Raw genomic sequence first — 53,634 nt, 5'->3', positions numbered from 1 at the left:
CACATTTAGTTTTTATATCGTATGTAAACTGAAAGTGATTTCACAAGAGAAATCAAATGATTGAAATGGTAAGAAGATGGGCGTTCCCCTTTGAAATGAAAAATCACCAACAGAAGTTCATGAATTGATATTCCCTTGCAAAACTAAGACCTTGTCCCCCTTTTTCTTTGGTAGGCCAGGCCCCTCCCCTTGCCACATCCATATTTTAACCTTGGTCACACGTTCAATTTAAATTGAGTGCAGTAATTACAATGCACTAATCGTTTCCTTGTGGTTATTGTCATTTAAAAAACAAAACGCCTTGATTATAGTATTGTAAATTTAACTGTATATGAAATATGTCTTATTGCAGATTGTGTCCTGTCAAATTAAGGCCAAGCAAAAAAAAAACCCAGTTTCTCGTCTAGGCTTTTTTTTTTAATGAAGGTGGAGGCAGGCATTTTTTTCCTCAAAATGGAGCATGGGTTCTTCCATTTTATCAAGTCTTTTGCCGATACAAAATTTTGTCCAAAGGAGCCGTAACCCTTTCTAAATTCTACTTAGCTACACTTTTATTGGAAACAAGTGAAAAGACTATAATTGTGATGCAATCAAGCTAAAATGAGTCGTTTGTTGACCCTGGTCAAGTTTTTTTTTTACAGATTTGAAAAGAGCACAGTCTCAGCATTACTGCTGTGAAAGCCGCATACTGATACCATCTTTAGTTAAAAAATTATGGAAGTCGGAACACCAAGGGATTTGATAAAATGATGTGATGAAGTGGCCCTATTTTGGCCTGTATCTCCAAATGAAAGTTCCCGACAAACGACTCATTTAGCTTGATCGCATTTCCTATATTGATAATAAATTTGACAACATATTTGCAAACTATGTTACAAATGTATGAAAAGAAAAAAAAATCGAGGCCAACAGGAAAAAGGAAGCGGGTTGAGACGAGAAACTGGTTATTTGTTTTACTTGGCCAAGTGTACTTAAGGGGCCGCATTCGTTAACCACTCATGAACAAAACGTCCTGTTTTAAAGAAAATGCCTGTCCAGATTGTGATTGTGATTTGTATGTGTATGTATATTGTAACCCGCAAGGGGCGTGCAAGGTTGTCAGTTTTTATATATTATGATGTGCTTGTATATAATGTGGTTTTAAATGTGGCAAAGTTTTAATAAAATATACGAAACAGCAACTATTTTAAAAACTCAACAACAACAAAATGCCTTGTGTTACAACGCCGTTTAGAATTTATTGGGAAATTTTCGGGAATTCCGTGAATTTAGCGACGTCTGTAATTAATTCGGGGATCAGGCATCTTTCCTGAAAGTTTCAAGCAATTTTTTTGGCAAAATTTGAAAAAAATTGCAAGGGGTTAGCCTTACATTTGAATCAAATTTGGCCAAAAATTAACTTTTCTCCAAACAATGCAGGAATTCCTTTGAAAAGCCCATCTGTCCACAAATCGCATTGGAATGTGTTCTAGGGTTCATTAGGCATCTTTCCTGCAAGTTTGAAGCAATTTTTTTTTTTGGTCAAAAAAAGGGGTTAGCCTTACATTTTGAATCAAATTTGATCAAAAATTGATTTTATCCTAAAAATACAGCAATTCCTTTGAAATGTCCATCCGTCCAGAAATCGAATTGGAATGTGTTCTATGCTCTATTCGGCATCTTTCCTGCAAGTTTGAAGCAAATTTTTTTTTTGACCAGAATTCATAAAAAATGCAAGGGGTTAGCCTTATCTTTTTAATGAAATTTGGCCAAAAATGTACTTTTCTCCAAACAATACAGAAATTCCTTTGAAATGTCCATCCGTCAAAAAATCGAATTGAAATGTGTTTGATTGTCCATTAGGCATCTTTCCTGCAAGTTTGAAGCAATTTAAATTTTTGGCCAAATTTCAAAAAAATGCAAGGGGTTAGCCTTACATTTTCAATCAAATTTTTGAGCAAAAATTGATTTTTCTCCAAAAAATGCAGGAATTCCTTTGGAAAGTCCATCTGTCCACAATCACATTGGAACGTATTCCAGGGTTCTTAGGCATCTTTCCTGCAAGTTTGAAGCAATTTTTTTTTTGGCCAAAATTTAAAAAATACAAGGGGTTAGCCTTACATTTTTAATCAAATTTGGCCAAAAATTAACTTTTCTCCAAACAATGCAGGAATTCCTTTGAAAAGTCTATCTGTCCACAAATCGCATTGGAATGTGTTCCAGGGTCCCTTAGGCATCTTTCCTGAAAGTTTCAAGCAATTTCATGTTTTGGCCAAATTTGAAAAAATTGCAAGGGGTTAGCCTTACATTTTGAATCAAATTTGGTCAAAAATTGATTTTATTCTAAAAATACAGGAATACCTTTGAAATGTCCATCTGGCCACAAATGGCATTAAAATGTGTTCCAGGGTTCATTAGGCATCTTTCCTGCAAGTTTGAAGCAATTTCATTTTTTGGCCAAATTTGAAAAAAATTGCAAGGGGTTAGCCTTACATTTTCAATCAAATTTGGTCAAAAAATGATTTTATCCTAAAAATACAGAAATTCCTTTGAAATGTCCATCCGTCCAAAAATCGAATTGGAATGTGTTTTAGTGTCCCTTAGGCATCTTTCCTGAAAGTTTGCAGCAATTTCATTTTTGGCCAAAATTTAAAAAAAATACAAGGGGTTAACCTTACATTTTGAATCAAATTTGATCAAAAAATGATTTTATCCTAAAAATAAAGAAACTCCTTTGAAATGTCCATCCGTCCAAAAATCGAATTGGAATGTGTTTTAGTGTTCCTTAGGCATCTTGCCTGTAAGTTTGAAGAAATTTCATTTTTTGCCAAATTTCAAAAAAATACAAGGGGTTAGCCTCACATTTTGAATCAAATTTGGCCAAAAATTAATGTTTCTCCAAACAATGCAGGAATTCCTTTGAAAAGTCCATCTGTCTACGCATTGGAATGTGTTCCAGGGTTCATTAGGCATCTTTCCTGCAAGTTTGAAGCAATTTTATTTTTTGGCCAAAATTCAAAAAAATGCAAGGGGTTGGCCTTACATTTTCAATCAAATTAGATCAAAAATTGACTTTATCCTAAAAATACAGAAATTCCTTTGAAATGTCCATCCGTCCAGAAATCGAATTGGAGTGTGTTCTAGGGTCCATTCGGCATCTTTCCTGCAAGTTTGAAGCAATTTTATTTTTTTGCCAAATTTCAAAAAAATGCAAGGGGTAAGCCTTACATTTTCAATCAAATTTGGTCAAAAAATGATTTTATCCTAAAAATACAGAAATTCCTTTGAAATGTCCTTCCGTCCAGAAATCGAATTGGAATGTGTCTAAGTGTCCCTTAGGCATCTTTCCTGCAAGTTTGAAGCAATTTAATTTTTTGGCCAAAATTAAAAAAAAATACAAGGGGTTAGCCCTACATTTTCAATCAAATTTGATCAAAAATTGATTTTATCCTAAAAATACAGAAATTCCTTTGAAATGTCCATCCGTCCAGAAATCGAATTGGAATGTGTTCTAGGGTCCATTAGGCATCTTTCCTGCAAGTTTGAAGCAATTTAATTTTTTTGGCCAAAATTCAAAAAAATACAAGGGGTTAGCCTTACATTTTGAATCAAATTTGGCCAAAAATGAATGTTTCTCCAAACAATGCAGGAATTCCTTTGAAAAGTCCATCTGTCCACGCATTGGAATGTGTTCCAGGGTTCATTAGGCATCTTTCCTGCAAGTTTGAAGCAATTTTATTTTTTGGCCAAAATTCAAAAAAAATACAAGGGGTTAGCCTTACATTTTCAATCAAATTTGGTCAAAAAATGATTTTATCCTAAAAATACAGAAATTCCTTTGAAATGTCCATCCGTCCAAAAGTCGAATTGGAATGTGTCTTAATGTCCATTAGGCATCTTTCCTGCAAGCTTGAAGCAATTTTATTTTTTGGCCAAAATTCAAAAAAAATACAAGGGGTTAGCCTTACATTTTCAATCAAATTTGATCAAAAATTGATTTTATCCTAAAAATACAGAAATTCCTTTGAAATGTCCATCCGTCCAGAAATCGAATTCGAATGTGTTCTAGGGTCCATTAGGCATCTTTCCTGCAAGTTTGAAGCAATTTTATTTTTTGGCCAAAATTCAAAAAAATACAAGGGGTTAGCCTTACATTTTCAATCAAATTAGATCAAAAATTGATTTTATCCTAAAAATGCAGAAATTCCTTTGAAATGTCCATCCGTCCAGAAATCGAATTGGAATGTGTTCCAGGGTCCATTCGGCATCTTTCCTGCAAGTTTGAAGCAATTTCATTTTTTGGCCAAAATTTAAAAAAAATGCAAGGGGTAAGCCTTACTTTTTCAATCAAATTTGGTCAAAAAATGATTTTATCCTAAAAATACAGAAATTCCTTTGAAATGTCCATCCGTCCAAAAATCGAATTAGAATGTGTCTTAGTGTCCATAAGGCATCTTTCCTGCAAGTTTGAAGCAATTTTATTTTTTTGGCCAATATTCAAAAAAATATACAAGGGGTTAGCCTTACGTTTTCAATCAAATTTGATCAAAAATTGATTTTATCCTAAAAATACAGAAATTCCTTTGAAATGTCCATCCGTCCAGAAATCAAATTGGAATGTGTTCTATGGTTTATTCGGCATCTTTCCTGCAAGTTTGAAACAATTTTATTTTTTGGCCAAAATTCAAAAAAATGCAAGGGGTTAGCCTTACATTTTCAATCAAATTAGATCAAAAATTGATTTTATCCTAAAAATGCAGAAATTCCTTTGAAATGTCCATCCGTCCAGAAATCGAATTGGTATGTGTTCTAGGGTCCATTAGGCATCTTTCCTGCAAGTTTGAAGCAATTTTATTTTTTTGGCCAAAATTCAAAAAAATACAAGGGGTTAGCCTTACATTTTGAATCAAATTTGGCCAAAAATTAATGTTTCTCCAAACAATGCAGGAATTCCTTTGAAAAGTCCATCTGTCCACGCATTGGAATGTGTTCCAGGGTTCAGTAGGCATCTTTCCTGCAAGTTTGAAGCAATTTTATTTTTTGGCCAAAATTCAAAAAAAATACAAGGGGTTAGCCTTACATTTTCAATCAAATTTGGTCAAAAAATGATTTTATCCTAAAAATACAGAAATTCCTTTGAAATGTCCATCCGTCCAAAAGTCGAATTGGAATGTGTCTTAATGTCCATTAGGCATCTTTCCTGCAAGCTTGAAGCAATTTTATTTTTTGGCCAAAATTCAAAAAAAATACAAGGGGTTAGCCTTACATTTTCAATCAAATTTGATCAAAAATTGATTTTATCCTAAAAATACAGAAATTCCTTTGAAATGTCCATCCGTCCAGAAATCGAATTCGAATGTGTTCTAGGGTCCATTAGGCATCTTTCCTGCAAGTTTGAAGCAATTTCATTTTTTGGCCAAAATTCAAAAAAATGCAAGGGGTAAGCCTTACTTTTTCAATCAAATTTGGTCAAAAAATGATTTTATCCTAAAAATACAGAAATTCCTTTGAAATGTCCATCCGTCCAAAAATCGAATTGGAATGTGTCTTAGTGTCCATAAGGCATCTTTCCTGCAAGTTTGAAGCAATTTTATTTTTTTGGCCAATATTCAAAAAAATATACAAGGGGTTAGCCTTACGTTTTCAATCAAATTTGATCAAAAATTGATTTTATCCTAAAAATACAGAAATTCCTTTGAAATGTCCATCCGTCCAGAAATCAAATTGGAATGTGTTCTATGGTTTATTCGGCATCTTTCCTGCAAGTTTGAAACAATTTTATTTTTTGGCCAAAATTCAAAAAAATGCAAGGGGTTAGCCTTACATTTTCAATCAAATTAGATCAAAAATTGATTTTATCCTAAAAATGCAGAAATTCCTTTGAAATGTCCATCCGTCCAGAAATCGAATTGGTATGTGTTCTAGGGTCCATTAGGCATCTTTCCTGCAAGTTTGAAGCAATTTTATTTTTTTGGCCAAAATTCAAAAAAATACAAGGGGTTAGCCTTACATTTTGAATCAAATTTGGCCAAAAATGAATGTTTCTCCAAACAATGCAGGAATTCCTTTGAAAAGTCCATCTGTCCACGCATTGGAATGTGTTCCAGGGTTCATTAGGCATCTTTCCTGCAAGTTTGAAGCAATTTTATTTTTTGGCCAAAATTCAAAAAAAATACAAGGGGTTAGCCTTACATTTTCAATCAAATTTGGTCAAAAAATGATTTTATCCTAAAAATACAGAAATTCCTTTGAAATGTCCATCCGTCCAAAAGTCGAATTGGAATGTGTCTTAATGTCCATTAGGCATCTTTCCTGCAAGCTAGAAGCAATTTTATTTTTTGGCCAAAATTCAAAAAAAATACAAGGGGTTAGCCTTACATTTTCAATCAAATTTGATCAAAAATTGATTTTATCCTAAAAATACAGAAATTCCTTTGAAATGTCCATCCGTCCAGAAATCGAATTCGAATGTGTTCTAGGGTCCATTAGGCATCTTTCCTGCAAGTTTGAAGCAATTTTATTTTTTGGCCAAAATTCAAAAAAATGCAAGGGGTTAGCCTTACATTTTCAATCAAATTAGATCAAAAATTGATTTTATCCTAAAAATGCAGAAATTCCTTTGAAATGTCCATCCGTCCAGAAATCGAATTGGAATGTGTTCCAGGGTCCATTCGGCATCTTTCCTGCAAGTTTGAAGCAATTTCATTTTTTGGCCAAAATTTAAAAAAAATTCAAAGGGGTAAGCCTTACTTTTTCAATCAAATTTGGTCAAAAAATCATTTTATCCTAAAAATACAGAAATTCCTTTGAAATGTCCATCCGTCCAAAAATCGAATTGGAATGTGTCTTAGTGTCCATAAGGCATCTTTCCTGCAAGTTTGAAGCAATTTTATTTTTTTGGCCAATATTCAAAAAAATATACAAGGGGTAAGCCTTACGTTTTCAATCAAATTTGATCAAAAAATCATTTTATCCTAAAAATACAGAAATTCCTTTGAAATGTCCATCCGTCCAGAAATCAAATTGGAATGTGTTCTATGGTTTATTCGGCATCTTTCCTGCAAGTTTGAAACAATTTTATTTTTTGGCCAAAATTCAAAAAAATGCAAGGGGTTAGCCTTACCTTTTTAATGAAATTTGGCAAAAAATGTACTATTCTCCAAACAATACAGAAATTCCTTTGAAATGTGCATCCGTCCAGAAATCGGATTGGAATGTGTTCTAGAGTCCATTAGGCATCTTTCCTGCAAGTTTGAAGCAATTTTATTTGTTTGCCAAATTTCAAAGAAAAATGCAAGGGGTTAGCCTTACATTTTGAATAAAATTTGGTCAAAAATTGATTTTAACCTAAAAATACAGGAATTCCTTTGAAATGTCCATCTGTCCACAAATCGCATTGGAATGTGTTCCAGGGTTCATTAGGCATCTTTCCTGCAAGTTTAAAGCAATTTCATTTTTTGGCCAAAATTCAAAAAAATGCAAGGGGTTAGCCTTACATTTTGAATCAAATTTGATCAAAAATTGATTTTATCCTAAAAACCGAGAAATTCCTTTGAAATGTGCATCCGTCCAGAAATCGAATTGGAATGTGTTCTAGGGTCCCTTAGGCAACTTGTCTGCAAGTTTGAAGCAATTTTATTTTTTGGCCAAAATTCAAACAAAATACAAGGGGTTAGCCTTACATTTTCAATCAAATTTGATCAAAAATTGATTTTATCCTAAAAACCGAGAAATTCCTTTGAAATGTGCATCCGTCCAGAAATCGAATTGGAATGTGTTCTAGGGTCCCTTAGGCAACTTGTCTGCAAGTTTGAAGCAACTTAATTTTTTGGCCAAATTTCAAAAAAATACAAGGGGTTAGCCTTACATTTTCAATCAAATTTGATCAAAAATTGATATTATCCTAAAAATACAGAAATTCCTTTGAAATGTCCATCCGTCCAGAAATCGAATTGGAATGTGTTCCAGGGTCCATTCGGCATCTTTCCTGCAAGTTTGAAGCAATTTCATTTTTTGGCCAAAATTTAAAAAAAATTCAAAGGGGTAAGCCTTACTTTTTCAATCAAATTTGGTCAAAAAATCATTTTATCCTAAAAATACAGAAATTCCTTTGAAATGTCCATCCGTCCAAAAATCGAATTGGAATGTGTCTTAGTGTCCATAAGGCATCTTTCCTGCAAGTTTGAAGCAATTTTATTTTTTTGGCCAATATTCAAAAAAATATACAAGGGGTAAGCCTTACGTTTTCAATCAAATTTGATCAAAAAATCATTTTATCCTAAAAATACAGAAATTCCTTTGAAATGTCCATCCGTCCAGAAATCAAATTGGAATGTGTTCTATGGTTTATTCGGCATCTTTCCTGCAAGTTTGAAACAATTTTATTTTTTGGCCAAAATTCAAAAAAATGCAAGGGGTTAGCCTTACCTTTTTAATGAAATTTGGCAAAAAATGTACTATTCTCCAAACAATACAGAAATTCCTTTGAAATGTGCATCCGTCCAGAAATCGGATTGGAATGTGTTCTAGAGTCCATTAGGCATCTTTCCTGCAAGTTTGAAGCAATTTTATTTGTTTGCCAAATTTCAAAGAAAAATGCAAGGGGTTAGCCTTACATTTTGAATAAAATTTGGTCAAAAATTGATTTTAACCTAAAAATACAGGAATTCCTTTGAAATGTCCATCTGTCCACAAATCGCATTGGAATGTGTTCCAGGGTTCATTAGGCATCTTTCCTGCAAGTTTAAAGCAATTTCATTTTTTGGCCAAAATTCAAAAAAATGCAAGGGGTTAGCCTTACATTTTGAATCAAATTTGATCAAAAATTGATTTTATCCTAAAAACCGAGAAATTCCTTTGAAATGTGCATCCGTCCAGAAATCGAATTGGAATGTGTTCTAGGGTCCCTTAGGCAACTTGTCTGCAAGTTTGAAGCAATTTTATTTTTTGGCCAAAATTCAAACAAAATACAAGGGGTTAGCCTTACATTTTCAATCAAATTTGATCAAAAATTGATTTTATCCTAAAAACCGAGAAATTCCTTTGAAATGTGCATCCGTCCAGAAATCGAATTGGAATGTGTTCTAGGGTCCCTTAGGCAACTTGTCTGCAAGTTTGAAGCAACTTAATTTTTTGGCCAAATTTCAAAAAAATACAAGGGGTTAGCCTTACATTTTCAATCAAATTTGATCAAAAATTGATATTATCCTAAAAATACAGAAATTCCTTTGAAATGTCCATCCGTCCAGAAATTGAATTGGAATGTGTTCTAGGGTCCATTCGGCATCTTTCCTGCAAGAACTTTTGAAGCAATTTTATTTTTTGGCCAAAATTCAAAAAAAAGCAAGGGGTTAGCCTTACCTTTTTAATAAAATTTGGCTGCTTAAACTGCTAAAATTTCCAATACTAGGGCAAAATTTCATCTGTTTATTGAAAAGAAACCAACATTTTTGACTGATTTTCCCCCAAATTTTCGAAGCAATCATTTTTTGAATGCCGTATCTAATCAAAAATAGAGTTAGAATGTGTTCTGGAGTCCTGTATGCATCTTTCCTGCAAGGGGTATAGGCCTTAAAATTTCTGCTGAAATTTCGAAGATTAGGGCAAAATTTCATCTGTTTATTGAAAAGCAACAAATTTTTTGAGTCGACTACTGCATTTGCTGGTTTGCGCAAGAGTCTGGTCCGCACCCCTATTATAGCGCCCTCTCCCGACAATACTCAATGTTTGTCCAACCAAATCATAACTTTGGACTTTGATCGCTTTACAACGAAACAGCAAAGGCGTCCACCGTCCATTTTGTTTGGAGTTTATGACATGAAAATCGTCTGTTTCATGTGAGATTTTGAAGGATGTAAAGCTGAAATTGCTGGTTATTTCTGTTCTATTCAGGTAAGTCGGATTAACTTTTAATTTCTTGTGGTAGTGTTGGTTTCCGATTTTAAAACTAATGGTTTGGGGGGTCTTGATTCTCATGGGGGCCGCAACATTAAAATTGTACGCAAACATCGATTGGCAAAGACCTTTTTCAGAAATTCTAACATCTGCACCTTTTTCTTGCCAATTTAAGATTTATACATTTTCTTTTGGTTTGCTTTTTGCTTTTTATAGAGTTAAACAGACCTATACGTTCCTCGAAGATAAAGGGGCATTCGATGTTTGTTTTCAAAACTCAGCTGGTTTTTATACAGTCATTCTCATTTCAAAGGATGCATGTGATTTTGATGTCGTGGAGGTAGGCATATATACGCCGTTGTGCAGACATTTTGGAAATTTTCCTGATTTTTCAAAGCTTGAAAAAGAAAATCAGGATTGTTTTAACCTTGATGTTAAGTCAAAGGTCATGTTGGGTCAAATGGCTGTTTATCAAAATCGACAATGTCACTCCTCTCAATTAGAAAAACAAAAATGTGATGTATTTTTTAATACTTAGGCTTTGGCTTCACATTTTGCTTCGGAATAATTTTGAAGCCTTCAAATTATGTCTGAACTAAACTTGATTATTGGTCTTGACGTCCATAAACTTAGAACCGCAACATTCATTGACTGGATCTTGAGACGATGTCAAAGGTTTGATCAAGAACATAGGCAGTCATGTAAAAAAAAACCATGGAAACTTTGGATAAATGTCCAAGAACAAAGTAATTAAAAAAAAAATGGAAGAGAAAAGGGGAAGATGATAAAGATACTTTTGAAAACTTGGGTGATTTTTTTTTGTATAAATTGATTTCAAAATTCTTTCAATAGTCTTATTTCTTTAATTAAGTTTAAAACAAATATTTAAATTGTCTGAATTCCTTGAAAGTGAAGAACAAAAACCATAAATCGGTTTCCCATGATATGGGTAAATCTGAATATGATATAGGAATCATCACAAAATTAAGTTCAGAATAACATGAAACAGAATTATTGTTTATAAAACAACCTATCATCCGTTATGGACACGTTCTTGCTAAACAAACTGCTTAATAAAATCAGCTAGGGCCAAATACACTCAACTCGCATTCTTTACTAGGCTAGTTAATAATTAACTAGATTACTAGTCACACCGTGTAATATTATATACCAGTCATAGCTCAACTACGCGCCAAGCAGTGGTGCGGGTTTGTACCTTGCGCGACCTAAGTCAACAATGGCAGTCATGCAGGGACCGTCTTCAAATCTCCACTGGGCAAAGTTTGGCCTTCAAACTTGACTATATGTTTTCTGTTTATTCTTGATAATATACATTACTTCATGACATGTCGTACAATTACCATATTTTGTATATGTATATTGTCATACGCATGTTTATTCTGGTATACAAAGGCTAATGTACAATTATTTGACTTTCAAAATGCAAGGCAACTAAGAAATTTGATAATAACAATTTTAAAAAAGCTGACGAAGATGGGGGTTGAATATTCATATTTTGATTGCTGCCACATATAGTTTCAAAAGAAATGTGTTTTACATTTGTTTCGTTTTGACGCGATTCTCTAATTAAGCGTGATAGATGGTACAAGTTATTTTAAGCACATTTATAAACTTAATTTGATGGCTTTTCAGAAATTTGTTTCAATCATCATTGAATAAAAACTCAGTTTGTGGGGGCGAATTTGAAATATATATAGGTCCTTCACTGTTTTTTCCCCAATGTCAAAAAGGAACAAATTTATGGCGCCGCGCTCTAGCGCCGTGCTGGTAAATTTTGGCGGAGCCATTGAAATAAAAAACTGGACTGTCTTTCGACTTGAAATCCAGTAAACATATTAACTTAAACTACGTCTGTTTCATTCAATTCCCTCTTTGCAGGACTTTCCTTTTACCACATATCAAGGGGACAAAATACACAAGATGCCGCGGTCTGTTGTTCTCCTGGCACTGGTGTGCTCATTGATCGGTAAGTGAGCCTCATAAAGCCTTAAAAAACTCAGTTACTTCTTCTTGATTGTTTTCTGGTTTTATTATTTTTGGCTGGGCACTTTGTTTCTCTTAACACTTTAACAGCGTCCTGGTTTGTCACTGTACATCATTGGTGTTCTAATATTAATTGATCGAGCAAAGGTAAATATGAGTGCTTAAGGCGCATGCGCACTGCCGCACTCATCCGAGCTCTGCTCGCAAACTTTATTTGCCCATCTTTTTACGACACTACTGTTTCAAGATCACACCAAGACTGTCAGGAATCGTGTGTGGGAATCAGATACTTTTGGGACCCCTCTGTGTTTTGATCTTTAACAATGTCGAAGGCACGCTTTTTCCCCTTTTTGATTTATATCTGAAGGGTTTTATTTTGAAAGGAATTCAAGTTCGCGAGAAGCATTCGGTTGACAACTGACGCAAAATCGCAGCGGCGAAAAAATAGAGGGGTCCTAAAAGTAATAACTGCCACTGAGTGTTCATCATCGAGATACCGCTGAATACTATGCAGGGTGGTGCAAGAACAAAGAAACCCACTTTTGACAGCAATTTTCACCTACTTGTTTATGGACATATTTCAAAATTCAATGTAATGGTATTAAATTTTTGATCTTTAAACCCAAATGACGACAAAAAATGATTGCAAATGCATTATCTCTGAGATATGGTAGTTTCAAAATTCCATGTGCCACGTTTGTCGACGGACGGCTTATTCCATCCGCTTGACTGAGCTCCGGAGCTTGATTTGATGACAAAAAAAAACACTTCACTAGACTTACACGTGGACAGCACTGATTTTGGTGACTTGTATTCAAATTAGCATGATAACACTATTCTTGCGAATTTTTAAAAGATTTTTTGTTTTCACCATGTATGGTTGAAGAGCTATACTTCATTAATTAAAAAATACAGTTCAAGTAAGGAGGTTAAAATTGCTGCCCAATTTGGGTTTCCTTCTTTTAGCACCACCCTGTATAAAGGATTTCTAACCTCTGACCTCTAACCTCTAGGTGTCAGCAGCGCCGCCATGTACTGCTTCAAGTGCACGGCCAATCCGTACTGTGAGCCCCGAGACCCAGATGACCCGGCCAACCCCATCGACGTCAGCTCGGACAACCCTGGGGTGTATGTCGGCAAATGTAGCGGCGTCTGCTATGTGAGTTGTGACAAAGGATGTCCTCGTCATCGGTGGCCATTGACGCCATTGGTGTCGTCGTCATTATGTGCGACACCATCATCATACCATTATAAAACATTGAATCACAATAAAAGGTTTTAATGTTGCGAGCGGGACACTTGTACTTTCGAGGGGCAGTTTTCCATCTCGAGAAGTTATCGGATTGTTTTTGAAGGCTAATTTTCCATCTCGAGAGGGGCACAATTTTATTATTGCGAGAGTGGTATTTGTGCTTTCGAGGGATAGTTTTCCATCTCCAAAAGGTGAACAATCTTGTTAATGCGAGAGGGGTACTTGTGTTTTTGAGGGGCAGTTTTGCATTACAAGACAGGAGACATTTTTATTTGTAGCGCGATCCACATTATGCTTTCATACGTATGCGTTTGAGGGGCAGTTTTGTTTTCATCTCGAAGGGGCACATTTAAAACCGCAAGAGGGGCACCTTTGTTAGCCTGGGAAAATCTGGGGTTGGGTGGGGTACAGTGCCCCCCGCCCCCCCCCCCCGGTTCCGCCGCCCCAGGTGCAGTAAAAAACCCGAAACCCACATGTCGGGACCCAATTCATATATTGGCTTTCTTTCAGTACAATAATCATTCAAATCACTCATGTAATTTTCAAGTTACGGAATTGTTAACACAACAACCGTTTTAAAGTTCTGTCCACGGATCACAAGAAGTTAAGTGTTCTTTCAGCAAAACGAAAACAAATCACATTGGGTTTTGCTAAAAGAACGCACACCTTTTTGTGATCCTTGGACAGAGCTTTAAAACGGTGGTTATGTTTAAAATTCCGTAACTTGAAAAGTACATAAGTGATATGAATGATTCTTGTACTAAAAGAAAGCTTAGGATTTCGGCTTTCATATCCTAGATTTTTAAAGCGCTGCTTGCAGAATTTCACCTAAACAATAGTCCCGACATTTGTCTTTCGGTTTTTATGACTCACCCTGTATATTTTGTTTCTTTTGACCGTGCAGGATCGTCGGATTACCCACACTGCCTACAAAGAAACTCTGATCTTCCGCGGATGCTACGAGAGGGAAACGGACTGCGTACCCGGTTGCTTTGGGAACGAAGAACACCAGGACTGCGTCCGCTGCTGTAACAGGAACATGTGCAACAGCGCACGCGCGGTGACCTTTAGTCTTCCCGTCGTCCTCCTGGCTTGGATTGCGGCCAGAATAGTGTCGCACTAGTGTTCTTTATTTCTTTTTAGAAACTTTTTTTATAACATGCTTGTTTGTTTTTAAGGGGGTCAACTTAAGGGACGTAGAATGTGCCTTAATCAAATAACATAAAGAAGAAAAATACGCATAAAAATAGGTCTCTTTTTGTATCTTCTTAAGTTCTCGTTTCGTATTCTCGTTTGGATGCGATAAAACTGAAAGGTCAACTTTTGTAGATATCCAGTGGACTACGCTTGTGGACAGCAGCTATAGAAGCATTATGAAAAAGTAGTTTCTTCGGGTTTCATAAATCGTACCATAGAAAGATTTTTTTTCTTCAATTAATGTAAAGTTAATCACAAATACCGACATTTCATAAAAGTTATTTGAAAAAATGTATTTCTAAAACGCGGCATATCAATTTGAAACAGGTGACAATTTGCAAGGTTATAAAACTTTAAAGAATAAAAACAGTATAACAGCTATTTTTAGACTTCATTTTTTGCCTTATTGTATTCTTAAGTTGCAGTATAAAACAGCCACGACATTGCTTTTGGGCAGCCAGCAGAGAGCAAGATTCTAAAAGGGAACAAAATGACGTATATCGCGTTTTTGAAATAAAACTCTTCGTTTGTCGAAATTACAAAAAAGCTAAACATGCACATTCGAGTGCTTCATCCATTCATTAATTGTCCACTAGACATATTTACATAAGAAGCCTAAACTTTTGCTCTTAAGTTTGTTTCTTTGTGTTTTAGAAAAGTTATGCAACTTTCTTATAGTCTGCTTGTAAATAAATAATTTACCTTTTTTTTTAGCGCTTTCAGTCACATACATCAGATGATTTTAAGGGAAGTTTCCAAAATCTGAAATTTAACTAATATCCCAAATCTCTTTAAAAAAAATGCAGGTTTACTTTTGCCAAACTAATTTGCAAGCTTCTGTTTTGTCATCCTTCGAAATTAAGAAGAAGAAAAATTTGAAAAGAAATTAATTAGAATGCCTTTTATGTTTGTACATTGAAAAATTGAAAAGTACAATAGACTTTAGTTAGGGCATGTTGTTGTCACCAATGTATATGTTTTTCTATTTTTTTTTTCCAATTCAGACTAACTTTGATCCTATCGAAGCCTTTTTTTCTCTCGGAGTGTCATTTTCTGCATGTATATATTTGTGATAATAAAAACTTCCATTTGAAGTTGGTAGTTTGGAGTAGCGTCGATTGAGGAGAATTATTGTGGTGAAATGCACATCCGATTAATAAAAAATTGATACAAATGATCGAAAATGTGAATTAAAACGTTTGAATGTGTCAATTGTTATTATTGTTTTCCCATTACCACTTTATGCACAATAAATCTGATGTAGAAAAAGTGAGGGTATATGACTAAGTAGGATAGACATGCCATGCAGTCATTTGACGTAATTAATGACGGTAGCCCACGAAACAGAATTCAAAATTTTGCTCATTTTTGTTTCACCACTTTTACCAGAAGTTAAGTGGTATTAAAATATCGAAACAAAGATTTGCGATGAGGCAAACAGAATGACAAACAAGATGGACGTAACTGAGTTAACCTGCCTTTATAGCTAACAAACACGTATATTCGTCATTGTGCAGTATTTTGTGAAGATACTTCTAAAAGTTTTTGAATAATTCTTTATAGCATTTAACAATCGGTCCATAATACCGCATCGATGTGAATAAAAGGTGATCCCTTACAATGCTGATTTACGATTGTCGACTTAGTCAATGAAAAACGGTTAGGCATTCACGCCAAAGCACTCTGGACATATTTGATGATTTTATTTAAAAAAAATAACAGATACAAAAGTTTGCATCAAAATGGTTTTTCATCATTAAATAAAATATTTACAGCACATTTCAACATCAACCCGGGTTTGTTTTTAATCTTTAACGGCCAATGAATTGAACATCCCCGTTTATTTGCTTTCGCATTCCTTTCCACAGACGACATAAAAATGGCGGGGCGGCAAAATACGTCTATCTCCTTTTTTTTATCTGGTTAATAATTAACAGAGCTCCGAGATGGTTGCTGTTACAGCGTTCTACGGGTTCAAAGGTCGTTATTTTATAGGCAGAAGCGTTGCTCGTTCGGCCATCTTTGTTTGGCTTAATTTTCATGTGTGTGGGATTTGAAGAGATCTCTTTTCCAAAGTAATTTAGACTCCGAAAGCAACTGAAAGCGTCGTTACATTGGGTGAGTGGTTTGTTTTTATGGCATGATAGTTTTCAGATAAGTTATATTGGCCATGAAGTTCCAATAAGATAGGCATATAATGTTGTGCTGCATATGGGAAATTTTGCCCAAACAAAAAGTTCTCGTTTTGATAGGGGAAACTGTCACACCATACAATGCAACGTATACGCCCGTAGCACATTACCGATTCATACGTAAACGGGTCTATGGGAGCTTGAAATTAGGAATAATTTCACAAAATAACTGACCGAAGATTTTTTCTCTTGGGCACACTTGCAGAATAACCCGCCACTCATCTTACTCTGATTCTTGATTTCACAGAAACAACGACCTGACACACTGCCACCATGACGCGGACGCTTTGCATCCTCGTGTTGTTGTTGGTCTGCATCGGTAAGAAAGAACACAATTTAAAACCAAACTTAAAAGTTCCAGGACACCAGTTACATTATGATATCACTGTTGTTACAATATTGATTACTATATAACCGCCAACACGCGTCGTCATTACGACCATTACACCATGTTGTCATCATTCTTGTACAACCAAGTACAAAAATTCCCATACACACTAATGTTCAATCTCCACACTTCAAAATTCTTTTAAAAATACTCAGAACTCTCACAGGTGTTCAGGCTACAAAAAAAAAATGATGATCAACATGTCATCTATCACTTTCTTTTCAATTTTTTTTGTGGTTTGCCCTATGATTTTTTGACAAATTCTCACCAAAAAAAAAGACCACCCCTATAAAACGGATAATATTTTTCAAATTGAAAAAATAGCCATTTTGAAAAAGAATCCCTCCACAACATGGCTAGGCCTAAATAGCGCCACTTTCGAGCCCAATTGAATAAAAAATACTCAGAGTTTGAAGCCTCAAGTCCAGGCCAGAAGTGCAGTGCCCTATATCTTCAACCCCTAATTCCATGGCTCTCAGAACTCTCTAATATAGAATACTTTTAATGTGTAACTTTTATTCATGTGCTCGGTGCGGCGGACGGAGTTTTGACATATTTACTGGGGTGCACTCTTAATACATCCTTCGTGATATTATGGGTCAATTTTTGTCGCTCACTCCCAACCACCTTCAGCGGCATTAATATCCAATTCTTCATGATTCTCTTCGCCATATCGTTGATAATTTCGTCACTGTTGTCCTCGTCATCTTCACTGTTATCAATATTAGCAGCTTTACACAATCGTCACAATCGTCGTCTTATTTGTCATCTAAAGCGGTCATTCAACCCAAGCTTTTGAACACCACCTAAATAGGCCCTCTACATCCTTATACTTTGAGACTCGGTATATATCTACTTGCCTCTACTGTCACTCATTTAAAGAGGTCACGACAAGAATTTTTCTAAGGAACATATTTTGTGCGACTTTCTACTCCTCTTAAATGTATGTAAAAAAAAAATTACATCCCCTTTTGGTTAATTCTATTAAAGAATACACTTCTTGAAACATTTCAAAATTCCATGCTTTTCCGGACGAAAGAGGGCGCTGTTGATATGATGTAATTTAAGGAAGACCCTGTTCAGTTTAGGGGTTTCTGTTCAAATTGTGAACCCCAAAATGTGCTCAATGAAAACATTTGTTTGAAAAGTTTGCTCATTGGGTTACTGCCATGTAGGCTACTGACACAACAACGAATCACCAAAGACAAGAACATTTAGGACAGCAACATATCCAAACTTCTGGCAACCTTTGGTGCTGAAACAGCTGTAACGTTGAGGGTTTCTGCCTGAAATGACGTCACACTTTTGCTCATGAAAATGTAAATTTGCAGTAGCAACAAAAGCAAAAAGGGACCAAAAATACCCTTGAAAATGGCCAAACGAAAATTGAAAATAAGGTTAAAATAATAGGACACAAAGGTGTATTTTCAGTTATCGTTTATACAAAAGTTACATTGCAAAACAACACAATAGGACACAAAGGTGTATTTTCAATGATCGTTTATACAAAAATTACATTGCATGAGCCCTTTAATGTACTTTTATACATGTTCCCCATCTTCTGTTATTAGGTTACAGCCAGGCCAAGTTTTGCTACAGTTGCGAGGGTTACGCGGGCAGCTCATGCGACCGTGAGAGCTTCTTCCGGGAAGACCCGAGGATCGGGAAGATCGAATGCCCACGGTTCTGTATGGTTAGTATGAGGGAATGGGATCACTGATCTCCATGTAAACAAATTCTGGATAGCTCATTGGCTCTTAGTAGTGAAGTAACTGCGCAATAGTCGTAGCCTTGTTGCCATTTTGTGATTGGTCAATTAACGACGTTGAAGTACATGTACGCAAGTACGTACGGTACTATGTACATGTACACGTACGGGCGCCGCATGTACATGTACATGTTCATCGTACAAGACCAGATTCTGCAGGTTTTTTGTCGGACACATTTCGTTCACATAATGATACAGAAAGGGGGAAAAGTAAAATCATTTCACAAAACCCTACTGTGTATATATCTCGATATTTAAATGAACATTGCAAGCTATCTGCAATGATTCGTTGGACATTAATTTTGTGCATAAACTTTGGGAATGGAAGAATTACTTCTCTCTTTAAAAAGAAACTTATATTATTCATCTATATTCATGCTTTCTTTAAAAAAATATTTTATGAATGTAAATTTATTAATTTATGATCCCTGCTTTTCTCTTCAATCATTGTTTTAATTTAAAAAAAAATACCTCCCTAATATCTAAAAAGGATTGATAATGCGACCGGAAGAATTACTTAACACTCCAATTCCGTATTCACTTTCATGCATTTATGGGGATGTGTCTAAACGATCTCACGATGTAATCATAGATTATTTGGAAAATTGGAAATTTATTTTCTTTACATGATGTTCATTTATGAAAACAGACCGTCACTAAAATGATTCTGAACGTATTGTAAACTGAGTGCGGACGGATCCCAGGTGCGTAAGCAGTACTACTTGCGACCGCGCTTGCAGCTACTTGCACTGGAGATACGAAGACACCATCAAATGAACGTCGTTCATTGTCCAATCACAAAATGGCAACAAGGCTACGACTATTGCGCAGTGTGAAGTAACCGTCCGCCATATTGCTACTCCAAGAACAATAGATTTGTAAAAAAAAAATGATATCGTATATAGTTGAAATACACCTTTTTACTCGACAGAATTTTTTTGTATTTCTAAAAATAAAAATGGTAGCAAAATATTTATTTATATAAATTTTGCTCTTTAGAACAAAAACTTTTCGTATACTTTAAGATGGTTCTATATTAGGTTTTTTTTCTGAACGATGGGAGTGTTTGAGACTGGTTCCCTCCCTACATTCGAATACGGGATCGGGAACCAGCGCGTAGCTTCACTTGTTTGTGCAGCTTGGAATTATGTCTATGAGAAGAGTTAAGACGAGACAAGACGAGAAGGGGCGAGACTTGACATAAGATGACGTACATATCACTAGAAGAGACGAAACGAGATTAGACAAAGTGGGATGACACGATGTGAGGCTAAACGAGAAATGACGAGACAAGGCGTGAAGGACGAGTTGGTACGAGACTTGAATCAGAACGAGATGACACGAGAAAGAGCGAAACTGGACGAGACACAACGAGACAATACAGGGCATGACAAAGACGTAACTGGACGAACAATTCAAATAGGGCCGATGTGCCTTCATAAGTAAGGCATTATCAGAATTGGAGCTAGAACTAATTGAAATTAAATCTTAAGTGACGATTTCATCATATTTAAAAGCTACTTATCTAATTTACATTTTAGCTAGCAAAGCCTACCTCTTTAATTAAAACCTGGCGAAAAATATAATTAGTACTTCCTCTTCACTTGAAGTCAAGTCTTAATTTTGTTGTTGTACCTAATCACCCAATAATCTCCACGTTAATCCTTGCAACGCTTAGCATGCATACCGTCATCTATCGTCATGTTAAGGGGCAACTGACATAACGCAAGAGGGCAGTATACTGCACACCGTGCTAGTATGTTGGCCTTGTTCTCTTGTCTAATTTCCCACTGATTTTTACAGTTACAGTTTCTTCTGTGGTCTTATTTTGTTCGCAGAAACAATTCACCAGGGAAGAGGAAACTAATCGAAAAATCACAATACGTGGTTGTGGTGGGGACAACTGCGAGGACAAATGCGACAACGCGGACGCGTGCGTCTACTGCTGTCAGATGCATGACCTGTGCAACGGCGCAGGCGCAGTGACCTTCAGCCTCACGCTGGTTGCCGGGGCGGCCATATTGGCACGATTGATTTAATTTCGTAGATTTGTTTTTCGTGTAGCTTCATGGCGCAATCATAAGTTTCAGTTTTACTTTCCAGGACGATTTTGCCATAGTTTATCATTTCTGTACAAACAAGCTTTAAAACTGAATTCATAGTCAGTAGAAAATAAGTACCAAAACCTCATTACTTGTCTTCCGTATCAATTATTATATTTAATAAAAACAAATCTCTTTGCCCTAATTTCATTTTATGTACCAATTTAGAGCGCCTGTTTTTGCTCTGATAAAATTCTTTACGATGACTTTCAAGTAATTATACACAAAATGTATATTACTGCCGAAAAATATAGCTTGTAATATTTCGATTTTTTTTTCTCAACCAGTAAATAGCAAAGTATCTGTAACGTATTTAATGACGTTTTCAATGTTATAACACACCGAATGTGCGCAGTTTTGATGGCGATGTGTGCCTCTTTTGTTTCAGAAATTTACTTCTAAAATTCTAATGGTGATTTATTTTAGGAATGCGAAATATGTTCAGTCCAGCAAAGCGATTATGGAGTAAAAAAACAGGTAAATTTTGCCTTTAGGCTTTAGACTTTTTATTGTTCAATATTTTTTTTCTAATTAAAAGTATTCATGGCTCATTAGCCTAGTACAGTAACACATTATATATCTACTGCAGTACAAAATTGCACTTTGTTCAATCGTGTGTTTACAGAAAATGCTTTTATATCTATGAAATACATGCAAAAACGTTTGATATTAATAGTGTTTCCTAAATAGGATGTATATATTTCTAATTATGTACATATTAATAATTGTTTTCCAACTTTAGAACGAACACAAATTAATTTTTTTTTAATAAAGAATGGTGATCAATCCATGAAAACTTGTAATATTTGTTTAAGCCTTATTCATTGTTTCAGATGTTTCTTGAAAATCAATGTTACATTTCGTGCAACAAAATAACAAGCACAAGATTATATAGAGAGCAGAATTTTTTTTAGGCTGAATGAAATATTTCTCCTCAATTTTTTGTTGCCAAATATATCTTAAATAAACTTCTAGAGTCATTCTTTTAGCAAAGAAGTCTTGCAAATATCAACGTGACTTTTGGAAAAGCGTGTAGGTAAACAAGCTTGTAGAAAAGGGCGGTGGATTCAGTGACAGCTAGTGGTTTGGAAGAATTTCTCTTTTTTACATCCAAAATTCGTCCATATTGACTTCCACTGAAGCCGGGTCTTCTGTCTCGTTGTTGTTTGTCGCCCCCTTCTGGTCGGGAATTTCGTGGCCCTTTTTGGTCTTCCGGCGAAGTTTTCTGCGAAAGTTAAAACAAACAACAAAACCTAAAAATGTGTGTAAACGAACACCAAAATAAAATCGCTGACGGCCTTTCTAGTCTGTCCGGATTCTGGGAAAGCCAATACGTTGACATTTTGAATATTTGATGACGTTCACGTTTGAATATTTAAGTACAGTGCAGGCCAGAAATAAACTCAACCAACAAAGAAAGTCCCCCTTAATACTTTATTGTCTAACTCAAATACTACTGGGCACATCTTGCTCAAATGACGACTGATCAGTACAGAAAATCTTTGGCTATCCAGCCATACTCCTTGTTTTGCCCAAGACAGTAATAATGTGTACAAAAATTATGCAATTTATGACAAATTGTACCGAAAAAAGTTGCACTTTTGTATACGTGCAAGGTGAGTGTGAACCACAACTTGCACGTATACAAAACTGTTTTCGGTATCATTTGTCATAAATTGCATAAATTCGTACACTTATCACTGTTGAGTATGGCTGGATTGCTAAGGAATTTCTGTACTGATCAGTCGTAATTTGAGCGAGATGTGCTCAGTAGTTTTTGAGTTAGACAAAAACAGTATTGGAAGGGGACTTTCTTTTTTGGTTGAGTGTACTTCACGAAGCCCGAGCAGCCGCTTGTTAACCATCTTGGAAATCGTATCGAACTTGCTCATTGCTCGTACAATAAAACGCAAAAACATGGTAGCCTGGCAGGCAAACGATCTTCACTTACTTGGGACAGCAGCCACAGAAGCACAGGGCATCCATGGTGAAGTCGAACCATTTCTTGCACTCCCTCTTGATGGGTTTCAGGCACCGCCACGTGTCATCCTTGCAGTAGGTCTTGACGTAGACGAGCAACATGAGACCGCCGGTCACGCCGCCTAGGATGCCCAGCATACCGTAGAACTTGGCCATGCTGCCCGGTGACGAGAAAACGAACAATATGGTGATTGCAACGGGTTTTGGGGATGGTTGTGGGTTGTTGGTTTTTGTGTTCTGCATGTTAATTATGATCATTGACCATGTTGTTGGTTGTTTTGAAGTCTAATTGCAAAGTCGTGTTTGCAAACGATGCAGCAAACTGCTGCTGGTGCCGCTGTTCGGGGGCGTAAATCCCGGGGTGGGGAGATAGGGTATATACCCCCCCCCCCCCCCCACACACACACACGCTTTTTAACCAGGGAAGGATGGGCTATTGAATAATTCCCCCCCCCCCACTTTTTCGTGGTGAGAAACAAAAAATGCTGATTTCGAGGTATTTTTCGAACCGTCCCAACAACCAAAATGACAATAGCACTGAAAAATGGAGAAAAAAGTACAAAAGCTTACAACGCGCCGTTTTGATGTAAGCATTTGCATACATTGTATCATGAACAGCGCCCCCTAGTACTTTACCTGCCAGCTCTTGCCACCTCAGGGTCCTCACAGCAGCTGTGATAGTCCCCGTTGTCGTCCGGTCTCTCGTTATGGCAGCAGCTGTTGTAGGTATTGTCCGTACCGTCTGGCAAGGTGTCCGGACACTCGTAGCTGTTGCCCGGCTCGCCTACATCCAGGTTGGCATCGATCGGGCACTGCGTCGAGAGAACTGACAACAAGGGAACACAAAATTTAAACTCAAACTTGATGAATTTTGATAGGAGGTCTGTTGCCCCATTTTTGTTTGTTTTAGTTTTACACCAACCTCAATTAAGGTTGTAGAATTGGGGTTTTTTATTAGAGAAAAAACGATTCGGAACTCTGGTATTTCTTGTGTTTCACCAACTCGTAAAACACAAAACATGAAAATAAAAAAATCAGAGTCCTTGAAAATAATTGAAATAATTTTTATTAATCACCGAAAGTCCATTTCTTCACGACGAAAAGAAGCCGAATTTCAGTGCTGAACATGATGTCCAAGTTTCTCCGAAACTGTGGTCTATTATAGCGAACCACTTGCCGACACCCAGCGTTTGAGATCATACGAGAACCAAATATTCTCGACAGTATGCATAATATTGGTATAGAAATCATCATCATAAGTTAATTATGTGTGGGCAACTTTGGCAGAAAGACAAAGACTAGCAGTCTTTTTCAGATTCTCCTTCTTCCGGATAAGTGGCCACCGGGATTAGTTTTAAAAATGTCTTGACAGTTTGAGGGACCGAAGCTCTATAATTAGGTGACCACAGATATATGACTGAATGGCCACATTTTTATCAGTTTTATTCAAAGCTGTTAGGACATGGTACGTTACTTTAATACTCACCTCCCAACGGAAGTGTTACCACCAGGAACACTAACTGCAAACATTTTCGTACGTCTGTCTTTCTTTTCTGCCTCATTGTGTCGGTGGATGCATCGATCGGCAGAACCAAGTCAACTTTCTTGCGCACTTTTTACAAAATTCAAGATTTTGTGTCCGACTTTGTTAGTAAGGGGAAAACTTGTTAGACAAAAATGGCCGCCGTGTTTTGTTCATGGACGGTACTATATTGTATGTAATAGCAGTAAGACGATTGTATCTTTGTGTGATGTAATGGTCCATGGGAAGATTTGGGCCACGATCGATTTTGAGGGAGGCGTTTTCAATAGGCGGTCCTTTGACAACGGTCGATCTATACACGCTGAACTAAATCGATAGGAGATGGGAGATCGCAATTGGGGTGCGCCCTCTGTTGGCCACTGGTAAGTCGTATACATGTGCAGCGGAAAGGCACATGTAAATCCAGCCTGGGCTTCAATGTACTTCTAAAGTGTATCGTAATGTTGCAATCCAGAATTTTTATTAATTGAATCCCTGGTTGTGATTTGCACAATCGGTCTATTGTGAATTTCATGTGGAAATTATTGAACCCCAAGCACTGGTGGGGTTTTATATAATAATTATTCGAAAAAATTCAGCAAACACACGAATAGAATAATCACCTTTTACAAATCACGGGTAACTTATGAAATTCATATTAGTAGTGCGTGCACGTTTCAGTATAAAACAGCAAACATAATTATATCAAACACTAAAAACTAAAAACCACAGAATTAAACCATATACCGTTTGAAACATTGCATTGCAGTTTAATAGAACATGAATAAACTATTGGACAGACATTTTCAGATATTTTGAATTCACGTTTTCAATTTCTAACCTGACCTCACAACATCGCCCTCTTTTGTTCAAAAGCAGAAAATATAGTACAGCTTCTCTGGCTACTCCTCGTATAATATACAATTATTGTAAAAAGTCAAATTTATCAATAATTTATTTCCTTGTATAAATATATTATATCCTCTTCATTTTGAAGACAAGACCTTTAAGTTAACAATTTTGGATATTTTATGTACAACTTTGCAATAACAATTTCGAGAAGTTATTAACCGAGAGTGCTGATTTCGAAGGTCTTGCCTCCCTTTTAATCAGTACATCTTCCCCAGATAAACTCATTTCTTTTTATCTTAATATAGGCCGAATGAGGGCGCTGTATATTCAAAATATTTTGGGTAAATATCAGTGAATCCACGTGTGGTTGAAAAATAATTGTATGTAGTTTTTACATTAGATTGAGAAAAGTTCAGTTAATTGCTCTAAAACAATGTAAATTATAGCGTTTGTTAAATTAAAAAATGTCATCACTACAGCGCCCTCAGTAGTCTGGTTCCCTGACCTGACAATTCCCCGACGCCATGACGTAAGATCGCCACTGGACTTAAAATAGGCAAGATGACCCTTTTTAAAAGGTAGGTTTCGTTTCCGGTTTGGCTTTGTCATTAAAAGCTTGTAATGTTCGAACAAATCTCCACCGACTAAAGTACTCGCAGTCAAGTCCAAATCCGTTCAAAATTGCACGCAACTATTCAGTGAGGCGAAAGATGATGAGTAAAAAGTTCTCATTTAGTACCTTATAGAAAAGTTAACAATTAACAGATATCCAATACGTATAGTCTCCAAACGTGCACGTGTATTGACTATTACTCATTGTACGAATTGAAAACTCCAAAATCAGAGACTACAGCCGGCCTCAGGTCGACCTTGCGACGACACAGATCAGTCGGCAACTGACTTTTCCGGATCAAGCTGCGCCTGAGCTACGACCGTCGGGAACATTTCAGTCGCCGATTTTGTGCGACCTCAGTGTAACTGCAACGATATTAAAACGATCGGCTTCAGTTTGCGCTCAAAAAAAATCAACAGTCGCAAGAGTAGAAAAAAATTCAACTTCTGCGACGTGTTCCGCGACCATCACACGATTTCTTCTTTTGTGACCTGAGCGTTTTCTGCTTGATGCCGACGGTTCCGTCGTGGCGCAAGCAAATCACGGGTCGACCTGAGGCCGGCCTTAGACGTTAGCAAGCCCGAACGATTCAAAAAATTCGAAGTGTCGGATGACGAAATATGAGACATACTTTTCTTTATAGCCCGAGGGATGTTAAACATTATACACATAGAAGAAGTGAACTGCATTGGAAAGATAACTCCCAATTTCTTATTAATCAGACAAAATTTGCAACAATTATGAAAAACGGACTTGCCAATGTCCGTGTCCATATGTAACCTGACATGAAATTTCGACTCGTAAAAGTTCCCGTCGGCGGCACACGAAGCATGTCAGTTCTCGTGTTACAACACCAATGCGCAGTGCATGCGGTGAATAAGTCCGAATTTTTCTCAGAGTCCAAATTCCACAGCACACCGCAGACTACCACCAGAATTGTTGCTTGTCCTCCAGCACAACCATGGGCACTACGAGCTGCTCCTGGCTGCCTGTCCTTTCACAGAGCGGTTCGATCTGGTTCAGTTTGGTCGCCTCTAGTCGCCGCTGGGTCTTCCGTTTCGTCCTGTAAAAAAATTACGGGTCACGAAAGGTTATGAATTTGACTTAGAGCGCCCTCTGTTGACAAAAGCACAATCGCATCATGTGTAAGAAAGCGGATGCTATCTGGCCGAGTATAGCGACATTTGTTTTAAATAATACAATCCAAATACACGTTGTGATTGACCCGCGTTTATTTGAGTCTGTGCTGTCAAGAAGTTCGTGCGTAATTTATAAAAAAAATAATGAGGTATATATGACTACATCAAGACTGTAATATTGATTTAAATACGTTTTGCATATGCTTGGACGCCATTGAATGTGATGGTAGAGACCTTCCTTGAGCTACGTCAAAACCGTAGTCTTTTCGGCCAACCGGTTGGAGAGTATGAGAGGCATAATTTCAAAATAAAAATGACCTCTTATTTTACAATGAACCATTCAACTACATGTTAAGACTAAACAGTCTAAAACAGGCTACTTTCAAAACCTAAATGAAAATCTCCCTCTTAAGAAGTATACAGGCGTGTACATATGTGCATGTTTGTCGCAAAAGTCTTTTGTCGCACACGAATTCAATTTACGCAGTTTTGTGGCAGGCCTTACACGAAATGGCGCTCGACGTTTGAAAAGAAAAGAAACATCTGCATGCCATCTTAGCCCTGCAGGAGCTATCCACGGTCACAACCTTGTGTCATTAATTTAATAAAAGTATCAGTATTATCTTGTGAAATGATTCCAAAATCAAGTCAGAGATTTCTCACTTAAAACAGTCGCAGAAGCAGATGGCGTCCAGGCAGGCGTCCTTCCCGTACTTGACACGTCGCTGTAGCGCCCCCACGCAGGGGTAGGTGTCTGAGCGACAGTAGGTGAAGACGAAGATGATGGTTAGGAGGCAGGCCGTTGCTATGCCAACGTAGATGCCTGTCTCTTTAATCGAGCCCCACCTGGATGGCAAGAAAACAGAATCAACAGTCGGAGAGTTTATCGATCGGAGAAGGGGCTGTGTTTATCTTGTATACGAACGTATATCTAACCGCGTAAGGTAATAAGTCGTAACGCTGAGTGGGGAGGATTTCCAGCGGGCAAAAAAGGCGGGAAATCTAATTTACGACTTGGCTCCAGACGAATATCTACGTATGGTTGGCTTAAATTGGGTTTCAAAGTTTGTACAGGCCTTGGAAATTATTGATCAGTTTTTGGAAACCGAAGACGCTGAAGATTTAGAATCGAGTGAGAAGACACGAGTTACCATAGTTGGTGGATGTATCTTTTAGACTTAAAGGATTTGGCTTTAACCCTTTACTTACATAAATACAAGAATCCTTCAAGTTTGGATTTTTTTGTTTTTTTTTGGGGGGGGGGGTTGTTAAATAAAAATGGAAAGTATTATGAAGCGTCTCAATTTATGTTAACTAAATCTCCAAGATTTCAAGACGTTCCTAAAAAAAAATAGTTTAAGTATTCCTTGACCAAAATGAAAACAGCTAAAATAAAAGTGCTTGATAAACTCAAACAGTGAACCAACACTTTACACAACGTCAATTCGAAACCTTAGCCTGACTACAAGCTGTTTATTCGATGAACTTCCTCCAGGAAAGGTTTAATCCAGGGAAAATAGTTCGAAAAGAAGAACTCGAGAAGAACTCAAGCTTTTAAACATCACATTTATACCCATATTTTGTGCAAACACTTCACAAAATAACAACGTGCGTGTGTCATGCACTCCTAAGAATGCCAACAAATATGTCTTCATTTTAAGAGCAACCTCGGTCTCGCGTCTTAAATGATGAGAATGCCTTTCGTAGCGTGGGACCAAGTCACATACACTTAGCTATCAATGAAAATGGGTACAAAAACGTGGTTAATATTTCAGAGGAGTGCGTGAGAAACGGAGCATCTTTCTAGGTGTGTTCTGACGTGTGGACTTTGCTCGGTGTATCAATCGTAATTTCCAGGTCGCACCGTGGATTTTCATTGTACGCGCGTGTCCACATCGGCTCGAATAGGCGATACATTTTGCTCTTATTAATCCAATGCATGATTGATGCATGATATTAGCCGATACAAACTTACAAAGTTTTTTGATAAATGCATTCTCTTTTAAATTCATAGGGTGTTTTAAAAAAAAAAACACTATTAAAACTGGAGGATTTAGGAGTGCTAAGGTTAAAGTGTTTTCCACTCTTACAAATTTGAAGCATAAAGCAGTATGCCTGAAGAAATATTTTTGTCCTCAATGTTTAAGGTCCGGGGAGATGCGATTAAATTGAGAATATTTGAACTGGTATGAAAAAAATGGCCAAAATTATTATTTTTCTCAGAAATATATTTTGTCAAGGGGTAAGGACACCAGGTATTGTCATTAAAGGGATATTGCGTCCTGAAATGCGCCTAATTGGCCTACAAAACGCATTTTAAACGAAATGATATAAATTGGAAAAAGCATTTAAAGTAGGATATAAACTTCTACACAACCATCCTTTAAAAACTGGGCGTTTTGTGTTGTACTTGCGAGAACCATGCGAGAAAAACTGTTGACTCTCAAAAAAATCGAGCTGTTGAGTGTTAGTTGTGAATCCTGCGGCACAGTGCATCGCATTCTGCGGACGTGCAAGAAACAACATGTGTGTAACAGCGATGTGTGTATCATGTGACACACACACAACGTATACCGTACATTATGTGGACACTGGAAATACGTATGGGTATGCCACAAAATGTCCGCCGCGTCCGATATAAACAACCGGGGTGTTCTCGTCTTTTCTCGGGAACGGTAAGACATTTTAGGTTAGTTTCCTTTCAACCAGACCTTTGAAATAGGTTAAGTGAACAATCCAAAACATCAAAGTTTCGGGGATTTCAGACCGTAATTCCCCTTTAAAAAGAGTCTATTTCAGTTCTTGAAATACGAAAATAGTTTTCATAATTGTATCCTTTGAAAAAAAAAAACGTTTGAATGAAGTCAGTTGAATATAAAAGTACGTGTGCATGATGATCTTTCAGAATTGTTCATAAGGTGGAATTTTCAGAATTGACCTATCGCGGTAGAACTATCCCGGTAGAAGCGCGTTAGAAGCGCGTCGACGCAGCTTGTGAAATATTGTCCAATTAAATGATATACAAATGGACGCGGAACGCGCAACATCTGAGACAAACAAAACTTAAGTGTACAAAAATCCCATAGGGTTGTCTTAGGGGTGTGGCTTACTCGCAAACGGCGATAGGTCAATGGACCGATCCAGTAAGCTCCGCCCTTTGCGCACGTTTGCAAATTAACACGTGCTCCTCTCCAATGCCACGCTGCATTTTCTTTCCGCGCGCATCATACGCGCGTGCACGCATGTCGGACTTTAGTGCACGCACGTCGGACCTAAATCACGGCTGTGATTGGTCTGAACACCATGGGGCGGTGCTTACTGGATCGGTCCATTTGTTTCCCTGAGACGGAAAAGGTCACACACCATTTGCTCTCCCTTTAGTCTGCGTGACTCGTTCAGAGTCCAGTGATTCATCAAGATTTGGAAAGATAAATGGGGCCTACAGGTGCATCTGAATGAAACATACTGCCATCTGTCCCGCACATTTCTCGATGCAACTATGTTTCTCTCTGCTCCGTGGGTGAATCAGAATTTTTTTAATTTCCTGAATTTCAGGTGCATCATTAATAACCTTATCCCTGATACATGGAGCTTATGACTGTGGCGAAATTATGCTTTTTGTGCGGGTCTCAAAAGTGACGCCATCAAGATTTGTTAGGGATGGACAAGGGTGCAAAAAAGGGAATAAATCAACAATAACAAAAATGGAACATTGAGTAGTGACGTTTTCGTACGAATTGTTACGACTTTTTTTTTTAGCCCGAGTCTACCCCATCTGACGTGATTCTTTTCTGTAGTGGCGTACATTGTTACAACTCGAGGAGAAGACTATAAAATAAGAAAACGACTGATGTTATTATTAATATTTATACCCACACCAAAATGAAACTATTTTAGTAATGTGACAATGGGTTGGCTTGCAATAACGAATCTCTAGCTCTGCTAGCCCTGCCGGTTCGAGGATGCACGGCGTCGTTGTAATACACACGCTTCGCTGGCCTCGTTTCGAGGCTCTGCTTGCACGGTCGTTCACCGTCTCGAGTTCGGGTATGTGACACGCGGTGGCGTAAGTCTAGCGTTGAAAATGGCCCTCAATGAAAGTCTACACATGAGCTGGCGACGGCAACCGCTCACGCTGAATTTCGAAGTCGTGGTCAACGCACTTTCCGGATACGTCTTAACCTCTACAACACCAGGACTATACGATGACATAAACAAGCGACTTTCATATTTTGTGTAGGAAAAACGTGTAGGGCAAAATTCATGGCAACATGAAGTAACAATTCAAGAACATCAACATGATCTGCAACATAACCCCTTTCAACGCACAGTCCTCTGCGAGCAAATTTATCCGATAGCTTCACTCACCACTTACTTGGCACACTTGAAAAAGGTTAATGAACCACCTTTTAAGATGGAGCCGCTATGATAGTGTTCAAGTTAATAACTTTTACATATTAACCCATTACTTTCGACAACCTTTATTTTGATACACCGTGCAGAATGGTATACCGAATACATAACTGTATACTTTTGAAGTAAGATTTACTTTCTCATGTTAAAAATAAAGTAAATTTATACTCTCGTCACGTTTCAAGTGTGGAGTCGATATTGCCTCCTCTTCTGTTGACCCGCATGGTAAATTATCTCCTGATTATAATGCACGATGTAATTGTTGGTTAATAATGTTCCTCTATTTTTCTTTTGGTTGGGATCATTGTACTTCTTTTCTCCATTGATTGTTTCTCTTGCTTGCAATCTCAAAGGCAGTAAGGCCTAAGAAAATATGTCCAACATCATGGATATCTGCTTACCGTAACGTTAAATTATTTAAACGAATAAACACCAAATGAAGCTAATACAGTATTTCTACATGCATAGGCCCCTATTTGTGTCTCTAAGGCATCGTTGTAATTTTCGAAATTTAAGGTCCATTTTGAAATAAGCCGTCACTGGATGTCAGCCCGTAAGTTGCTTTTCTTACATTTTAGAGATTGAAACAACACTTTTATGATTAACAACCTCTTTTGCAACCCCACCCTCCCAACATAAGAGAGTATATCCCTCCGTGTATCTACGAAAAAAAGGACATGTGGCCTTGGTCGAGACAGGGGGAACTTTAATTTAGATGGGATAGAGGAAATTAGGAAAACCCAGGAGAATCACACATAGAAACAAGGACCAAAATCTCCAATTTGTCAAAGAATTCGACACGAAGGCCAGGCATGTCAATTTCGAAGTCTGGAATTCACAAGAGCTCGGAGTGCAAAAAAAGGTGTTTGCCCCATAGATGCTTATGTAGTTTAAAAACCACATTCAGAATAGATATTGACAAAGCAATACGTAAGAAAAAACCGCCGCTTTCCATCAAAAACCTTAACTTTCTTACGATCCAATCGAGTTACGAGGTACAGAATACAAAATAAAATTGCTACCTTTCTGCACTATAAAATCAATTTGAGATCCAGAGCAATTAATATCTTGCACCCGAAAATCTTCCCCATGCTTTTAGAATTTGACCACATAGAAGTTAAACTCGCAAAATGGTTGGCGTATTAAGGTCACGTGACGCCGAATCAAGAGATGCTTTTCAAGTCCGACACGCAAGTCAATCAAAAATCGCTTTCCCCAAACTAGAGGATGAAACGTTTTTGTCACAATTCATTAAGCTTATCACGACTTGCGAAGCCTCTGTACTAATGACGTCACACTTTGTCTACATGTGCACTTTCCTATGGTACGTGCTCAGTGGACCGTGGACCCCCGCTGGCTCCATAGGAAAATGCACATGTAAACAAAGTGTGACGTCATTAGTACAGAGGCTTATTTCAAACGGTGTTTTGGTATGGACTGGACTGCATTGGTATGCCCGGACATCTGGATGCGCAAAACGGCACAAGTCACATGATAAAAAGGCACACTTTCCGACGTCTTGTATGCCCGATTGTGAAATCATCATTTTACTACGGAAATTTTCCCCATAGTTGATTCTAACCAACAGCCATTCACCCACATCGACCGTCAACCGCTCATGAATGCCGCTTGGGCGCGAGAATTTCGCAACAGGAAATTCATTATTTGACGGTGACAATTTTACACACTGTCGAGACAAGATGACATTTTTCACCGTTCGGTGCACATCCCAAGCTGTAGGCGTTATTCGTCCGTGCTGCGTGACTTTTAAGTATCACCGACAATAGGTAGAGAAGCACGTTTGCTGTCCGCAGGAGCGGGCGATCACACGGCGCGATAGCCGTTGGTGATTTCCCTTGTGCCCGGCGGCAGCGATTAAAAAAGAAGAAGCCATGTGTTGCTATGGTTACTCGCGCCAAAAACCCGCCAGATACCAATCTCAACAGGAGCGTGTACCATGTTAAGACGGAGGATTATTAGGGCACTGGGGAGAGGATGCAGAGGGCAAATAGTAGCGAGGGTTAAAACTGAAACAGGATTTGATGGTGCAGGCGGACTTTGGGTGACAAAAACGGAATTACTGGCTGAAGAGCACGGAGAAAGAGGCGCCTTTTTTTTTTTTGATTGAGACATCCTTAACGTGTCAGCCCGATGTAATTAAAGGCTGGCCCCGAGTCGTCCCAGATGGATTCCATTGTGTCAATATGTTTTAGGATATTGGACACACGATCTTTGGGGGCCGATCCAATTTCTTAGAATTATAGGTTAGAAGTTCAGAGTGTGCGGAAAACTCGTTGAGGGAATTGCTGAAGAAGACTCGCAGGTCAGTCGATTGCAAGCCCGTCCCCCACCCTCAATCTTGGTGAAAATTTAATTTAAAAAGACGAATCAAATTAAATTCTACAGTTTGACACGGGGGTGTTAGGCTCTTATTGACATTTCCTTGAACTGCACTATTAAACAACAACAAAAGTCAAATCTACAGCCGAGTAAAAAAGCTACATAATCTTAGACCTTTCAACAAACTTTGCATCTCTACTCTCCCCCCCCCCAAAAAAAAAATTGTGACAATGCTTCTGGACTACGAATTTGATACTGTAGGAGTGTTGTGTTTTTGTTTTACGTCAACAACTGCAATCACATTGATTCCCCTGGTAATTTTTTTTAAATGTCTAGCATTCATCCGGCATTCGCCGATTTATATACAGAGGGTGCCAAAAAGAGTGCAACATTCAGAAAACAAATTATTAAAACTGTTTAATGTTTTTTTTTTCCCCAATGAAATTACATATTACATTAACCACTTCTCAATCCACTCCTTTTTACCCAATTCGATTTGGGTCCCTAGATCCAGAAATACAATGAAATGGCGTAAATTTTACTTGAACCATTCCGACCTGGACATGGCTGAATCTGGGTTAAGCATTGAATAGGCATTGAATAGACATAGTATATGAAGTTAGTGACGTCACAGGCGAGAGTGGCCTTTGTAAAATTTACACCCTTTCACTTAATTGATTGTATTTCTAAATCTAGGGACCCAAATGGAATGGGGTAAAAAGGATTGCCAAATAGTCATGCTTTAACGTAATATATAATTTCATTAAAGAAAAAAAGCAGTTTTGATTGTTTGTTTTCTGAATTTTGCCATTTTTGGGGCACATTCTGTAGTTCTAATCTCCGTTCACAGCAAGACAAAATTCCTTCGCGATGAAAGCTGGAATGCCATACCCGTAGGCCAGGTATGATACCTTCCACCATGCCGTGCTTCAAATTGCACAGTATCACCTGTTAGCTAAAATAAATAATAGGGAATTTGCATCGATCTTGTTATTCCCACGACGCCTGGCATTTTGGTGCCCTCGGTAAACAGTGCCAAATTCGACACTTTCGAGAGACCATCTTCATGAATTTTTTATACACTATCGGGCGATGATAATGCAGCTTACCCGTGTGGCTTTCGATCTCAGGTGTTGGAAACAAAAATACGATTGAAATTCAGATGGGGGAGATGGGGGAGAGCCTGTCTCAACACGGAGTCTCCTTCGAGTTGTGCCCCGGGGAGTTTTCATTGATACCTTATGCAAGCGAGAGGGTGAAGCTTTTTGCTTTGGACAATGTTTTGCTTCACTTGGTGATCCTGGGTCAGCACGCACATGCACTTCTGTCTGCGCACTGCGCGTGCGCATGAACTTATTCTTGAGCGAGAGAGGGCGCTGTATGATGACGCCATTTTGGAGGTGCAAACAAACGTGAATCAAAAGTTATTAACGTACGTTCACACAATACTTCACTTAATTTTTTTTTCGTCGTCGTCGTAGTCCTGAGAGTCATGAGCGACTCACTGTGACCCTTTTGATGATGGAGTTCCACCTCTGCCTATCCAAAGCTGACCGGTAGGCTGAGGTCAGAGACATGCCTGTCAGCTCCTTTAATTCATCAGCCCAGCGGAGTTTCTGTCTGCCACGTGAACGGCTGCCTTCAACATTTCCTTGATCAATAATCCTTCTCAAGATTATCTCCTTATCTTCTTGAAACATGGCCCAAATACTGCAGTTTGTTTTTGTCAAATCCTTTGGCACACTATCATCCCCAGTCAACTTTCTGACATTTTTTTAAAGAAGATTATTACTTATAATTTAAGTTACTAAATTGCTTTAATGAACGGGATTTTTAATTCGCTCTAGAATATGACCTATTTTTTCGTGCCTGGATTACGGCGGTAAGTTACCCACAATGCACTGCGTTTCCTGCAAAACATTTTGTGGAAGACATCGGGCGATCTGTAGGATCACCGAACCGTGGGCATTGTTCAGCCCGTGCAGCGGCGTTACGGGGTAATCATATACGATAGAACTGCCCGTCTGAATAGTGACATTCAGTCAGTGACTTAGTCAGCGAGGTAGGTACGAAAACAAGGAAGAGACATCGGAACCAGCGATTTTTAAAAAAAGATCAGGCGATCTCAAGAACACCGAACCGTGGGCCGTGTTCAGCCCGTGCAGCGGCGTTACGGGGTAATCATATACGATAGAACTGCCCGGCTGAATAGTGACATTCAGTCAGTGAATCAGTCAGTTTGATAGGTACGAAAGTACGAGGAGACATCGGAACCAGCGATGTTTTAAAATTTCATATTAACCTAAATAAATCAACAACAAACAAACCCAACTGCCGTAGCATATTAATTTGTTCAGAACTGAAGGTCCGTCGCAACTGATCCACATTCTCAATACTTTATTGGATTCAGCCAGCACTTCCTACCAAGGGCTCAGCCTGCAGACTGTTATTCCAAATTTTTCCCGCCATCAATAATTCACATCTCTGGAAATCGATACCTTCCATTGTGAGGTGCCGCGCGGAAGTAATTCCGGCGGCCTTTTTACTATTTTCTGTCATGCCCTGGTCGCTATGACAACCCCGTATGTAGCAATAGTCCAATTAGCCCTGAAATCATTTTCTTCATGAATAAGATATACACGGCGGGGCGTGAGGAGGGGTGGTTTTTTTATTTATTTTTTTATTTTTATCAGTTTAGCCTTCAGTGCATTCCAGCGGGCGGTCGTGTTTGTGGACATCAGCTGCTTGGTTATATAGCTCGAAAGATGATTGCAGGGTGTGTGTAGATTAAAGACTTGGCTAAGGTAAAATCTACGCTACGAATCTCAGATTTTTTTTTCACAACACTGTACAGAGTCTAGTTAGCTTCTTGTGCAGCTTTGAAGTCATATGCCTTGGATTAAAAATAAATTAAGCCCAAGCAGGACAAGACTTAAAGGGAATATACAGCATTTGCAAACATCGAAAAATAAAACTACCATCTTTTTATGAAATACTACACTAGGATGTTGGTAAGTGACAGTCGGCCGACCAACTATTTTTCAACTTCTGCTCCAAATTTACCAATTTTTTCAGACCCAATTTTGTTTGCTATTGGTTACATGTTCATGAACGGGTTCAGGCCAGCTAGACTGGTTCCCTTACCTTACAATTTTCCGGCATCTATAAATTGATCCATTTTATCTTTAGTGGAGTCAGGGAACCAGACTACTTGAACAATTTTGTTTCTCTTGGTTTTTCCAGCATTTTCGAACACAAAACTTCAAACATGTCACTGTAACAATATTTTAATCTATCATACTAACCCCTCAAATAGTTCATTTCTGAAAATTACAGCAAAATCCAATGATGTACATCCCCTTTAAGAACCAATGAAAGAACGTACATAATCAATGTAAACTCGTCAGTGTACCAACGTAATAGTTGAAGCATTGTGCCAACTATTGTACAAAATGTCTTCATTGTTTCGTAACAATAGGACAAAGTGTATCCGCCATTAGTGGAGGCCTCCCTGAGTGCACATTACTCATTGGTGTATTTTTTCCCCTCAGGATTGGTATAAGCTACGATACCCCACTTGCTATCATGCACATTGTGATGTATGCCTTCATCGTAATACATTCTGATCTTCTTTTCAGTTCAGCCAAACTTTTTGTGTGTGCTTCTGTTTAGCATAAAATCCGTAGAAGTTGGCCCAAATTCTGGTGGTGCTCGGCTGCTTTCTTTGGTGGTGCTGCTAATCACGCACCCAAGAATGCTAAGCATTGAAAGCAGCTGTATAGCAAAAAATGGTTACCAGGGAAAACGCCCTGCTATGTCTATAAGCATATAGGCCCCAGCTGATTTGTGTGCAGCTCATAAATATTCTAAGCTATACTTTCTGTTTATAGCGGCTGCACATGAAATTGAGTCCGGACTGGTTTCGTGTATATAGCTGATTTGGAGACAGCTGTACGCCTAGCTGTAATTACTCTCTGGGACTGACGGGGACTTTATTTTGAAGCTCCCCTGAAGCTACTGGCTTAAGAAAGGTAACAGATAAATTAACAAGAGTGAATTTGAAGGACAGCCAGCCCATGCGCTTGCACCTGCTCTGCTGTCACGTACGTGTTCATACAGCTCTACCTCTGGGTTCGTCATTAGCACGGTAGGCCTACCGTTACATTTTAAGGTTTTGACTTGTTATTGATAGAAAACGTTTGAGTAATTATAATGTGTCCATGTGTCGAACAGTGAATAATCTTGAGGACGATCGCAACATACACTCGTCATTAGCGGAAGCCACGTACGAAAGACCTCAGGAAAAAGCTTTTTGAACTTGTTAAAGCCCGGAAAAGGAAGTTCCGTTTTGGGTTGCCTTAAATGTTCCGGAAATCGCTGAAAGGAGGGTTAAAGTATGGGAGGTTTGTATTATCACAGCGTCGGTCGAGTAACGTTAACAAACAATGTGAACATTTACTTAAAGTAACATGTTATATAAAAATGTCTGGTTTCATTATTTTGCTCCAAGAAAATGTCGTCATTAATGTGTGAGTTGTATCTTGCTACAATATAAAAATGTCATTTTTTAAGGAACAGGATTTATCTAGTGTTTATGTACTGAAAATGGTGTCGTACGATTGCCCTCATTCGTTCCATTAAGGCTCATTGCTGTTCCACAGACGCCATGATACTTCCCACAGGCTCTGACTTAAGCCGTGTCCAAATTAATTGGCTTCGGCTAGAAATTATACACGGACCTATGGAAGCCACTGGTGAGCGACTACAGTCACTTCGCATAGAGACTCGAGTGCGTTATTGACGGCCGTATCAAAGTCATTCGGACACGGCCTGACTTACTTTTGTTCTGATCTGACCTCCCCAGTCTGGCAGCACTTTTGGTAGTCTGGTCCCGGTCTCCCGTCGCTGCAGCACTCTGTGAACGTGTTGAGCGAGCCGTCCTCGTTGTAGGCCGGGCAGTAGTATGAGTTACCGGGAAGGTCCCTGGCCTTTGTGGGGTCCACCATGCAGAACGTCCCGCTGGACAGAAGCTCTGTCGACGCGGTGTGAACTGCGGGGACGAAATGGGATGTAAAATATCATCATAAGTCATCACTCATCACATGTCAGTCACGAGTCGATCACGTGTCTTGGCATGAGTCACTCACAATAATCACATGACAGTCACAAGGCAATCGCAATTAAGGTAATCTCAAATCGCCGTAACTCAATCACAAGGCATTCATATTGGCAGTTACCACTCAGGATTTATCCAGATTCAAGTAAATTAGTGACTAACAGTGGAAAACGTCCGGGTCCGATTGGACCCGCAAACTGGGTTCTATTTGGCCTGACACATTTTCATGGTCCAAATGACACGTATTTGGGGTCAAAATGACACTTATTTGTGGTCAAAATGACACTTATTCGAGGTCAAAATGACACGTATTTGGGGTCAAAATGACACTGTTCCGGGTCAAAATGACACTTATTTGGGGTCCAAATGACACATTCGGGTCAAAATGTTCCGAAAAAAATTAGTCAGTGAAGTGTCATGTTGACCCGGGAAAGTGTCATTTTGACCGGAAAAGTGTCAGGCCAAATAGACCCCATATTCCGGGTCAAATCTTATTTGTGACCCGACTCTTGACTTCACAAGAGTAACTCTTTGTGACTATGACAGCAAGTTAACAAGTTTTCCCAAGTCTTATCTGAAAAGGCTGTTTTATTCAAAGCAATCTGATCCCCATCGTGTCTCCGGCCTTTGTTGTTGAACTCCTCATAATGAAAGTGTTCAATATTCAACATTCGATCATTCGATTACGATGGAAAATCACTCTGTAGTGGTTATAGAAAAATTTATAGAAAAATATATAAATGCATGTATTCCGAAAGAAGAGTTCTCTCTCTCTTGATTCAATTTGTGTATTTGCTGCAACATTCGTGCAGCTGATGTATAATCTATACTGCAGCAGGTGCGTAATGTAAAATAATATAGAGTGCGTGACATTGAGACAGACTCGGAAACACGTGAGGATGAAGGTCAACAAAGACAGGATTAGCTCAGTTGGTAGAGCACAGGAACCGTAATCCGGTGGTCGCAGTTTCAAGCCCCGCTCCAGTCCATTTCTTTTTTTTTCAACTGTGTTAAAAATTTTAACAACGATCCTAGTCACTCTCCCTTCGAGGTTGACAGAATTACTTAAATCCAAGACTTTTTAAAAGCCAAACCAGACAAAACTGGGACCCGCATCCCGCAAATCGCCGTCACAAGCCCAACGCCGTATCTGCCAGAGTACTATTTTACTACTGTTGATGTCGATGATTTATTAGATTATGCGGTAGAAGTTAATAAAAATATAACTTCAATCAGGTGATGACATATTATGGTTACTGTCTGGGTACGGTAGCGCCACAAAATAGCCTCGGGACCAGTATACGTTATCAGAGAGTTGCATCTGAAGATGACAGATTTGTCGACTCAAATTGAATAAACATTTGGAAATTCGTATTGCATTTTTTTGGGGGGTGTGTTGATGACAAAACGAAGACAGGTAAACCAGTTAAATGCCGATGGGAACCAGTTAATGTTTTAATGTTTTCTTTTGGTACAATTTAAGAATTGGTGGGCTATCGTTTTGTGTATTATTGGATAGGTCATAAATTTGTGGAGTCATTTAAAAGCCAACAGAAAAAAGACGTATCATTCTGATATATTGCAAACTGAAATTGCTTTTTGATGAATCATTCAGTCACAACTCACTACTGTTTTTCTTTGGCGTCGCGAGACTAAGAAATTGCAACAATGACCTATGAAAACACGATTATCTTCACAATAAACAAAAACCTCCCTTTAAAAGAAAGAGCGACAGTGCATATCCTCAATGGACACCTTGTGTTGGCTGCATGCCCCGGGCGCGGCAAAGCAGTCATCTCGCGGACTTAAGATGGGATCGCAAACCCTCTTTCAATATTTTCTCTCGGCTTACCGACAGAAGGCCGTAGTAATCCCGACCTCTCGGGCAGCTTTTAATGTCTTTTTCCCCACTGGGAGGGGACACTCAAGGTAAAGAAAAATCTGGAAATGTCATCTTTTTTCGCAGTCGGGCGAAGAGGCTCATAGTACACCGACACCCAACGCATGTTCACACAGTCGTGTTTTACTATACGCCTGAGGACAACCCATTGTGTTTCCCTTTGTCCCTCTAATATAAAACTTTCCCATAGACTAAGCACATAACCGTACGATCGAGGACCGGTTTTAACAATAGGCTCCGTCGTCCGAGGATCAAAGGCCCCTTTGTGCTCCTTTTGTTGTCTGTCTTCGAGCGTAATACAATACAAGAGCACGCACCCAAGTGTGTATTGTCTGCAATCGGGGACCCCCTATTGTCCCTCTTTTGTTTGTACTCGAAATTTTTAGGAAGACATACCATATGTTTTGTACACGATCGCCAAATTGGAGACCTTCGGAAATTGGGGATCGTAAATATATTGTCCTCTATTGTTCAACGTCCCCTATTGAATGCAGAAACAAACTAAGCATAATGGTCGGTCTAATTCTTTGGACCAGATATACCTTTTTTCACGAGAAAGCCATTTTAAATCGTGTTCCCTGAATCTCTTACATGAATTTTAAACCTGTGAATGGGATGGTGCCAGGCTATTTTATGATTGGAGTGTCTGCCAAGCCTCACTTTCGTTTCTTTTTTTTAATGTGGCTTAAAACATTAGGTCATGTTTAATCACAAATGTTTGATTATTCATCAGAGCAGACTGGTATTAATTTGAAATGAACTTTTATTTCATTGCTTTCATTTCTACTCACCTTGCAAGTTCCGAAAATGCCGAGTTTACCTCGCTTTCAATTCGGGCGATTCACAATGCAGTGCGCCACAAAGAGTTTGCCATGGAGAGTCAATTTTTCAGGTTTACGGTCGACAAAACATGGTCCATTTGCATGAGAGTCAGAAGACAACTTGATCTAATTTGTTATAGGTTGGAGCATAGTGTCTGCCGCCTTACAAAAAAAACACCATATTGATAAGAAGAAAAGGACAGGGTAAACAGATCCTCGAATCATACGCTTACGAAACTAATTTCAAACAGCCCACGCTGTGAATTTGTCGACCATCTCCCACAATGCACTGGGAAAAATGAACTCTCCGTGGCAAATTGTTGGTGGCGCACTGCATTGTGAATCGCCCGAATTCGACTCGTGCTTTAAAAGTCTACAGCAGCTGATTTGATGTGGTACTGGGTCACTGACTGGTTCCCTGACTCTCACTCGTGACTAACCCTGGTTACCTATCTCACTGACTAATTGTGAGTTGTGACAGACTGTTTGTAGGCTTAGGAAGAGATCCGGGCAGTGCTATTGTATAGGGTTACCCCGAAATGGTCTAAATCCGGTGCATTGTGTAGACCACATGCATGAAAAGACTTCCAGCGAGTAGCACTCTGAATCCATCGAAGAGAATCATGTGCACTCTGGGACCAGCTCTACAGCTTGCCTTGTTTTTTATTTTCTCCTGAACGTCGGCAAAAAAAATCTTCGAATATGAAGCTTTCACTCCACTCCAATCTAACCACAAACGGGTCTTTGTATTTGATGGGTTGGGCGGGCTAGAGAGAGCCGAATCTTGAGCTAGAGGTGTTCCGCAAATCTAGGGTTAATTATACCGCCCGCGACTACCCTATAATTTCACGCAGCTATAATTTCCCCAACTAATATGACAAGCAAGCCCCTCCGGTGTGATAGATGCACAGCACTCTGCGATCATTCCTCCAGTTATTACATCCATCCGCTACCCTCCAGATCTGAAGTGCCATACCGGCGCACTCGTGTGCGGAAATTGCCCTTCGTCGAGTAGATCGCCCGCGCGTCTGGCGAACTGTGCCGTAGCAACTTCAGCGCGAAATCCGACGACACGATTTAGCGGTGAAAATTGGCGGACATGTTTCGGTTTCTCGTGCGAGTGTCACAACCGATCCGTTTGGGATTTTGTTTTTAATATAATATACGTGTCGTGGGAGCGATCGATATTTTCATAAAGGAGGTGGCGGCGAAGAAATTGGTACAGCGAACACGATCCGCGCCTTCAATATTTAGATGTTTATGAAAATGTTTAGTCCGTGACTGAAACAGTTTCAACCTGGTACGACTTGGGCAGTCCCCGCGGTACTCTGTCATTTAAAAAAAGAGCTTCGCATGACTGTGTTGAATTTGGACATTGATGGAATAGTATGAAGATTAAAGGATGAAATGTAAGTCCATGACCTATGACGTATGTCCTCACGTAGTTACGTCATGAATAATTCTACAAAATTACGCTTGCAGAGATAAACATGAACGTCGCTCTTTTTTTTTTACAAGCCTGTCATTCCAATGCTTTCGTTATCTTGTGTCGTTTCTGCGTAACGTTAAATGATACTCAGTTGAACTTCTACCAGAGTCCTCGGGTGGACCGGAAGTACGTCAAGCACTGCAATGCATTGTGGGACGATTCCCAAAACGTTAAAAAACGCCGGAAACGCGTCTAATACTGTAAAATGTACCGTGTTGTGAAACACGTACCACTTTCGATATTATACAGAGTGTGTCCAATATAGTGCAAAATTCAGAAACAATATAATTAAAACTAGTTTATGTTGTTTTCTTCAATAAAATTACATATAACATTAAAGCCTGACTATTTCTCAATCCACTCCTTTCTACCCCATTCCATTTGGGTCCCTAGATCCAGAAATATACAATCAACTAAGTGAAAGGGTGTAAAGTTGGGTTGCTGAATCTGGGTTAACCACTGAATAGGCATTGAAATTGGTGACATCACAGGTGAGAGTGGCCCAAGTAAAATGTACACCCTTTCACTTAATTGATATTATGTCTGGATCTAGGGACCAAATGGAATGAGGTAAAAAGGAGTGGATTGAGAAATAGTCAGGCTTTAATGCTATATATAATTCCATTAAACAAAAAAGAATAAACAGTTTTAATTATTTGTTTCTGAATGTTGCAATTTTTGGCACACTCTGTACATGCCATGGAGTTCTACCTCCATGTATGCATATATACCCGTGCAACAAAACCCACTCATTTTCACCGCAAACGTGTTTCATGTTCATACCTTTAAAATACGAAGATCTTGGATGCAACGAAACAAAAGCCCCTCTCACACTCCCTACTATACCTGAGGCCTTGGCCTGCATTATTATTCCTCAGGCGTGATAAGGAAAAAAGAAGAATCCCCGTGCCATGAATTGCCTCCGTTTTCCCGCAGAAAATGGCATTTAATTTGACTTCCATAAAAACACGCGCTTGGGCGCATTTCCCAGGTCTGCGCAGCAGTTGGATCAAAGAATTGATTTGCGTTGCCATCAGCACGGAGACACGTCGTTCCCCGCTTCCTTTTAATACAGAACGGGTCGGTGAAACAGCTTTAATTTAACTTGCCGGCAATGTAATTTGAAGTCCAATTAACAATGAGTTTCCCGAACTGAAAATTTCATTTCCCTGCGTTGATTATATGAATCATATAATCAGACGGAACGACAGACAAGAAGGGGGCCGGGGGCACTTTCTTTTGAATACGGATGATGTACATTGGTAATGAGCTGTTTCTAAAATATGATTTGTATTAGACAGGGTGAGTAAAAAAACCCCGAAACCCAACTGTTGTTTTATTGAAGCTCTGCATGTAGCGCTTTCAAAATCTAGGATATAAAAGCCCAATTTATAAGCTTTCTTTTAGTACAAGAATCATTCAAATCACTCAAGTTCTTTTTAAGTTACAGAATTTTAAACACAACCACCGTTTTAAGGTTCTGTTCTAAATCTACCACAGCTATATTTGGGGTGTCGAGATTTAAAAGCTCTCAAAAGGTTAGGGTTTTCCCTTGAATTAGCCCAGAACTTGTCAATGTCCACTGAAATGAAAGTGGGAAAACCACACCACAAAAAAGATCTCATCCCTGTCGAGGCTTGACAACCTAGAAACAGAGCAGAAGTCGTGGCAAGGAGAGGTTCAACGATGTAATACAAGACCACGTAAATCATATCCGAACGGAGTTTTCCTTCCCCCCCCCCGAAGAATAGGAAGTGATTGCTCTGAAGGCCGATAAGCAAGAGGAGATCGTTCCCGCCCCCCTCGGCGTAAGTTGATATTATCGGCAAATCTCTAGTTGCCGTCTAAATTCCTTTCGCTTTCGATTTTTTTTAAACGCACGGGACACGTGCACCAAAGGACTTCAATGCCAAAACGTGGCGCTATAATTTACCCACAATCTTCCTGCTTTTATATTTTCAAAACGCATGGGGTAACCGAACATAATGCTGCAAACTGGCGCCATATTTAGTCTGGTACCCTGAAGCACGATTATATTGAAACACTGGTTTACAATCGTTGTTACCAGGCTAGAAATCGCCTGCTGGTCTATTTAAACCCAATGGGTTTGGGTCGAGGTGAGTGTACTAGCTGCGTGATAAGAGGATTATACGGGGAGGTCAACGATGTTCGTGCAGTGGAAGCAGATACTCGAATCGCTCGGGAGTGGAGTATTGGCAACATTGTTGGGACCTTCCTTCGAAGCACGTAAGCTCTGTTTCAAACAGCCAGTTCGGGCACGCGTTCAAATCCAGATTTGATGAATTTATTTTTAACATTCTAGGTTGAATAAGCTAAATTTCCAGGCGGGCCTGATCGTCGCACTGCCAAAAAAAAATACGGGGTTGAGCTGATGTCATGTGATATTCATATCGAGTCCCTATCGACTGATTTAGTGCAGTGTTCACTGTAAACCCTAAATGTCAAACTTGTGAACGCATAAACGCTTTTTTGCAACAGTTGAAAAACATTTCAATACGTTTAAAGGGAGATATATGCTATTTACTTCAGTAAAAGGCCTAGGTTAAATTTTGAGTCAGATATTAGGCATCCATTTCCAAAACAACGCCTCACACAGCCAGTTTAAGTTTTGCAGCTAGCTGCGTAACTGAAAAATGACTTTAAGGAAAACAAAAAACAATCCTTCCGTTTAACGCCTAATAACATTTAGGAACACTTAACACTTTGTTGAAACGCTTAATTCCTATAACTTCCTAAACAGCGCCGTTCACGAGACGTTTACCTTTACAATGTTTAAACGCACGAGTGACATTGACCAGGCAGACTAAGTGCATTTGCAGTTGTCGAAGCGAGAAAATGATCCACGCCACGTTGGCCGTTTAACACGGAGTGACAGCCCGAATTGATGGGAAAGGAAAACGAGGTCTTGAAATGCTTTCCGTGTAAATTACGTCGGTGTCAGTCTGTCCATGTGTTGACACGAGCTGTCGGTTGCAATTTATATCCAAATGCGGCATGTTGTTTGCGGTAGGCGGCAGCCATTTTCTGCGGTGCAACAAGGCTCGCGCGAGTCGCGCTCAGGTAATACGCACGCGCGCTCCTTCGACCAATAGGAATACCAAAATGCGCGTTCGCCTCGTCTTTAAGAACGCGTGCAGTATGCGCGTGAGCGTGACACTAGTGCAGTAAAAACTTCTAATTCTGGTCGCCGGATTAGTGACGGTTGGAATGAAATTCGGTTTATTTCAGTATGAAGCCAAATGTTCGTAACATTAACAGTCTGAGGCGCACTCGGGATGATCCTCATGTTTTTATTGAACAATTTATTCATGAATCGCGACAGAGGTGTAGTCACATCCATCACAAGTCAGTCAGAAATAACGGGGGGAAAGTGGACAAGGACAGAAATGCCCTCGCCACAATTAATTTGAATTGCCTGTCATTGTCTTATTGTGATGACTTGTGAGGAATTTGGCTACAAGTCTAGACAAACAGAATCAGAAATGCCCAAAGGAGGATCTCACAGTGATGCGTGAGATGGACGAAGACACAACTCGACCATCAGTAGGCCCATTTCTGAATCTTCCCAGTGCCCCAAAGCACCGTCAACACAATCCTAAAGCCTTATACGCGCCCGACTTGGACTTGGATGAGATAGAAAAGCCATCAAATTATTTTTTTCAAATCAAGAGAGAAGGGTGCCGATAGTCACGCGTCTCGCATAAAACATTGACAGGTTCCTTTCAGCGACCCGCGCAGCGAAAATTAAAAAACATGACATGAAACGGCATAATGACGTTACCCGTTGACTTCGTTATGGGTCACCCTTCTTTCTACTGTACAAAAATCAGATAAATGGTTCACTATATTATCAGGACTTAGGCACGAACGATGTCAGTATCTTCGAACCTATATCATTTTTTTTATTGTTCAGAAGCAGTGGCAAGCGCATCGTAGAACTGCGAAATCGGCACGGGCTAAACCGAGGACACACATAATTATGAAGCATCATCGAGTAATATTGAGGACAGGAGTCAAATCGAGGGCGACCTCGATTAGAAAACGCGTACAAAACCAATGGGAGCTGTTGCCAAAAAGTTGAGTATAAACAAAAGATCGATGATGAGGAACAATGGGAAATCCTCGATTTACACCATAAACAAACCTGCTCTCACTATGCATACTTTATGTGGACCTGTGAACAAAAGAGGTCTACAGTGTGCAGGAAGCGTGAACGATTTGTGGACTTGCACACGTCCGCACTAGGTTTCCCCTCTCTGGAAAACAGGTTCAGAGGCATATTTGTGTTAGGTTTATCGTCGCAAAATGAAGAGGAACACTCAAGAATATCATGATGAAAAAATTGGATTGAAAGAGTGTTCACAATGCAAGTAAAATGTTGTTTCCCCCGGTTTTTCTTAACCATGCGAACGAATTCAAAGGAATGTCCACAGTAGGTATGGAAGGTAATACTATGTATGTAAACACCGGCAATCGTGAACTGGGGACAAAGGGTTAGGGCACAAACAAAGGGTCCACGATTGACCGATAGTCCACGATTGAAATTCGTGTACAAAACCAATGAGAGCTGTTGCTAAAAAGTTAGAGTGCAAACAAAGGAATGACCATAAGGGACAATAGGGGGTCCACGATTGCCGGTGTTTACAAAGATGGGTGCTAGTGAGTATGCGCACACCGGGCAATCGTGGACCTAGGACAAAAGGGTTAGGGCACCGTGAAAAAATACGTCCACGATTGACTGAAATTCGTATACAAAAGCAACGAATGCTCTTGCTAAAAAGTAAGTGTTCAAATAAAGGAATGAGAATTAGGTACAATAGGGGGTCCACGATTGCCGTTGTTTACAAAGATGGGTGTGTACAAGATGGGTGATCTGGTACACGGTACCCTGTGGAGACATGGGTATAATAGGGAACAAAAGATTGTAGGCTATACGTCTCCACAAGGCAATTTATATAGGTGAATACGTCTCCACAAGGTTATCACGAAATAGAATATGGATTTTACTCAAAAACTAGGAATTTCCAAGGTGTGTTGATCCGTTGCAAATTGAAGTATTTTATGTAAGGGATATTAAGTCCGAATTTCAGCCCAGGAAATTAATTGCGGTTAAAATAGGAGCATTTTGAAACTAGATTTTCAAACTCAATTTTTTTAGTCCAGGAGACAAAAACAATGACTCCACAAGGATACAAATTCCAGTATGCGCATGTGTGTTTGTGTGTCTATCTCAAGAGTAATATACTGTATATTGACGCACGAGTCCACTTCGTTCAAACGCCGTGAGGCGATGGGACTTATATGAAAGATGCTGGGGTCAGAACGGCTCAAAATCGATGTCCAGGCCGATCGTACCAGTTGTTCTGATTTGCTGTGTGTGGTCGGCTGTTCGATATCGCGAATAAGGTCAGTGTATCGTACGGATGATGGCCGTGTCGTGTGTAAGTCTACCTGATTTGGGTTCATCCGTGGTACGGCATGGTTCGCACGAAGTCAGTTCTGCAAACTGGTGCCGGCGGCTTCAAGTCACGAACGACCCCCCCCCCCTCCCCATTTACTAATCCTATAAGACATGATTTCGTGTCATATTCGTGACATTCGCGCGGCTGATAGCTGGTAACATATCTGCTGAATACTTAGTAGAACAGAACCCTTAAACACCATGTCAAATCCATTTTGTTTCGGCATGTTCTTCTTTAGGCTACGAGGAAATTATGTCAGGTGCTTTTAAATGTATCGAAGCTGGCACGAATTCAGCGCCAAATTGTCCGCTTTGAAAATCTATCACATGGTGAACAATATGTGTTTTGCTTTTTTTTTTTTTTTTTAACTGCATGGTTACTATATCCTAAACTCTATTGCTTGACCTAGTTTTGACATTATTATGTGCCGAGTACAGATGTTTCTGGAACCGTAAACAAAAACGATCATCAACATTGTTGGGGGCATTTTTCAATCAAAATATACGGGTATGCTGGAGTCGCAAAATGAATTGGCGACATTTGGTTGGAAATAGTTGCTGCAAAAAGTGGACAATTAAAGGGTGTTTGAAGCAATCGGTTAAAGCAGAATTCTATCTTGAAAACGATCGACAAACGCATTCTATTCCAGGAACGTGCAGCATACAATCCCATGAATTTGACAAGTTTCAATTCTGTGTTAGAAACCCCCTTTAAGCATTCCATTCCGTCCAAATATCACATCTGTTGCTTGAATAGTTTTCACAGGTCAAAACAGCAGCAGCAACAACAGCGACAACAACAACAACAACAACAAAAACAACAACAACAACAACAACAACAACAACAACAACCAACCAACCAACCAACCAACCAACCAACCTTTAAGTTGGGAATTGCTAGAGTAGGAATCGGATTATGTGATGCATGTTGGACGCCCGTTCAATCATACCTCCTTTTTTTCTCGATGTTCCATTTGTGTGAGGAAAATTTATCACATGTAATAGTTTCGAAGTACATTAAACCGGGTGTAACGAAAGCAACGTTATGAAAAATCGTCGCAGATGAAGGGAAGATATCTCAGACTATCGGATAAATAACTACTCACTGCATGCAGTCAATTAATTATCACCGGATATAACAGAATGAATTACGGAACATCTATAAGTTAGCAGTACCACATTTTTTGGTGATGCACTAGACATGAGAACTTTCGGAAAATGACACCTCCCTTGACAACCATTGTTTTATTCTCCATAGTGTGCAACACTGCCCATAATATCAAAGGGAAATGCTGGATTCGAACCAATAGCATAATATTTACAGCTGTGTCGTGAAAACTATTTAATATGACTTTGACTTACCAAAGTTGAGGACAATCGCGAAAACAACTTGCAGCTCCCACATGATGAATAAATAAATATTCCGTTTTCCGCGAACCAACTGACTAATGGCGTCTCCCGAGAACACTTCTCGACCGGCTTAGCAGCTCGTTTCCCCCCGTAACGCCAGGGCTGGTAAGGTCGCTCGCTCGCTCCTTGGCCCGTGGTGTGTTTTTATACAGGGGAGCTTTTGTAAGCCAACACGCGTGTCACAGAACGGAGGTTTGGCCTCGATAAACACACGCACGCGTGGCGGCTCGGGCTAGAATGTGTGGGACCGGCCGGCCTGCCGTATACCTCTGCTTCATCGCTCGCGCTGCCGCGCTCGGAAAATCAATCGGGCTGTTCGCCCTCTAGGCTAGCCTGGTCTTATCTCCTGCAATATGCAACAACGACATGGCTTCAGTTCATTCTCCAGGCCTGGCCTAGGGGTTTCTGATGTTGCATAGCCTGGTTCTTCTCATCTTTCCGATCTTTTCTCCAATCAAGGATGCAGATGATTTCTTGACCTGCACTCTATTGACGTTTCCTGTCAATAAAATAATTACATCACCTTTTTAAGATTCCGTCTTTCGATTATTTCCCACGACTTATTTTTGATGGATCGTGTTTGACCAGGATACATTGTGCGAACGCATTGATGACTTCCAATATATTTGAGTTCTCATTATTTAGTATTTTATTACCAGTGACCCCGGTTATAAAGAACTTCCGCTACAGAGTTAATTTCCATGCATGTGTCATGGCTTTTACCAACCTCGTTCCTATGGGTACAATCTTGCTGCGCCATGTTGGTTCCCACCATGCCTTGCGCAATAACGCGCACGCGGCCCATAGAGTCGAGGTTGGACTTTCATTCGATACTTTTCTAATTCAAAGTGGTGGAAATTCAGGCTCCATTGACGAGAACGCGAGATTTATTTCAGCTGATCACTAGCTGAACAACATGTAGACATGACCAATTAGGAGATGCCAAGGAAATGGAGAAAACCCATGGGGTGGCGGAAAACGGAGTGTAGACAGCGCCATCTGTTGATCATTGTGAGAAAAAAATAGGCCATTTTGAGCAAGTGAGGGCGCTGCACTGACGCAATTCAAGTTGGAATAAGTGCGTAATATTGAAGCAGTTCAGTAAGTTTACCTCAACGTACACATTAAAGAATGTATGCAACAGAATCAGCATGTAAACTTCAGTTACCGCGTATTCAGACTTGTTAATATTATACCCCAATATGTTGCCGTTAAAGTGCGCCCTCTTTCGCTCAAAAATGTGGTATGTTTCTGTACTCCATTTCCACTGGAATCGCACAATGGACCGATCCAAGCCCCGCCCACGGCGCACTGGGCAAATTAACACGTGCTCCTCTCCAATGCCACACTGCATTCTCCTGCCACGCGCATCATACGCGCGTGCACGCATGTCGGACTTTAGTGCGCGCACGTCGGACATAAATCACGGCTGTGATTGGTCAGAGCACCATGGGGCGGTGCTTAACTGGATCGGTCCATTGTGTGGCATTATCCCCACCGTTTATTACGGTAATCTCCCCTTTCCCACAACCCGCCCATTTCCACACCCACTCTCTCAACAATCCCCGCGTTTTGGCAGCATTAAGCAGTAGAATCCCGCGGTGATGTGTTAAACATCCCTCCGGGGCCCGCAGTCCAGTTTCCCGTGAAATGTACTCTCAGCTTCCCCGTGCGGGTGTGCCGTACTTCTGGGCTCATTAGACCGTAATCACGCGACTCATCCCGGCCAACCCTTGCCTCGAGGGAGAGTGGGTAAAAACAGACAGCGGCTTGATAATTCATCAAGCAGAATCACTACCAGCCGCTAATCAAACACGACGCGTGTGTTTGTCTTCCATAATTAGATCAATACCCAGTAGATTATCCCGGCAAACATTAATAAGCCCAGCTTCCTCTGCGCTGAAAAAGCTTTCAGACTAAAAGGGGCTGTACAGCACCATGGAGGTAGGCAGAACATAGTGATTGGTATGCATGGTGTTAGCATGACCTCCATGGCATGACCATGGGAAACCGTTCTCACCACGGCAACTTCACCACCATGAACTCTCATCAGATCACCGTCATCACCATGCATCGGTTACACCATTACTCAAAAAGCCAAATCACCAGCAGCCCATTTTGGGGTGCATTTGATGGACACAATAGTGGCGTGGTTTGTTTTGGGTGTGGTTGGTTCAGGTGTTTACAAAGGAGTTTCCCATTTCCAGAGAGTATAGCGCCCTCCATTGTATCCACCATAACTATCTCAAAATAGACCGAGAATATCTCTTATCACATGCCAATATCACCACTTTAAGTCAGCTTCACCACTTTCACCATATTCGGTCATCCCAACCATGCCACCATCACGTGACATTATCAATAACATCTCATCCAATCCCCTCTTCCCAGATCATTAACATGCAATTTTTTTTAGACAAAAATAAATCATTTAAAATTGGGATGAAAACCTTTCATGTATCATGAAATAAAAAAAAGCAAAACTCATAAATGACCGAATCTTTTCAATTAAAATGAAACCCACAAAAAAGTCATCGCCAGAGTTTAACGTATTGTCTTTGAATTGAAAAGATCGTGGGTTCGAACCCCACAGGGGGCAGTTTCGTTCTGTTAACGAAAATTTAGTTTTCATTTTAATCTAATGAGTCAGTGTTAGTTTTAATCTAATGAGTCAGTGTTAGTTTTAATCTAATGAGTCAGTGTTAGTAAGGCCCACTTCCTGCAGAAAATACGAAACAACAATGACACAAAGAAACGTTTCACACATCAAAATTTAGGCCAAACAAAATATCCATTAGATTTTGATACAAGCAAACAATGCAAACGAAACCATTATACGGGCCAACTGCATTTATTAAACAGAGAGGGAAAAAGTTTCTAAATCTCTTGTGTTTTCCCTACTTTTATGCCATTCCTCCCTTTCAATGTAGACATTGACAACCCTCACTTTTTATTCAATAAAATCTGTGGTGTAATATCCCCCACCCCATTTTACCGCAACGGTTTCACAATTTGTATAAGACATTATGTGCTCCAGCAACTGCATGTCTCCTGATGTGAAAGGTGTACATGTACAGTTGTATTATGTGCGCTGCATGAACACTAAATCCAACGTGTTATTCCCCCCCCCCCAAAAAAAAAACCCACCCGAAACATAATATGTTGGCAGAGACGCCAATGGCGGATCGGGGGGGGGGGTGCGCCCCTCCCCACGTTCAGCCGCTGATTAAAGGGAAAATACAACATTTGCAAACATCAAAATATAAAACTACCAAATCGTTTTGAAATATCTTGCTGGACTGTTAGTGAATGACAGTGTAAAGCATCCTGTAAAATCATGGCACCTGGTATACTGTCATTTTCAAGAAAAGTGGTATTTTTGTATCAATTTCCAACGCTGATCGGCCGATCAGCGTTGGAAAAAACTGGTTTTTTTTCAAATACTGGCCCCAATTGACCATCGCACTTGTTTGCAATCGATTACAAACCTATGAACGGGTACGAGCCAGCTAGTCTGGTTCCCTGACCTTACAATTCCCCAATGTATGTAAACTGCTCTGTTTCTTCTTATATGGAGTCAGGGAACCAGACTACAGGAAAATGATTGTTTTCTTGGTTTTTATAGCATTTTCGAACCCAAAACCTCAAAAAAGTCAGTGTAACTATATTTGCTATACATTTCCAACCCCCCAATTCCATCCATTTCTGAAAATTACAGCAAAAGCAAATGATGTATATTCCCTTTAATGTTATGATACTAGTAAAACTGGGCCAAAAATAA

General features: G+C 39.2%; 4 protein-coding genes across 4 annotated transcripts; 2 read left to right on the top strand and 2 right to left on the bottom strand.

Moving 5' to 3' along the window:
- The first annotated feature begins 9,730 nt into the window (after window positions 1-9,730).
- LOC119725569 lies at window positions 9,731-14,351 on the top strand. Its single transcript, XM_038197030.1, has 4 exons — window positions 9,731-9,870; window positions 11,773-11,860; window positions 12,891-13,036; window positions 14,034-14,351. Exons 2-4 carry the CDS (start codon window positions 11,815-11,817, stop codon window positions 14,250-14,252), a joined length of 411 nt encoding a protein of 136 aa, XP_038052958.1. The 5' UTR covers window positions 9,731-9,870; window positions 11,773-11,814; the 3' UTR covers window positions 14,253-14,351.
- Window positions 14,352-16,312: 1,961 nt separating this feature from the next.
- On the top strand, window positions 16,313-20,892 carry LOC119725568. Its single transcript, XM_038197029.1, has 4 exons — window positions 16,313-16,444; window positions 16,766-16,837; window positions 18,478-18,599; window positions 20,513-20,892. The coding sequence occupies exons 2-4, from the start codon at window positions 16,792-16,794 to the stop codon at window positions 20,711-20,713; spliced, it is 369 nt and encodes a 122-aa protein (XP_038052957.1). The 5' UTR covers window positions 16,313-16,444; window positions 16,766-16,791; the 3' UTR covers window positions 20,714-20,892.
- A 680-nt stretch (window positions 20,893-21,572) lies between these two features.
- On the bottom strand, window positions 21,573-24,476 carry LOC119725567. The gene is made up of 4 exons (XM_038197028.1): window positions 24,243-24,476; window positions 23,393-23,582; window positions 22,728-22,913; window positions 21,573-22,001 (listed from the first exon to the last, which is right to left on the bottom strand). The coding sequence occupies exons 1-4, from the start codon at window positions 24,316-24,318 to the stop codon at window positions 21,881-21,883; spliced, it is 573 nt and encodes a 190-aa protein (XP_038052956.1). The 5' UTR covers window positions 24,319-24,476; the 3' UTR covers window positions 21,573-21,880.
- An 881-nt stretch (window positions 24,477-25,357) lies between these two features.
- LOC119726079 lies at window positions 25,358-49,848 on the bottom strand. Its single transcript, XM_038197695.1, has 4 exons — window positions 49,806-49,848; window positions 38,475-38,685; window positions 27,546-27,728; window positions 25,358-26,806 (listed from the first exon to the last, which is right to left on the bottom strand). The coding sequence occupies exons 1-4, from the start codon at window positions 49,846-49,848 to the stop codon at window positions 26,668-26,670; spliced, it is 576 nt and encodes a 191-aa protein (XP_038053623.1). The 3' UTR covers window positions 25,358-26,667.
- Window positions 49,849-53,634: the final 3,786 nt, after the last annotated feature.

The sequence above is a fragment of the Patiria miniata genome, unplaced genomic scaffold, assembly GCF_015706575.1.
Source record: "Patiria miniata isolate m_02_andy unplaced genomic scaffold, ASM1570657v1 HiC_scaffold_19, whole genome shotgun sequence".
NCBI lineage: Eukaryota > Metazoa > Echinodermata > Asteroidea > Valvatida > Asterinidae > Patiria > Patiria miniata.
The sequence above is the reverse complement of the archived record's forward strand: the minus strand, read 5'-3'. Positions and strand labels throughout refer to the sequence as shown.

Excerpts from the sequence above, each read along its gene's own strand:
- LOC119725569 (XM_038197030.1), top strand. The coding sequence starts at position 11,815 with ATGCCGCGGTCTGTTGTTCTCCTGGCACTGGTGTGCTCATTGATCG. Across the intron at positions 11,861-12,890 it reads ACTGGTGTGCTCATTGATCG|GTGTCAGCAGCGCCGCCATG; the intron begins GTAAGTGAGCCT and ends TCTAACCTCTAG. Across the intron at positions 13,037-14,033 it reads AATGTAGCGGCGTCTGCTAT|GATCGTCGGATTACCCACAC; the intron begins GTGAGTTGTGAC and ends TTGACCGTGCAG.
- LOC119725568 (XM_038197029.1), top strand. The coding sequence starts at position 16,792 with ATGACGCGGACGCTTTGCATCCTCGTGTTGTTGTTGGTCTGCATCG. Across the intron at positions 16,838-18,477 it reads GTTGTTGTTGGTCTGCATCG|GTTACAGCCAGGCCAAGTTT; the intron begins GTAAGAAAGAAC and ends TTCTGTTATTAG. Across the intron at positions 18,600-20,512 it reads AATGCCCACGGTTCTGTATG|AAACAATTCACCAGGGAAGA; the intron begins GTTAGTATGAGG and ends TTTTGTTCGCAG.
- LOC119725567 (XM_038197028.1), bottom strand. The coding sequence starts at position 24,318 with ATGAGGCAGAAAAGAAAGACAGACGTACGAAAATGTTTGCAGTTAGTG. Across the intron at positions 22,914-23,392 it reads GAGGTGGCAAGAGCTGGCAG|CATGGCCAAGTTCTACGGTA; the intron begins GTAAAGTACTAG and ends GTCACCGGGCAG. Across the intron at positions 22,002-22,727 it reads TTCTGTGGCTGCTGTCCCAA|AAAACTTCGCCGGAAGACCA; the intron begins GTAAGTGAAGAT and ends TAACTTTCGCAG.
- LOC119726079 (XM_038197695.1), bottom strand. The coding sequence starts at position 49,848 with ATGTGGGAGCTGCAAGTTGTTTTCGCGATTGTCCTCAACTTTG. Across the intron at positions 38,686-49,805 it reads CGCGATTGTCCTCAACTTTG|TTCACACCGCGTCGACAGAG; the intron begins GTAAGTCAAAGT and ends TCGTCCCCGCAG. Across the intron at positions 27,729-38,474 it reads GAGGTCAGATCAGAACAAAA|GTGGGGCTCGATTAAAGAGA; the intron begins GTAAGTCAGGCC and ends CTTGCCATCCAG.